The 72,089-nt window shown below is 45.5% G+C and overlaps 1 protein-coding gene across 1 annotated transcript; it reads right to left on the bottom strand.

Annotated features, from left to right (window-relative positions):
* Positions 1-12,452: 12,452 nt before the first annotated feature.
* OTOR (otoraplin) lies at positions 12,453-71,658 on the bottom strand. The gene is made up of 4 exons (XM_078647090.1): positions 71,463-71,658; positions 70,814-70,956; positions 53,016-53,126; positions 12,453-13,194 (listed from the first exon to the last, which is right to left on the bottom strand). The coding sequence occupies exons 1-4, from the start codon at positions 71,584-71,586 to the stop codon at positions 13,171-13,173; spliced, it is 402 nt and encodes a 133-aa protein (XP_078503216.1). The 5' UTR covers positions 71,587-71,658; the 3' UTR covers positions 12,453-13,170.
* Between the last annotated feature and the right edge of the window lie 431 nt (positions 71,659-72,089).

Here is a 72,089-nt window from a genome sequence, read left to right as displayed (position 1 = left end):
CCAAATAGATATACATAAACATAAGGATCCTATCAATGTGTGGTGGTTTTAATTTTATGATATTTATTTTTTCATGTGAATGGTGAGAATAATAAACTCTCTCTTAGGGTGGTAAAGATGAGAGCACAATGTGCTTGTTAAAATACCCCTCACACACTAAAAAAATCCTTTAGTGTCATGCTTCATCATAGGGGTCTTCCCGTCCCTCTACGGGGCGGGGCGTGCTACGACCTGACGAACTACGCGGGAGCACTTTATATGTGACAGAGGCTATGTGTCAGTGCAGGGTGGGTGATATCAGTGAGGTGTAGGGACCTATTTATGTGTGGGTGTTATAAAAAGATTAAAAATTCCCTGGCTAGTAGAAAAAAATGATTTATTCACTTCTCTAGCTGGGAACGTTAAGAAGGGGGGTTTTGAGGTAGAGCGATTAGCTTGCTACCTGGTCTACATGTTTCGTAAGCAGTCCCCTACTGCTTACTCATCAGGACCTTCTAGTGGCCCCTACTAGAAAATGCTCGGTTTCTAAATTGGTAAGCCTACAGTCCTAAAAACTAGCAGCAAAAATCAGCTGGTAGTTTTAGCTTCCGGGCATGAGCTGGCCCAGTGGAAGCGGGATACATTTTATCAAAAAAGTGGACCTAATGCGGTCTCTGTAAAAGAAAATGGGAAAAAGGAGAGAAATACACCAGATTTATACAATTGTATAGATAATCTGTCATTCAGCACAAGTTAATACGGTGCCACTGTTCTCACTGTACGTCCTTATTGGCACGTTTCATAAAGCTTATACTTAAAACTTCATGTACAGAGGAAAGGTGCATTTTACCATCCCCTGAATGTTCGTTTGCACATGGTGACCGAACATCGTGTAGCCCCACAGGATTAGGGCTGGCTTGTATCAACACACACCTCTGATGTACCTGCTCTGTTGTAAACACGGCCCTGTTGCTGTTCTGATACTGCATTGTGCCCTCTCATGTGCTGCCTCTGATGTACCTGCTCTGTTCTACCCAGTGCCCATGCTCTTGGGTAGTGTACAATTATACCCCTATTATGTTTAATAAAGCAAGTCAATCATGTGTCGTGGTTTGTCTTTGTCATTCCTGGTTGTGTACTTGAATTGTTGATATATTGGTGCGATCGTAAATGCAGTTTCTCAAACATGACACTCCCCCTCCCTACGTCACAGCCCTGGCAGGTATTCTCCTTCTGACAGCAGTTAGTGTTTTGGAGTACCTGCGTCGTCGTCGGTGATGGGCCATGACTTGCTGGTGGTGGAGCACGAAGAGTATCGGAAATGCGTGTAGCGCCGGGTCCATGACAGCAATCTGCTTGTGGTGGGTATCTCTGCAATGTGTTATATCTCCGCTGTGGTGATTCCGCCGTGTTCAAGCAGGTTGTTTTTCCGCAGCGAATTGATGTGTTTTTTCTGCCATCGTGATTTGGAGGATGGTCGTAGACGTCATTCCGTACGGCGGTGTCTCTGGATTGGTTACCTTTGCCGCAGGGTCGGGTGTACTTCCGCGGCGGTGCATGCTTTTCCGCCGCGTACGGACATTTGACAGTGTTTCCCATCCTAATATGGCGGACGGAGTGCCCGCGGCAGGTGGACTGAAAAAAGGCATTTTCCGCCTACTCCAGGACGGCGGTCGTCCTTCCGTCCACCCTCGTAATCGACCCCTTAATACTCATGTTGCTTTTTTACAGGAAATGCATTGTAGTGATGTGGAATCTCTTAAGCTTAAACGTCAATGGGTCAATCAAATTGTTTTTTCTCCAGCTATTTTATTTCATAAATAAATGAATGCACAAATAATATCAACAGAATGTGATTCCAATGGTTGTTGGGTTTTGGTTGATGCTATTATTTGTAAAACACAAGTCACTTTTCTTAATGTGTATGGTCCTGTCAAATCGGATCCACAATTCTGGCATTGTATTAACTTGAAACTATCCTCTATCTCTAACCCCAATATAATTGTCAGTGGCGACTTTAATAATTGGCTAGATCCCTTCTCTGATAGAAAATATAATTTGTAAATTTAAGCCTGATAAGACTCACAAATCATTTCAGTCTGCCATCACCTCTCGTCCTTTGATTTGATGTATGGAAAACATGTAATACAGATACTTCTAAATTTACTTTCTTTTCACCGGTCCACCATACTATGTCCCGTATTGATTATATTTTGGCTTCTAAATCATTACTCCCTTGTATCCATTCCTCTGAAATTGGGTCTATTTTTATTTCTGACCATGCTCCCATGTCTGCTGCTTTTGATCTGTCCCTCACTACTTGCAAACAAGGCCAATGGCGTTTTAACAATCACCCTTTCAGACCGAACCTTTATAACAGAAGCATCCTCCTTTAATAATGAATTTTTTCATTTCAACAAACCCTCAGACACTTCAGTCCATAACAACTGGGATGCTTTTTTTCAAACCATCTTTTAGAGCCTTTACTATTGGTTATGAAAAAATTACTGAATGCTAAATATCAGGAAACTCATCAACAAATTAAAACCCTAAAGCATAATTTTTTTTCCTTCAAATCTTCCTCCACTTTACAAGAATTGACTGCAGCCAAATCCACCCTGAATAAAATTGCCACTGTGGATGCCTGTAACATTCTTCTTAAGATTAAATCAAAATTTCATGGTGGCCAAAATAAAGCAGGGAAAATGTTAGCAAATTATTTAAAAATCAAGTCAGAACTTAAAAATATTGGTCCTATCCACTCAGAAACAACCAATAAACTTCTTTCCTCTGAGTCAGACCTTGTAGACACATTTCAGTCCTATTATAATCTTTCATACACAGAACATATCAATCCTTCTGAAGGGGATTTTGAAACTGTTATTCCATGGTATTCCCAAACCTCATTCTCTACCTGATATATGTTTACCTATAGAAAATAATATTTCTTTTCATGAAATAACCAATGCTTTACATTTTTGAAAAAAGCCAAAGTGTCGGGACCAGATGGCTTCTCAGTTGAACTATTTTTAGCTTTTTCCTATATTTTTGCACCAAAATTATTAGATCTTTTTAATTCATTCCTTTCCAATTCTAAAGTCTGTGGTTCTTTTTTTGAAGCCCTTATTATTGTCATCCCCAAACCAGACAGATTCTTCCTTTTGTAAACATTTTTGACCCATCTCCCTAAACAATTATTATTGTAAAATGTTTGCAAAGATTTTGGCTTCCCGTTTAGAAAAGATTATCGCTCTTCTCATTAAACCAGATCAGGCTGGATTTGTTAAAGGTCAACTTGCCTCTGACAACGCCAGAATGTTCTCCAATATTCTTGCCCTTGGAAAGAAACGCTCTTCTCCTCTAGCTGCCCTATCACTTGATGCTGAAAAATCTTTTGACCGAATAAATTGTCAATACATGCTGCACACTCCTCAATGGTTTGGTCTCACACAAAAAATAATTGACCACTTCCTCTAAAGTGAACAACTTTTCCATCTCCGAGTCCTGCAGATAGTATTTCCTTTTTTACAGTTCCCTCAGAAGGTTTTCAATATAAATATTTTTGTGCAATCAAGGACAGGTTTTGGAAACTCAGTTTGCAAAGACCTTTCCAAGAACGATACCCAACATTTTCAGTGAATTTAAAATACAGAGGTCAGGATCCTTCTGGGCAGCAAGATGTTTGGCCATATGTGTGGTCCCTTTCAACAGTTTCTATGGTTACCTGGCCGCACAATAATTCTTGTTAAGTCTGCATGATGCAACATGTCTACTATAGGCAGGTTCCTAAATTTCTAGCCATTTAATTTGTGGAACACATAAAGACGAGCAAATTAAGATCAACCACAAAACATCTTTTCAAAGGATACACATTAAAACTTTGCAAATGGGATGGATAGGCTATCGGAGATGAAGGCGCAAAAGTGTGGAAATCTATCCTCTTGGATATCCATGTAGAACCAAAGCATTGAAAATTCCACCAAAAATAAAAAGCTCATTGAACCTACAAAAGCATTTCTCTCCTACTCGCGAGGCATAATCTCACCTTCCTTTTCTACCGCACCACGACAATCTGCTAAAGTGTATGTGATTTATTTATTTATTTATTTATTTAATGCATTTGTAGAGCGCTGCTGTTACCAAAAGAGGTGTCCTGCCGCTAAGGTAAAGTATCCACTGATGGGAGCTGGAAGAGAAAAGTTGGACTTTGAATAGGGCCTAATCTGTAAAGAGCCAGGTTTTCAAGGCCTTTTCTAAAAGCCATCAGATTGGTCTGTTGTCTTAAGTGCGACTGAAGGGAGTTCCAGGCGGTTGCTGCATTGGTGATAAAGCTTCTACCGCCCCAATTGGCCTTCTTTATCCGATGGGTGACGACCAGTTTGGCCTCGGATGAGCGGAGCGTTCTTTTAGGTGTATACCATTTAAAATGTTGTTGCAGGAATGTTGGTCCTATTCCATGTAGTGCCTTAAATACTAAACATAAGGCCTTGAATCTGGTCCACTTTCTCATGGGGAGCCAATGTAGGCTTTTAATTGCACCCGTAATTGATGCATATTTAGGAATTCCTGAAAGGAGTCTCGCGGCTGAATTCTGCAAGATCTGCAGGTTATTCATTAGGCCTTCTTGTATCTTAAGGTAAAGGCTGTTACAGTAGTCCAGCTTGGCCATCACTAGTGCTGTGACTATTGTTTGTTTGTTGAGCCTCTTTGGGAATCAGGGGCATAATCTTTTAACAGGCTCTGAGGGTAAACGCAGTCGAGGATGCTACTGCGTTTACTTGATCCTTAAAACTGAGTGTGTCATCTAGCCAAATGCCCAGGTTCTTCACTTTCCTGGTTGGAACTTGCAGCTGCCCTAGTGCATTCGGCCAGCAATTCGGTGTCCAGAAAACTGGGTTGTTCCCAAATAACACAACCTCAGTCTTGCTGGAATTCAGTTTTAAACAATTTTTTTGCCATCCAATTCCCTGTTGCATTCATGCAGTCATGCAATTTGGCAGCCGTATCTTGCCATCCTTCCGGTTGAATAGCAACAACGATTTGGGTGTCGTCAGCGTAGGATGTTAAATTAAAGTCATATGATTCTATAAGTGGCGCAAGGGAAGAAACATATACATTAAATAAGGTCGGGTTCAGTGAAGATCCCTGCGGAACTCCACATGGCAATGAAAAGGCCTCTGCCTCATATTTGTTGAATTTGACCGCTTGAATTCTATCTGTGAGAAATGATTTTAAGAGCTTTAAGGCAGTGCCTTTTATTCCTATTTCTTCCAATCGGTCAATCATTAGTGCATGGTGTACCGTATCAAATGCGGCCGATAAGTACAGCATAATGAGGGCTGCATTTCCTCCCTGATCCAGGGTAGCTCTAATTTCCTCCGAGGACTTAACGAGGGCCGTCTCGTTACTATGGCCCTCTCTAAATCCATTTTGAGTGGGATCGAGTGCCTGCGTCATGTTGAGAAACTGGTTAATTTGGTAATTCATGTTTTTTTCCATTAACTTAGCCGGGAGAGGGAGTCTGGATATAGGGCTAAAGTTATTTGGTTATATGCTTAAAAACAGTCATAATAATAATAACCCTTCAATCACCTATTACTCAGGCTCCGGCCTCATCTTTAATTAGTCTAAGCTCGCTCTGTCTCCATAATTCTTCCTCCTTCTGGTGTCAGATTTCACTTTATTTTAATCAGTTTGGATTCCCAATCATTATGCAATGTCTGTACATTCCAAAGTACGCAATATGTGAAAGACCAGCCCTTCCTGGTAGTGTGCTTTCAGACCCATTATCATACATGCCTTCTTCATTCCTTTACCTCATGCCTACATCCAATTTTTTAGTGACTTTATACATCGCTCTAGGGAACAGATAATCCTATATTTGCCTACCTATAGTCTGCCTGCAACCAGCGCTAGACAGTGTGTCTTACTATTTCCAATGTAAGATTCCCCTCCCCATTAAGGGGAGGGGAATCTTGTATTTAATTATCGTGACTGGTCCTTGTGTTCCAAACCATCAGTTCCAACACAACCTAACCTACAAAATGTATGTGTGCTACCTGCTCAGTGTTAAATTTTGTTCAATGCAGGCAGTCCTCTCAAGTATGACCTTTCACCTTCACATTTTAGTTTCTACGTTTCTTCAAAACCTGACCAACTTTAGTGACAGTTCATTGAAGCCCGTAGAACTGTTGAATACTGAAATGTATCTCAAGTTGTCTTCTTAGTAAAGACATCCATCATGATGTACTCCAGTGAAGTGCTACAGCAGCAGCTCAGCATTGTGATTCTTATTGTATTTGCAAAGCAAAGGTCTTACCTAGGTCTTTCCATTTTACGCTGCGTGAGAAAGAAGTGCTAATAAGAAAAATGTTGGGGCTTCGAGGGGGAAAATTAATCTCAAAAAGCACAAATATAATCAGCCTGAACACACTATATCACTGTGCATGCTCCTACAATATGATGATAAATTGAATCCATCTTGATAATGCTATGAACTCATTACTGAATCTTCTTGCACAACGTTCCAATCTTCTTTTCAATTGCTAGTGTTTCTGAGGGCAGGTGTTCTCTAAGGCCTCTATCTGAACTTTCAATTTCCTACTGATGTATTTATGCACCTTCAGTGGTGAATCATATAGTATGGCCTCTGCTAAGGTCAGGATTTACAACACTACAACCAGTAATCGACAAACCACGTGAGGGCATCGCATGTACAGATGGATGCTTAAGTAAGCACTATGGGCCAGATGCATCAAAGGGTTTTGCCCATTCTGTGTCTATGGGAAAATGTGTTATTTAAATGAAGGGCTTTATGGATGGTAGTGCTCGCAAACAAAGATGGATCTCATGTTTTAACCTCCGCTCTCACTTGCCATGATGACAAAGCTTTTAGACTATTTGGGGGAATTTTATTTGGCGGTTTTCTGCAGTATTGGCCATCAATAGGTCCTGTCGAGTGGGCAATTTTTATTTTCTCTGTTGCTGGATGCCCATGGGATTAATTTCTTCAGTGCCCTACTGACTAAACTTTCTTCTGTATGGACGCAGATCTTGGAGGAAGATCTCTGCAACCCCTGCCTCTTTTTTATCTAAAGGGATTTTTCCTGTGGAACATTGCTATTTTAGAAGCATTGCAACTGCTGTCTTCTGGAACTACTGCAAAGCAGACTATTCTCAACTGTTGATGTAAGTCAAATGTGGAGACAAAACCTACTCAGTCATATTCAAATAAGTGGAAACAAGCAGCTTCTTCTCCTCCTTTGAAATCTAATGCTGTATATTCACATGATAAGCCGTTAATTAAGATTCATTAAGAGGTTCAGGCCATACATTATTATTATTAAAAAATTTTGTAGAGCGCGTAGTCACCCGGAGGTATCCCAGCGCTAGGATCCCTACATCTGCGGGTCCGGGGGCAAACGGAAAGGGGGTGGAGGGAGGAAAGCAGACATAGATGGGGAGAATTAAGTTAAGGGAACAGGTGAGTTTTCAGGCGTTTCCTAAAACGTAAATAGTTATGTTCTGTTCTCAGGTCTCGGGGGAGAGCATTCCAGAGGCGTGCGGTGTGGACCGAGAAGCGTCTTCCACCCGAGCGAGCTTTCTTGAATCTGGGGAGGATGATAAAAGCCTCCTTGTCCGATCGGAGCGATCTTGAGGATTTGTACGGTTTGATAAATTTTCTTAGAATGGGGGGGCCTTGGTTCTGCAGTAGTTTGTGCGCCAGGCAGAGGGCTTTAAATATCACTCGTTTCCTCACTGGGAGCCAGTGAAGGAGCTTCAATGCTGGTTTGGCTGAGGCTCTGGCAGGAGTGTTAGTGAGGATCCGGGCAGCGACATTTTGGATTTTCTGTAATTTATTCATGCAAATACAGACACTATATATTCTGACATTGAAAATATTCAAAGAGATTTCGCTGCTCTTTCAATGAAGTGAGAACAAACTAAAAGGTTGCAGCCAGTGTTTTGGTTGAACAATAAAAGCATGTGTTTCTTAGACCAGAGATGAGATGCTTTCTGACTTTGAACTGAAAAGACCCTTCTCACCTCTGCTGATCTTCACAGCCTGTGTGCAAAGGCTTTATGTCTAAGCATTCACAGCCTCTCATCAGAGACCTTTGGGGGTTTTCTGAAGCATGCCATTTCCCAACCTATACCTGCTTAGTTTAGAATAGGGGCTTCCTTTATGGAACATTTGTTGCATATATTGTATTCTTTGCCTAATTCTTGTTAACATTCTATTTTGCTATATTTTGAACTATCAGCTCATAGACCATTTAAATATGCAATAACAATCCTTAAGATCTGAATACTTAATGCAGCGGTCTTCAAACTGTGGGGCGCGCCCCACTGGGGGGGCGCAGCATCCCTTCAGGGGGGGCGCGCACTTCACCCCACCTTCATCTTTTTTTGTTGATTCCAGGCGCGAGTCGAGCCGTGTGTCTCAGGCAGGCTGTTGCAGCTCCAGCTGCCTGGGGCCCGGCTGAGTGTGTCTGGGGTCACAGGTCTTAAAGGCCAGAGGTGCAACAATTTCGGGTGGGGGGCCTAATTCTTCCAGCAAATGAGGAGTGGAAATGCAGGGGCTCTAAGAAGGGGTGACAAAACAACAAAGCCTCTCTTTAATGCGTAAATGGTCTTTTAAAGACGTGTGAAGTACTCAGGTGCGGCTGGCAGCTCCAAAACTGTCTGTGTGTGCCCTGGAGGCTGTCTCAGTCCGGGCTGTCACACTATATGGGGGGGGGGGCGGCAGGGGTGGGGGCTGTGCATATTTACATACCTTTGTAAACTGATTACAGAGGCTGTTTGTTTTCTGGTTCAAGTACCCCCTGTGCCCCCACTCTGCCTATCTTTACATTTTACTGCCTTAATGTGAGAATGCATTTCATGAACAGGGAATATAAAGTAGGGTTACCAAAATAAAAATGCCAGCCATGTGTTTTTTAAAGACCCTGCAAAGATCTTGTCTTGACACTAAATAGGGTTATACATAAAATAGTATGTATTTATTTGTAATGTGATGTTTCAAACTTTGTTCCTTTTATTTATAAGTCATAGATCATTCAGGCAGCCTTAGAACACAATTAAAAATGTTTTCTATTTATTTTTGCTGTTCCAAGTATGCACAGATAAGTGCTGAAAAGAAGCTTTAGTGGACTGCTTACTTTTATACCGTCTGGGACATCACTATAATGAGCTGGCAACCCTAATCGCAAGACTGGAAGTTTGTTGCAGGATGAGCACAATATTTATTTCCTCCACCCTCGACCCCTGGACCCTGAATAATGCCATAAAAGCAATAGTTTAACTAATATCTGAAACCCTATGCCAGGCCTCAAGGACATGCTGAGTTACTCCAACTGTGTCTGGAAATGCACCCTGCATTCAGACAACTCACTTCTCATACCCGCCCTTCACTTTCACACTCACCCTGCACACACAGGAATCACAATGTACTCACATTGATCACTATGCACTCAACCCACCGCTCACCCTGGGCTCTGCAGGGGGGAATGGTCATCAATGATGCAGAGTACCAGCTTCCCGAACTTTTTTGTCAGGTGGTGGTGATGGTGGGGGGGCTCGACGTTTAAAAGGTTTAGATGGGGGGGCTCGGCCGACAAAAGTTTGAAGACCTCTGACTTAATGATTGAATGTTGTGGATTTAACTAAATTGTTAATAAATCCTTTAAAACTTCCTACAATTCTCTTTGTCGTTCCCTGTGGAGCCCACTTGGTTATCACTGTTTATGGAAATTATTGTAACCAATTGCTCCTAGGTTTTGCTCCTTCTTGAGAAGAAAAGGTCTATACGGCCAGTGGCAGGGTTTGCATCATGATTAGACACAACGTTTGAGATCTAAGAATCCCCGCTCCCTCACCCCCTTTGTATGTTTTCTTCAGTGGCATGCTGTGACGGTGTGCCTTACTTTCGTTCATACCTCAGTTCTTCAATAATCTCTTAGTAGGTGGCTCCTACCTAGGAACTTACTCTGTTCCATTTGTCTTCGTTTACTTTTTTATGGGCTACTTCTCTGTCATATATATCTATTATTTTCTATTGGTTGTTCATAATCTTATATGCCTCATAAAACCAACATAAAAAATTGTTTAATTCAATGTTAAAGGATTGGGCCAATCAGTCAAGAGGTGTAAAATCTCTAAATATATAAATAAACATAAAGGTGATTTTGGTTTATTCAAGAGACTCACATAAATGATAAAACTCTATCCACTATGTTAAAAGGGTAGATTAAAAGTATTGTTTCTTCACCTACTAAAGGATTTAAATACAGTGTAGCTATTCTCTTCTCTAATAAATGATGAATCTAAATATTGAGTCATCATAATGAATCAGGATGTAGATTTGTCTATGCTAAGATGCAATTAAATAAATGCATACAAACCTAAATAATATGTATCGCTAAAATATAACCTAATGTCATTTACTTGCCTTTTATTCCTTTACAAAAATGAACAAGACAAGGGTGTCCCCTCCTTTATCTTTAACTGCAATTGAACCTCTATAATGCCTCACTCATAATGCAAAAGAAGTTGATGGTATAATGATATAAGATGTTGTTTTAAAGTTTTCAGTATAGCTGGATGGTATATTGTTGTGGTGAATGATCCCTCTACTACCGTTCCTGTTATCCTACATTTAATTAACCATTATGACTGGTTATAGTTTAAATATTAATAAAACTGAATATATTCCTCTAAATGTTTATGTACTTCAGACATGTTGCTGAATACTGATTCTATTCAGAATACGTTTCAACTGAAATATCTTGGAATCATCTTCCCTAACTCTATATAAAAAAACAAGGGATTACAATTGTGCAATGTTAATCTCAAACAACAAATGAAAATTAGAGAAATTATCATCCCTCCATTTGAATTGGCTGGGTAGAGTTAAGGTTGTCAAAATGGTTATAGCTCCACACATTTTTTACATATTAACTATTTAACCACAATGATTTACAACCAGTTTTATGACAATCTAAACAAAATGATTATCAACTTTATTTGGAACAATAACGTTTATTGACTAAATTGTACCTCTCTGCAACTAACTTAAAAGGATGATGGTCTTTGCATACCAGACTTTAAAAAATATCACACTTCCTTTTAGTTGCACACATCACATTGGTTTAAAATTATTACTCATTTATCTTCCCTAAATGGGCATTAATATAACAACATTTAATCAAGCCTTTCCCTCTATAGCCCCTCCAAACTATTGCTAATAGTAGTTCTGTTAATATGAAAATGTCAAAAAATATATCACATTGGTATGATTCATTGTTCAAAAGGAATAGTAACATATCTTTTTGGAAGTTATGGATAGATGTTGGTATTTTCATATCATATATTCATGATATTTGTGAAGCTGATATATTTTCTTTGTTTTAGAGTTACAGCATACATTTAATCTTCCGTCTAACAGAATTTAATGCATGTAAATTGTTTAGCAACTCTATCCTCAACACATATGACAACTCTCTTCCATGTGCCAAAATTGTAGCTATGGGATTATACATTAATATCTACTATTACTCCGGGCATGTAGCTTCTAAGGTAAACAAAAAAACTTACGAGTAACAATTTGAATATTCTAAATACATTTATACAAACTTGAAATGATGATTGGATATTCAACTATCTTCAGAACAATGGAGAAATATATTCTCACTTAACACTCATAGTTGGTTACTAGCTCTCTCTCCCCAACTAATCTTCTCATTTTACACAATTGCCTAGGGATTCATCTTAAGCTTTCTAAAGCAGATTAATTAATAGTACAAACTGCTGACATTGTAATAATGCACTTGGCTCATTAAAACAATTACTATATGATTGCACAATTGTTTTCAAAATTTGCTCAGATTAACAGATTATTATTAAGCTTTTTAAGTTTAATATACCAGCATCTTTCAATTGTATTCTCCGTAAATCAGAAACTCTTGCACACTTCTTACCTACTCCTGATATGAAATTATCTGATTGTCTTATCACCTCAGCTATCAAATCAATTACTTCCAACTGGAAAGATGCAAATCTCCTTTCTATTCATCGATGGTGGGCCAAGGTTCTATATTTCAGACATGGTCAATGCCATTCATTTTACCCCTCTAGTAAATCATTAGTTTCTACTTATGCAATGCAATGTGGACAACTCTTGGTAAGTATGTTTTCGATTCCACTCATGAAACTCACTACTATTTTAGCTGTTTTCTACCTTATAAACTAATTTCACAATTGTTTATTTTGATTATTATACCAGCTAGTAATCCTTTATGATTTCATTATTTAGTTTAGGTAGAATAATGAATGTAAAGCTTTGTACATGGATTTGTACAGTTTACAATTAATGGATTCTTTTATATATTTAACTCTAAAATATTCAGTATTATTTTTAATGTACCTGTTCTGTGTCCTTAAAATATTAAATCAAATATTTTGAACAAAAAAAGAGAGCTTTGTTTGCGTTTAATAAAGAAATATGAACATAAAGAATATTTTTTGAAAATGCTATTCCAATGCGAAACAAGAAATCAAACTCAAATCACTCTCTAGCTTAAAACACACTTAAACATGGCATGAAAATAGTGTTGCAGGTATTATTGCATGTTACTTACTTTTTGTTTAGTTTGGTTATCCTCAATCATTCAATGCCATGTATGCTTCAGTTATCTGCAACAGGTAGGGACTTACTTAGATCTAGACAGTGATAAGATGTAACCATAGAACAATGGTGTGGATTTACGTTGTTATGGTTTAAGCTTAATGTAATAAAATATTTGAAATAATGGTGATAGGGTTTCAAATAGAGATTAAATTCCTCGACGAGGTATGACAGATAGTGTTTATAATTGGTATTTAATATAGTCCATAGAGACCAAAATAGATATACATAAACGAAGGGTACAAAAGGAATGATAGAGAATGTTTGAAATCTACATAAAAGGCAATCCCCATTTACTTACTCGAAAACTAACAGCGTTTACCAGAAAAAAGACAAGAATTAAGGCTTCTAATGTCATCGCAAAGCGCTTTAAGTGCTAATCATAATCGTAATCTCTCACTAGGAATAACAAAGCAGATAACGGCACATGTCTGTTAAACATCAAGAATCTGTTTAGAAATTGATCATCAGTTTCAAAAGCAGTATGAAGAGGGCCCGTCACCAGATCACTCACAGAAGAAGTCCATGTCCTGAAAGAAGAACACATAAGAATTATATCTAGTGCTTAATTTCTACAGAAACATAAAAATGGCCAGATATTGCATTATACACCTTAATTTTCTCTGACATCTGATAAAAAAAACACTCTTGATATATTCCAGTACTTTCATGTTCCAGGTTTCGGGGCCCATCCTGGTTTGGGAAACCCCACTCTTAACAATAAAATTGAGCATACGACTGAGCTTACAGCGTGCTATTGGCTAGTAAAAAGGAAATTGGCTAAATGTCCCATACATGAAATTACTTCACATCTGTGCCGGACTCCTTAACATACCCTCATTCTCTTAGTTTAAGGAGGAATGTAAAAGTAAAAACAAGCATTTGCAATGCAATAGGTCTCGCATTATTAAAGTTTGAGCTATTGGCATTGCTAATAATAATGCAACACCAATAGCTCAAACATTTAGTAATGCGAGACCTATTGCATTGCAAATGCTTTTTTGGTGGACATTGAAATATTTTTTATAGCAATTGTTAATAATTGAAGTTTTAAATTAGGCTTTTCTGCTGCCAGTCTATACCTTAACGAACAGAAATGGCTAATGGACTCTTATTTTCTCCAGGAATGATAAGTCCGAGCCCTTTGCATATACATCTCAGGGCATGATTATGCAATGCATGCTCTGATCGCAGACCTAATCAAACGAGACCTATTGCATTACAAATGCTTGTTTAATTCTTCAATGCATCCTCTCCATTAACCTTCAATACAAAAAATCATAAGTATATTAAGGGTTGTGCTTGCACATATTTTATTTCAACCCCGTTGGACATATGCAGATTGAGAATACAGTTAAATATCAGATTGATAAAAGGCTGAGCTAGTCAGTCAGAGATTCAGTCCCATGGCTTGTAAATTAGAAGATAGCAAGATGCAATATTTATTCACAATGTGCTCCTTCATACACAACTCTGAAGACTGGGGTCCATTTCCTATAGGTTTACTGGCTCAGGAAGTTAAATAAACTATTTCTGTGACACCTCTCCCCCACTGTGACCTGCTGCCTCGCCTATGTTGTCACCACAGACTCCATCAAAGGACCCTTTTTCTGTTCCGGCTCTGGCCCTTCTCCCCAGAGAGCTGACCGCAGCAGGGGCTGCAGGCCCTACACGTGCTTTCGGCCTCTCCCCGCTGCTTCCGCTGGACCCCGAGGTGTGCCAAGAGCGCAGAAACCGAAACTGAGGCACCCAGGTCCCGACAAAACTTCAGGAACACGGACTGTTGCCAAAAAACAGGGTGAATCGAGAGAGACTTGCAGGTCCGTGATGCTTTCTAGCTCCATCTAATTTTGAGGGGTCAGAGGCTGACTGACACGTATTTCACCTATCAAAGGACAACCAGAAACGAGATGGTGTTGCGACGTCTTCCCTAACCACGTGCCACAACACCGACAGCAGCACTATATTTTTAGGTACTTTTTTATCGTCAATGTTATAATGCCAGGACAGCAGTGTTTTATCAGCAGCAAACACCAATGCTATGTAGGCAAAATATAAACATTGATTTTTGCTCTTGTGAAACCTCAATGCATGGTCACCTCAAAAATAAATGGAGGTAAACAGGAAACCCTTAAATATATATTATAGTGCAAAATAGCAAGCTATTGTAAATGTTACAGCCTGGCAGAAAAAAACGGTCTCTGGGGCACCGGCCTCCGATGGAAGTGCCCGGGACAAGACTCCACCAGTCCAGCTCGCTATGCATTTATCAATTTATGTAATGAATTCTCCATCCTACACGTGCATACCTTTGGTGATGAGCACAACATTCACATAAAATGCGCTCTTGAACGCAGGCGTTAACAGTGCGAGAGCTTAAAAATGGAAATCACAGTATGTGGGCCAAGGACAATGATAACTACCGAAGTAATGGTGGAATAACAAGCAAATATAGGAAAAGGAGTTGGAAGAAAGGCAACTGGGAAACGGGAAAACGGGTTGGAAGTAAAGATAGAACAAGCTCCTGCGGCAGCAGGAGAAGACATGGCAGCAGGGGGGGGGAGGGGGGCCTGCACTTGCGGGAGCGATAATTGCTGCCAGATGGCGGTACGCGTTCCCGCAAGTAGACCGCCTCATGTGCACACGTTGCATTGATGGCAATGGAACGCGTGAACGTTTTTGGCTAAAAAGCCAAAGCAATCGGAAAAGGTCTTTTTGCCTATGCAGTGCATGCGCGCTGCGTAGGTGAGACGTAACAAGCAAATGTTCAGCCTCCTCCAAAAAAAAGGTTTGGAAGGACTGAACAACTTGCCATTTGCCATTATGTACCAGGACTCTGCCTTGCAAAAGTACAGCACACTACGTTGTTTTACAAGCAAAATCTTCCTCCTTCTGCTTTGTGGTTGTTTCAATTGGAAAATGAGCATATACACATGATACACAGAAATTATTTTCTATTACAAGACTACATACATTTAAAATGGATGTGAATATATATATAATTAAAGTGGATGGCAAAATAAAACATTTTATTCATAGCCAGCTTGTGAGGCCAAAATATCCCTGAGTCCATCTGTCTTTGCCCTCTCTTATTATGTCTTTTAGCACATTTTAGCAATAAATGCAGGGGAGGGAAGACATGCAGGGCCTTAAATGCTGCCAGATTCGCCTCAGAATTGCCTATTCAGAGTGAAAGGATGTTGGGATGTAGACTCACTTTAGATTTCATGCTTAGTGGTCGATTAGCTCCAGCCACATGAAGACTTATAGTTGCTCTGTCAACATTGTTAGTATAGTAAACATTTTCCAGCACCAAAGTGTGGTTTTCTAAACATCTTGGCATAGCTGAAGCTTCACAAGAAAATGGGGATATTTAGCTTCAAATTGGCCCAAGACTGCCAAGCCCCAGATCCCCTTGCAGAGAGCAGCTCCTAGCTGAAATTGTATGGCGAGCTTCGGATATAGGGTTTCAGTGAGGGTAGTTAGTATGACAATGGAGAATTGGAAGGTGTGTCTTTGACATATGGAGGAGGGGAGTAAGCTGGGACAAACAAGTAAGCCACAGAGGGGCAGGCTGGGACTGAGAGCAAAAAGTATTTTCTATGGTGTTGCATTGAGAGTAAGCACAATGCTGCATTGGAAGTGGCAGAGCTAGACAGGGCCAGTGCAGATTGTGGCCCGGTGGTAACGTGTAAGTCTGGGACATCATGGTAATGCTTTGCCTTCTACGCAAGGTACAATGCCCTCTCCACCTTCTTCACTGCCCATTATGATCCACACTTCAGGATCCAGTGTTGTCCTACTCATCGGTCACAGGAACAATACCCCTTAAACCTGACCACTCCGTTTTCCCAGTACTGTACATGAATAGCTGATCCAGTCAAGATTCTCTTATTTGCATTCTGGTCATTAAAGACCCCAAAAACAGGAAACTGTAAAGGAAGCACCCTATGCAGTATCAGCTGCTCATGCACAGACATGGGAAAAAGTCAAGCTCAGCCTTTATATATGCAAATAAAGTGCCTTACCGCTCACTGTATAAAGGTCCTCTCAATCCAGACCTGGACCACCATGAATGCTTATATGACTGAATTAATATTATCAATTGACATTCCCCAGATGAAAACATAGTGGAGGTGTCCACAGGGGGCTTAGACGGCTAATCGCAGTCCCATCCCTGGGCATGTTAAGCTTTGCAAAACAGCCTGAAAAGTACAGATAGTCCATTGTACAACAATAAGAACCAATATTTTGGCATCCACCAGTCTCATCAATTGTGCGGGCTGCTATTGCTGTGTGAATAAATCATGCTAGACAATGCTGCTTGTACCATTCAACAATCCGTCATGCTCTCAGTGCCATCATCAGTTCCTGCAAGGTGGGTCATGCAGTTTAAAAATTACATCACCGAATAACACAACAACGTCACAAAACACACCTCACGGAGATGGTCCAACTGCAACTATCTGCCACGCGACACAGGGTTTACGAGATGGGAGACAAAGCGGGCAAACTACTGGCCTGGCTGGACAGGAGAGATAGACGCGACAGGTGGATAGCACAACTGACGGTACAGGGCGATGTCCCCATAAGGGATCCTGGTTCAATAGTGCAGGCGTTGGCGACTCACTACCAAACGGTATACACATCCGCATCCACTATCTCGGAAGACGAGGCATACACTTATATTAAAGATCTCAAAATGCCAGTGTTGACTGAGGCGGAGACGCGGGCCTTGGACGTAGACTTGACGACCGAGGAGATACAACTGGCGATTAAAGCCCTACAGACGGGCAAAGCGCTGGGACCCAACGGGATACCAGTAGACTTATATAAGCAACAGGCCGAAACACTCGCACCGCACCTGCTACATATGTTCAAGGATAGCCTAGAGGCTGGTGAGCTCCCGCCAGATCAGAGAACGGCCACGATAGTGGTGATCCTCAAACCAGGGAAACCTGCGGACCAATGCTCGTCATACCGCCCAATTTCCCTCATTAACGCGGAAACAAAAATACTGGCGAAACTGTTGGCGCAGCGCCTCAGGCCTTATCTGACCAAACTCATACATAAAGACCAATCCGGGTTTATGCCGGGCAGAAACACAGCCCTTAACCTGCGCAGAGTACATGGTGCACTTGCACGGGCACAATATCTGTTAGAGCCAGCTGTGATACTGTCCCTAGACGCCCATATGGCGTTCGACACTGTCCACTGGCCCTTTTTATTTGCGGTCTTGCGTCACTTCGGTTTTGGCCAGAAGTTCTGCTCCTGGATCCGTCTGCTATATGCAAGTCCGATGGCACATGTGGCGGCGAATGGCCATATCTCTGAGGACTTTCCCTTACACAGAGGCACACGCCAGGGCTGTCCACTCTCCCCGCTGCTGTTCGCCATGGTCCTGGAACCCTTGGCTGAATGGATACGGTGGGAACCGACGATCAAAGGCATCCGCTGGACGGATGACTGGGAAGATAAAATTTCACTATACGCCGACGATGTGCTCATATACCTCACTGCACCCAGGCGCTCGATTAACACGCTAATAGATGTCTTCACGATCTACGGTCGAGCTTCCGGCTACTCGATCAACTGGTCCAAATCCACTATGCACATACTGCGAGGTCCAGCACCGAGCCTACCGGACACCTGCCCGCTACGGATCTCGATCGACGGGTTTAAATATTTAGGGATTCACGTTACGGCTGACCCTGCCTCCTTCCACAGGCAGAACCTGCAGAACCTACAGCCCCCCCTTGACCGACTTAAACGTGACATTCGGCACTGGGAATCGCTGCCGCTGACACTGCTGGGCAGGGCTGCCCTCTTCAAAATGATGGCCCTGCCCCGCTTTTTATACGCTTTGGAAAACACACCATATCCTGTCCCCCCCGCCTACTTTAAAACTATCACAGCACAAGTCTCAGTGCTATTGTGGGGCTCTAAACCTGCCCGAATAGCGCAAGCCAAACTCACGCGTGGCTGGTACGATGGAGGCATAGCACTCCCAGATGTGCTCCTGTACTACTGGGCGTCACAGCTAAAGGTTATTAATCAATGGCTCCATCTTCCCCACTCTGAACCGGCCCTGAAGGCGGACAGGGCGCAGTTGGGACTCTCCGGAATGCTGACCCCCCTGTACGATGTATCGCTAGTAGCGTCGAAAATCGGCCCGCTGCGACACACTCTCACCGCGTGGCATGCGGCGTTGCGCAGACTGAAATGGCGGGGAGTGCTAACGCAGCTCACCCCGTTATGGGACATAAAACAACTTGGACACCTGCGGCACTCCAAGGGCTTCGAACGTTGGGATGCAATTGGCATCTCCACCATTGGAGACCTGTGGCAGAGAGGGCACGTACTGCCTTTTGAAACACTGCAACAACAATATGAGCTGGCGCTGACTGAACACTTCAGATACTCACAGATACATCATGCCTTGACAACGGTGTTCAAACCGGGTACAGATATCCCAGAGGCGTCCCCGCTAGAGGACAGACTGCTGACAGACTATATGCCTACCAAAGCCACATCGCTGACCTACAGAAAACTTGTAAATAATCTACCTGACCCCCTAGAGGCCCTGCGGAAGAAATGGGTACATGACTGCGGCGACATGGATGACGTAGAATGGCAGGAGGCGATTTCATCTCCAAAAGAAATAGGTATCCCGGCGCGTTTGCGCTTGGTGCAACTCCGTATATTGCACAGATCATACTACACAAGGGATACACTACACAAGATGAAAAGGATAGCACACCCTTACTGTCTGAGGGGATGCGGGGACATAGGGAGCTTCTACCACACAATATGGGAATGCCCCCGAATTGCGCAGTATTGGGCACAAGTGATGCACACCATGTCACAATCGGAGGACCTGTTCATACTCCCAGATCCCAAACGATGCCTCCTGAACGTGTGGGAGCCCAATGATCTCACGCTATATGGGCAGACCTGGATGACAATCGGTATGATGGTGGCAAAGAGGAATATAGCACAAAGGTGGGGTGGGGGTTTACCACCATCTATAGCAACCTGGAAACAAGACATGGACGCAGCAATGATTGCAGAACGGGCTGTGTACCGGAACAGACGATGTCCTAAGAAGTGGAAGAGGGTATGGGGGGCATGGAATAAATATAGAGGGGACATTTGCGACCCACCTTCTGATGAAGACGACACGGACTCTGATACCGAATAATGCAGCTACACCCAGGGTGTACTCCGCAACCCCTGCTTTACCATGTATAGTGTTCAGCTCTTATGTTACTAATGTAATTGCAAGGATTCTGATCCAAAACTTAAATGCATATCATATTTTCTATTGCCGAGTGTCAATGTATCGCACTGTTGAAAAAATGCTAATAAAAATGTTTAAAAAAAAAAAAAATTACATCACCGCCACCAAGAAGAAAGATCCAGCAGTGAAAAGGTGAGTTCTTCTCATGTGGCCTTGGAGGGGCAGCAGTCGGGTGTCCTTGAGTTTCTCATACACAGTCATACATAGCCAGTGGCTGGGAAGTCCTTGATGCTCCTCCGATGCTGGTAGGTTTCCTGGGATCCTCCCCACATGTGTGGGGGGATTCGACGCTCCTGGTGCTGGTCCTCAGTCAAGGCTTGGGTTTGCATGGGTCACCACCGTGGCATACTCCTTCTTAAGATCGGTTTCAAGGAGACCATGCTCCCTGCATTCTCCTGGTGGCCTTACCTGGCACACTGGATCACCGGCCTCATTCTGCACATGAGATATGGGCTGATCGGCACAGCAGCAATCTTCACGGTGGGCCCATCTGGTATACGGGGTTGCCGATTTCACATAGAACACGGTCTACGGCCCATTCAGCACATCAGCTATCTACACGGCGGCCCACCTGGCAAACGGGGGTCACTGACTTCATTCCGCACAAATGCTACAAACTTATTGGTGCAGCAGCTGCCTTCTTACACCTGGCTACAGAGATCCAATTGCCAGGATTCCCAGCTGGTCGTCACTCATTTCAACGCTTTTCTCTTCCTCACAGTGCACACTGGTCTTGGCAAGCTGGCACTGGAGCTCTAGGCTTCAGAGGCAAGTGATCTTATATTCCCTGGGTGATGCCCCCACAGCCAGCTGGGAGACGGTTTGCCTTTGCCCACAGTCCTGGTCACAGGAAAAAGACTTGCAGAGCATTTCCTCCTTGTACAGCCCAACTGGCTGCTTGGCAGTTGACAATTTTGGTGGCATCGCGCTCCCCTTCTCATAGTCCATTTTCAGACACTAAATGTGATTTAGAGACTGAGTCTTTCAAGCTTATGATGAGGCTGCTTCCTTTTGAATTGCCATCTCCCCTGCCTGCCCTTCCTCCAGAAAACAATTTGTCACAGCAGGAGAAACTCCACAGGCTATGGGAGTGACTAGAGATTCACACCTGGATGTCCGCCACGGTGATGCATTTATCAAAAGGTTACCCAAGGGACCCAGCCCTACTCTTCATGAATCTCCTATCAGCCCCATATCCTTCCTGAGATGTGCCCAGACCCCACCCCAGTGATGTCTCTTTGAATGAAAGAGCACCCCCTTGAAGTATACCAAAGAGTTTGGTTCTCCTTTCCTCCAGTATGTCCCACCCACCTCATAGGAATGCATAAATCCACAAATCTATCTGGTGGTACTCCTCGACTTCCTCATGCTCCCCCCGTTAGTCCTGGGTCTCCTAAAATGGAACACAGAATCTTACATGTATTGTACCATTCACAGGCACCAATACATCCTGTACATGTATATAACACACATGCACTGCACAGCACTGCATCATCCCTGTATTGTACTATTCACAGGTACACATACACCCAGCACATGTAGGTATCACATATGCACTGTGCAGCAATATACACCAGCAACAGAACTTTAAAAGAGTTCCTCTGGAGGCCTCACTCCAGTGACACAGGTAAAAAGGTCTGTTTGTTACACTACACTTTCTCCTCACGACGGAGTATACTTACCGCCAAGATAAAGGTCCGCCCGCCTGATTTTGATGTTAGTGGACCATACTTTTGGCAATGGAGGTGACGACTCCGTCACCGCCATAGCCACATTTCTCTGACGCCCCAACAGACTAAGGGACATCGGAGAAATGGTTATATGTGTGCCCACTCAATCAGGATGGGCGGACATATAGCTGTTTTTCTAATGTCCGTCACGCCAGGCAAACCCTGGCGGTAAGGGACTGTAAAATGCTAATAATGGTCCCCTCGCCATGGCAGATGACTCCCATGGTGAGGGGGGCATTTCTTTTTTTTATTTCCAAAAAGAAAATACTGTTTTGGATTTAGGGAAAAGAAAAAAAGAAAACTGTTTGGTGCAGCGCGGCATCCTGCTGATGCTGCCTGGCACCAAACAGCAAAATACATTGGCACGTACCGTTAAGAAAGGGTTCATTTATAGATGTGGTGGGCGGTTCCTCTACCAGAGGGAGAGAGCAATTTACTCTGTCCCCATGCAGGAAGGATGGACCACCTATATGTAATCAGCTCCTTTCTCTTTATTTGGTTTTGCTCATGTTAATATAGTTTATTTTTGGGTCTAAACATTAAAGGGGGTGTAGTGTCCTGTGCCCAGGAAACAATCAATCAATCAATCAATCAGAACATTTGTATAGCGCACTACTCACCCGGAGGGTCTCAAGGAGCTGGGGGGGGGGGGGGGGGGGGGGGGGTCCGCTACTGCTCGAACAGCCAGGTCTTGAGCTGCTTCCTGAAGGCGAGGTGGTCCTGGGTCAGGCGGAGGTGGGTCGGGAGGGAGTTCCAAGTCTTGGCGGCCAGGTAGGAGAAGGCCCTTCCTCCTGTGGTGGCTCTTCGGATGCGGGGGACGACGGCGAGGGCGTGGCTGGTCGATCGAAGCTGGCGCGTGGGAGCGTAGAAGTTGAGGCGGCTGTTGAGGTATCCTGGTCCTTGGTTGTGTAGGGCTTTGTGTGCGTGGGTGAGGAGCCGGAAGGTGATTCTCTTGTTGACCGGGAGCCAGTGCAGGTCTCTCAGCTGTCCGGAGATGTGGCTGCGGCGGGGGATGTCCAGGATGAGTCGTGCTGAGGTGTTCTGGATCCGCTGGAGTCTCTTCTGGAGTTTGGCGGTGGTGCCGGCGTAGAGGGAGTTGCCGTAGTCCAGCCGGCTGGTGACGAGGGCCTGGGTGACCGTCTTCCTGGTTTCGGTGGGGATCCATCGGAAGATCTTGCGTAGCATTCGCAGGATGTTGAAGCACGACGAGGAGACGGCGTTGACTTGTCTGGTCATGGAGAGGGAGGAGTCCAGGATGAAGCCCAGGTTGCGTGCGTGGTCAGTTGGTTTGGGTGCGCTGCCCAGGGCGGGGGGCCACCAGGAGTCTTCCCAGGCGGAGGGTGAGGATCCCAGGATGAGGACTTCCGTCTTGTCCGAGTTCAGTTTCAGGCGGCTGTTCAACATCCATTTGGCTACGTCTGTCATCCCTTCGTGCAGGTTGACTCTGGCGGTGGCGGGGTCGTTGGTGAGGGAGAGGATCAGCTGGGTGTCATCTGCGTAGGAGATGATGTTCAGGTTGTGCTGGCGTGCGATGGCTGCGAGGGGGCTCATGTAGACGTTGAAGAGAGTTGGGCTGAGCGAGGAGCCTTGAGGGACGCCGCAGATGACTTCGGTGGCTTCCGATCTGAACGGGGGGAGGCGGACTCTCTGTGTCCTTCCGGCGAGGAAGGAGGTGATCCACTCCAGTGCCTTCTCCTGGATTCCGACGTTGCTGAGGCGCTGTACTAGGGTGCGGTGGCAGACCGTGTCGAAGGCCGCGGAGAGGTCCAGGAGGATGAGGGCCGCTGTTTCTCCGTTGTCGAGCAGGGCTCGGATGTCATCTGTAGCTGCGATCAGGGCGGTCTCGGTGCTGTGGTTGGCCCGGAAGCCAGACTGCGAGAGGTCAAGGGAGCCGTTCGTCTCAAGGAAGGCGGCCAGTTGCTTGTTGACGGTCTTCTCGATGACTTTGGCTGGAAACGGGAGCAGCGAGATGGGGCGGTAGTTCTTGAGGTCGGTAGGGTCTGCTGATGGTTTCTTGAGTAGAGCGCTGAGTTCGGCGTGCTTCCTGCTCTCCGGGAAGGTGGCGCTGTCGAAGGAGGTGTTGATGATGTCCCGCAGGTGGGGTGCGATGACAGCGTCGGCCTTGTTGAAGACGTGGTGAGGGCAGGGGTCTGTTGGAGATCCGGAGTGGATGGAGTTCATCGTGCGGATGGTGTCTTCGGTGCTGATCGGGGTCCAGGCGCGGAGGGTGGCGGTGGGGGGCGGTGGTTCGGTCGCGGCGTGCATTGGTTGAGTGCTGAAGCTGTTGTGTATGTCCGCGATCTTGTTGTAGAAGTAGGAGGCGAGGGAGTTGCAGAGGTCTTGCGAAGGGGTGATGTCGTTGTTTCCGGCGTTGGGGTTGGAGAGCTCTTTCACGATGTTGAAGAGTTCCTTGCAGTTGTGTGCGTTGTTGTCCAGTCGTTCCTTGAATGCGGTTTTCTTGGTGGCGCGGATCAGCTGGTGGTGTTTTCGGGTGGCGAGCTTGAGGGCAGTCATGTTGCCGGTGTTGGGTCTCTGCGCCAGGTTTTCTCGAGTGCTCTGCAGTTCTTCTTGGAGCTCTTGAGTTCGTCGTTAAACCATGGGGCTTTCTTGCTGCCGGGTCTGCTCGGCTGGGTCTTCAGAGGGGCGAGGTCGTCTGCGCAGTCGCTGATCCATTTCGTGAGGTTGGTGGCCGCTTGGCTGGGGTTCGTTGTGCTGGTGGGAGGGTTCTTGCTCAGGGAAGTAGTGAGCTGGTCTGCAGTGATCTTGTTCCAGCTTCTGCGGGGAGCCTGTTGCTGGAGATGGTGGAGCGTGGTCCTTCTGTAGCTGAAGTGGACGCAGCTGTGGTCCGTCCATTGGAGTCCCGTGGCGTGGCTGAAGGCGATGTCCTTGCTGGAAGAGAAGATCGGGCCGAGTGTGTGTCCGGCGTAGTGGGTGGGGGTGGTCACCAGTTGCTTGAGTCCGAGGTTGGCGAGGTTGTCCAGCAGGGTGGTGGTGTTGCGGTCGTTGTTGTTCTCCAGGTGGAAGTTGAGGTCTCCGAGGAGGATGTAGTCGGTTGAGGGGAGGGCGAGCGGGCTGACAAAGTCGACGATGTCCTCGCTGAATTGTGCGCGTTGTCCCGGGGGTCTGTAGATGAGGGTGCCTCGGAGGGTGGTCTTGGGGTTGACGTGGATCTGGAAGTGCAGGTGTTCGGCGGGTGCGAGGTTGTCGTCGGTGTTGGTCGTGATGCGGATGGAGTTCCTGTGGATGATGGCGATGCCTCCTCCTGTCTGGTTGACGCGGTCCCTCCGGATGATCTTGTAGCCGTCCGGGATGGCGATGGCGATGTCGGGCGCTGAGGAGGCGTTCATCCAGGTTTCCGTGAGGAAGGCGACGTCTGGGTCTGTGGTGTCGAGCAGGTTCCAAAGCTCGACGGCGTGTCTGTGGACGGAGCGGGTGTTGAGCAGGATGCACTTCAGGTGGGTGCTGCTGGAGTTCGGCTTGGTGGGTGCTGGTGTAGCGTGGGTCCGGTTGCAGGTGAACTTGCAGGAGTGGCAGCTGAAGGGTCCGTGGGTGCGTCTCGGTGTGGCTCGGTAGCAGCGCGGGGTTCGGCCGGTGTTGAGAGCGTTGAGTTCGGTGGAGTCGTAGGTTCGTCTGGTCGGCTTCCGGCGGTGGGGGCCAGGGGTCCTGGCACTGGGCGCGGTCCAGGCGCGGACGGGCGCAGACGGGCTTACCTTTGGCGCACCTTCGGCGCTCAATCGGTGCTCCCGCTGTGCGCGTCCGCTGCGCGGTCGCTCAGGGGGCGTCATAAGAAGGGGGACGGGAGGGCGGGTCTGCTGGGCTGGGCGAGCGTCCGGGCCAATGGGCCGGTGGTGGGCGGGGCCGCAGGGGCCGCAGGGGCCAGCGGCGGGAAAAGTGGCGAGCGGCCGGCTCCGCTGTGGCTGGGCCGCTCGGGGGTACTGGGGGGGGCGGCGGTGGCGGCAGGCAGGTGGCAGGCAGGCAGGCAGGAGGCTGGCAAGGAGGCTGGCTAGCAGGGCAGCAGGCGAGTGAGGGGGGTGACCCGGCCTCGAGAGGCACAGTGGTCACTCCCGCAGTCACCCAGGCGCTCCCCTTAAGAAGGGGGACGGGAGGGCGGGTCTGCTGGGCTGGGCGAGCGTCCGGGCCAATGGGCCGGTGGTGGGCGGGGCCGCAGGGGCCAGCGGCGGGAAAAGTGGCGAGCGGCCGGCTCCGCTGTGGCTGGGCCGCTCGGGGGTGCTGGGGGGGCGGCGGTGGCGGCAGGCAGGCGGCAGGCAGGCAGGCAGGAGGCTGGCAAGGAGGCTGGCTAGCAGGGCAGCAGGCGAGTGAGGGGGGTGACCCGGCCTCGAGAGGCACACCCACCCCAGTACATACATAGTACACCTGAAGCTGCACCCCTTTGTGGTTATAAGTAAACCATGTTCCACCTGTTCCGGCAGTTGGGACTGAGACCAGCATTTAGTCTCATGTGTCTGTGTGCAGGCCCCGTCCAATGCTTAATTTGAGTCAGTGATTGAAGGTAGGGCCCACCGGCATTTATTTTTGGAGACTGGCGCTTATTTTTTACCAACAGACTTTGGTCCAGATTGAGAGAACAACACAAATAGGGAAAGAAGTAGAATGAGAAAGATGGTAAAACAGTGACAACGCTAGAAATGAAGGATGAAAACAACCTGCAAGCGTGAAATAAACTGGGAAGGAGTGGCTGGTGGTGGATTAAAGAGGCATGAGGTGGAATAGGACTAGGTTCCTTGGTAATCAGCACCCCGACCTTCTATAGCACCAGCCAAGGGCTTCTGAACAAAACTTTGTGGCCCAGCATGTGTTCCTTCACAGATCAGGCACTGGTCCAGTACTCCTGTTAGGCTGAAGTGTACAAAAAAAGTGATGGATGGAATGCTTGACATAATTTCAGCCACTAGTTATTACTTGGACCGCATCCCAGTCCTTTGTTAATTTGTACACCATGCAACCTCAGTTTGACCCAGCCATATATAAGCAAATCAGTCTTGACCCTACTCCAATAGGAAATGTCTAGCCTGAACTGCCATGCCTGGTCATTCATGAACTGGAACACAAGCAACCCAAAACTGGTTTAACCCTTATTAAGCTTCATTAGTGGGGTATAGCTTGGTTCCAGTGGCACAATGTGCATGGGACCTAAGTCTGGGTATATCCATCCCAGCGTTGCACTGAGGTATACAAAAAAGTGATTAATGGAATTCTTGAATTAATCTCAGCTACTAATGATAACTTGGGCCGTAACCCAGACCATCGTTATTTTGCACACCATGCCACGTTGCAAATACCGTGCTAAATAAGGCGCTAACATGGAGAAATATTTTCATTTCTCCAATCCTTCTACAGGTTGCACGAGTGTTGCACTGTACAGCACACATACAAAATCTGGATTGCTTAAGAATTTGTCTGCGCATGGGATTTTGTAGTGGAATGGTGGGCACAGTGTAAAGGTTGTACCTGGCACTAGACCGCCTGTTCATGCACCAGTGCTGGGGTAATGAGCAGTAGCTATGCTATCTCTCCCTTGCGCAACACAGTGTAGCAATTTTGGTGGTTGTACTACATTGAGCTAAAAACGTATTAATCTGCCCCACATGCCCGTGCTTAGAGAGCCAAGCCTTAATCCTCCCAAACATAGCCATTTAATGGCAATTAAACTGAAAAGCAATCTTAGTGACATTTCTCTCCACCTACTTCACTTCACCTCTTCTACCTTAACCCGCTCTATCTTTAATTTTCTATGTACATTCATCCTCCCTCTCTGTCTCACCTCCCGTTACCTCACTTTCGTCTACCTCACCTCTCATTCAATAAAGTCAATGCACCTCACACAAATTCATCTATCTCTACTTCGCTCTCATGGCCGTGCACCTCTATCACTCTCTGTTCATACATCTATATCTACCACTCTCTATCCCTTATCTTTACCTCAGCTCTCTCTACCTCACCACTGTCTCTGTACCTCGCTGCTCTTTTTCAGTCTGACATTCCGGTCTCACCCCTCCATTCATTGCACTTCTCACACAAACTCTATTTTAACCTCACCTCTCTAGCTCTCTCTCCATGCCTCCACTACCTTATCTCTCTCTAACTTTTGATCAGCCCTTTCCCTACCTCACCCCTACAGTCACCTCTGTATTGCATGGCTCTTTCTCCCTCATATCTCCCATAATACCCCATATCTCTCTACCCCACACATTCTTCGCCCTTACAACCTAACCTCTGCATTTCACTTGTCACCAATTCACTACTTCATTGCTCCATTTTCCTTTCTCCCTTTAACTTTTTGTTACCTCTGTTCTCTTTCCTTCACATCTCTAAATAGCTTACTCCTTTCCAGACACCTCTATTTCTCTACCTCTACTCATTTTCCTCTATCATCAACTGCCCTTTTCCTCTCTCTCTGTCTCTCTCTGTCTCCCACAGAAACACATATCACTCTCTGGACCTCTTTCTCCATTTCAACTGACCTCCTGTGCCTCAACTATTTGTCTCAACCTCTATCTTTAGAGATCTTTCTACCTCATCATCTCTTCTCACAACTCTCTACCTCAGTATAAACCTCAGCTATCTTTCTCTAGTTTGCATGTCACTGGACTCTCTTTTTTTTGCTCTACACTACAGTTCTCTTCTGACCCTTCACTCCTCTCTCTTCCTTTCTCTCCTCCCCACTATTCTTTTTACCCATCGAGTTTTTTTATACCTCTTCTCAGTTTGCTCTCTCTACCTTGCATATCCTTGTGTTTTCTTGTCTGCCTGTCTACCTCTCGCTGCCTTTACCTCTCTCTAATTCACTTATTTTTCTATATTACTTCTCTGTCAACCCCACCCTTTGTGTTACTGTACTCCTCTGTCTCTTTCTCCTATTACTTTTCCTACTGTGTGTCTCTTTCTCTCTACCTCTATACTGCATTCTACAACCTTACCTATTTCTCTGCCTTTCTTTCTCTACCTACATATTCCTCTTTCCACATCTCTCTTACCTTCTGGCTCCCCCACCTTTCTCTATTTGGGTCTCTTCTGTCCCTACCTCATGTATTTTTTCTACATCATCTCTTTCTCCACCCCTCTCTCCCTCTACTTCACATTTCCTGGTATACTATTCTCTTCATGTCTCCGTCCAACACATGTATTCTGGCTACTCTTACTACTCTTCATCAACAGGGTCCCAGGTAATTACAGAGCCAGAGAAGGGTACACAAATAAAGAGAACAGGAATAGGGCCGCGGAAGAGAGTTAGGAGAAAGTTATTCAATTTTAACTAATGGAAAGGTGAAAATCCTCAGAGCAGGGCTTTGATTTTCACTTTTGCAGCAGGAACACCGGCAGTGAAGGGGGGATATATTTGTGTTTATAAATATTTGGGACCTAAAGCTACAATTTAAAGCACTACCAACCCTTGGCAGTTTTTCCTACAGTGGAGATAACAAACTTGTTAAACATTTAATTCTACATAAAATACTGCTGTTGCAAGAACAAGTTCCAACCTTAAAAATAAACTGCTTTATTAATGCTTCTTTAAGCTTTTCGTGGTACTATTTAGCTGGCAGACATCAGGCAGCTTGGCTTTCAGCTTGTTGTTGTGTACCCACATTTCTGAAGGTTTGGAATATAATTCATCAATGCTTGGCATCACAATGGCTTGAATGAGCCAAAAAGGATAATAAATTCACATTGCTTCAACAGGCCCCAAAATATATTTTACCTGAAGTAGCACAAATCTTTATGACACCCAGCTTATACTTGGCTTTCTACATTGAAGGAAGCAAAAGATGCTCAACCAAGGCATCAGTTCTTTGTCAGGAGTTGTAATAGTAGTCTAGTGGTTCTTGGTCACAAGTTTCCCAAGGTCAAATATATAGGAAAGTAGGATATTTCTGACATAGATATCCCCACTTTTTACCTCGTGTCAGTGTGTTTTGATTGTAGTTCACTGGGATCCTGCTACTCAGGACCCCAGTGACTGTGCTTTCTCCTATAAATGTGCTGGTAAGTACTTTGTGCATCCCACAATTTGCATACTGAGATACCACTGTAAGTCCCTAGTATTTGGTACTAAGGTACCCAGGGCATTAGTACACCAGGGGTCCCGCATGGGCTGAAGCATGTATTATGCCACCCATAGGAGCCCATGCAAACTGTGTCTACCGAGCTACCATTGCACTCTGTGTGACAGGGAGCATGCACCCTTCACTTTAGATATAAGGTTTCGCTTATATCCCAGTCATTTAATTTAAAACCTGTAAGTCGCATCTAAGGTAGGCCCTTCAGCCCAAGGGCAGGGTGCATGGTTATGAGTGTGTGGGTACCAATGCACGAGCAGAGGTATCCCTACAATGCCTGGAATCTATTCTCTAAGCTTCGTAAGTGTGGGACAGCCATCCTAAGGTATGTAATGGACACTGGCATGTTGAAATGTACAGCTACATAACGGCTACCACAAACCTGGTCATGTTTGGTGCCAAACATGTTGGAATCATTGAACTACCCCGATTCCAGTGTTATTTTCATAATATCATGTACTGGGGGGGCTCCTTAGAGGACCCCTCTCCCATTACTTGCTAGTGTTGCCTTTCAGAGTCTGCCTGCCAGCCCTCGCTGCTGCCAGCTTAAGACTCTGTTCTGCTCTCCTGCTGATGAGCCTAACTCGGGCTGGGGAAGCTGAACAAAGGATTTCCTGGTACGGAGATGTGTGACCACCACTCCTTTAGAACTAGGTAGGGTGGGGCCACATCTGAGTGCCACCAGACTGCATTGAAGGGCACATTTGGTGCCCTCTTTGCATAAACCAGTTTCAAGCAGTCCAGGAGCCCTTGGCTCCTGCTCTGTTGCAAAACCACACAAAGGACAGGGAAGTATCCACCTCCCCTGTCCAGCTTCTCTTCAGGTAGGTGCTCCAGAGCTCCTCTAGGTGGCACTTATGTCTACCATGTTGAATCTCAACCCCTGGGAGCATCCTCACTGGCTAGGACATCCTTGACCGCCTCTCATAGGTGGGTTGACACCGAAGAGGTTCTTCCCCATTTTGGGGTTACTTAAGGGCTCCTCTGAGGGTAGGCCCATAGATTCATCCGGACATCAACTTCTGAAACCAACTGCACGTCACCTAAAGATTGTTCAAAGACTCTTCTGCTGGTGGACACTGGAACTCTGCTGTTCTTCAAGCCAGGATCCATGACAAGACTGCTCCTGGTAGGAAGAATCCTGCTGCATCTTCATCCCAGTGCTTTTCAGAAGATCCCCAAGGGCTCAGCCTGCATCCCAGCCTGAAGGAATCTCCTGTGAAGTGAAAGAGTCACTTCCCTGCATCCGCAGGCACCTCAACGTCGATGACCAGTTTGCTGATCCTCTTGTCGCATGGACATCTTCTGGCTCTGCAACACAGGTGGTGGTTGGTTGGTTCTCCAGAGGCCTGACCCATCTTCCCTGCAAGCTTTGAGACTGTAATCCCTCTCCAGCCAACGGTGACCGCCTCCCTATGCACTGCATACGTTTGCCATTGCCACGGCTTGTTGGCTTTCTTCACAGAAGATCTTCAAGATCCAATCAGCCCCGGCCTCCAGCACTGCACAGCTCCAAGCACCTCATCCTGCCTGCAGCCCTTGCATAGTGGGGCCATTTCTTCTGTGTGCTGCCGGGTTTCCTTATGACCGCCTGTGCCTGCTGCCAGGGGGTCTTCGAGGGGGCTTCACTGATTTCTTCTGGCTCTCCATTGTGCTGAGGGCCGGTCCTGCCTTACCCTTGCTGGGTTAGTCCCTCAGACTTTGCTGGTCTGCATCCTTGCATCTTAACCCGCATACTATTGTTTGCATTTGCCAAGGCTTGTTGGTGGTCCTGCCGGCCACAGACCCTCCTGCACTTGTCGACCGGCAGTAGCAGGTCATGAAGGGCTCCTGGTCTTCTACAATGTCGCATGGCCTCCACAGCTGCTGGTTTCTTCACACCGCACTTCAACAAGAACTTCCAACCAAGGCTTGTATTGTGCTCCTGTGACTTGTGGTCATCTGCGGGTGGTTTGGACTCTGTCCCCTCTGCTTTTAGTTTTTTTCTCATCTGTATTCTTCATCCTGGTTCCACCGATCTGGTCCAAAATAAGATGTAACAGCAGAACTTCCACTACCCTCCATTGTTGTCTACGGAGGTTTCCAACTTCACTTCACCCCTATGCACCGGGGCTACCTGGTGTAGGTAAGATCCCTTCTAGGTATCACAGGGTGGGGTGACTCTACAGCCTTACTTCCTACAAGTGGTTCCTGCTGGGTCCTTTGGGAAGGGTCCTAAAACTCTAAAGTCAAAAGTGTGATTTACCTGTGTTGTTCTATGGACACTGACCCTATGTAACCACTCTGCACCAGGATTGCCTTGGGGTACCTAGATACTCTCCTTGGGTGGTTCCTTGCTTCCCCTGAGGTTCTCCAATCTTGGGTACTAGTGCATTTTAGTCACTATTCCACATTCTACTATTTTCAAATATTTGCTTTTGTATGTTAATTACCTGTTTTGTGTGTGTAATTGATACCACCAGGTAAGAGGTATACCAAGTTAGTGTCTAGTGTGTAGTAATAAATATAATTTATTTTTCTACTCTCCTGGTGTGGTTCTTTCTTGTGTGAAAAGCTTATTGACCGACTAAGTGGCACAATCAATCCCTTTACACCCTCCTGGATAAGCCTTAGGTGCTCTCCACAGCTACCCAAATGAGAACTTTGGTTTTCAGGGACCTAAGCACTATCACTAAGGGTTGCCTGGACTCAGTGCACAGTGCCTCACCATAGGTGTACACTATATACTGAACCTGCCTCCTACAAAATCCAGCAAAGAGTACGTCACAATTATATTGTCACACAAAACAGAGTAGAGAAATCTCTGTGGCTGGAAATCATGGCCCCTCTGCCCACGCCCTACAAACCAGTCTACTACCTAGGAGAACTGTGGGCCTACATTTTCTCTTTGGAGGCAAAAGGAACAAGAGTTGCCCACACCTATTTTGCCCATCTTCTTATTCTCAAGAAGATCCTCCTGGTCATTGATTCTAACTTACATATCACAGGTACAAATTACATTATCCAGTTGAGACTCACCTATGCTTCTTCCATTTACTTAGCATCCCCTGAAAAACTTCTTCATTGCTTGATGGATAGTTGGCTGCGTTGCCAGGGTGTAGAGCAAAAAGAGCACTCTTTACTTCATGTCAGATCCCTCCACTGGCTGCCATCTTCTCCAGAGGTGCCTTTAAATTAATGACCATCATCCACAAAGCCATAATTTTTAAATGATCAGCCTTTCTTACAACCATTTCACTCTCTACTGCCTTACTTGTACCCTACAATCTGCCAAACTCTTTTTTAATGACAATTCATAAAGCAAGAACCGCCTCCTACGGGGATCACTCCTTTTCCATAGCAACAGCAAAACTGTAGAATAGTTTACCTTTCAGCCACCATGCCAAGTTTAGTGTTACTCACTTTAGGTGGTTATTGAAAACATGGCTCTTCATTATGTAAATGCCCCTACGTAGGTTTACTCTTGTCATGTGTTTCCTTAATGCAAAGAAGGTACGCACTTGAGCGTTAATATAAAATAACATAACACACGCACAGGGAGGTTACCCCAGCGTGGGTCTGTCATTGAGAGCAGAAGGGCTCTGCCTCTCCACCATTTTCCAACCCACGAAGAGTGTCTGTCATGCTGAACAAAGGTCAGGCTGACAGACGCTCTTTATGTTTGGGTCAGGCATCCAGGCACTGTGCATGCGCTAAATGTGCCGGCACCCTGCTGCCTGAGCTGAAATTTGCCAGCCTGAAGATTTCACAGCTGCCTGGGCGTGACTTTCTCAGCCCAGCAAAATCTTCTGTGACCCTCCCCCTCATGACGAATGAGAGCGTTACTCGGACCGGTGTGTTTCTGTTTTAAGCCCTGAAATTTCTAGACCAGGTGTGACCCTCCCCCTCAGGAAAAGGGGGAGCATCACTCGGACCTGTGTGCTTCAGTTTTAAGCCCTGAAATCTCCAGGCCAAGTGTCCATCAGTGACTCTCGTTACATAGTGGGGTGGGGTCAGCATGTTTCACTGACCCCATCCCACTTTGTGATGCCTTCTTTCACTGACTAAGGATCATCCAATGAAAGGAGGCAGCACTTCCAATCCCACAGGAACCACTGAGGCTTCCCTTCTGCCACCCTAGATGCAGCCGATACCTTAAATTGTTTTTTTTAATGTTGGAAGCATGCATGTGTGTATGTATGTTTGTGTATTTGTGAGTGCGTGCTTTGAAAGGGTGTTTACATGTAAATGTGCTGGGAATAAATATGTCTGTGAAAGTGTGTGTGAGTGTGTGTCTGCTCCACAATACAGGCCGCCACTGGGTTACCCCTTATTAACCTGCAGCTCATTTGTCTGTACTAATATTTTTACTGAATGTGTGGAGTTTAAAGTTGACAAAAGTGATCACTCCCTACAATGCTTCACTTTCAAAACCCTGCAAAATAAAGATGTGGCGTCTGGATGCTGAGCACAGACAAGAGAAGATAAAGCAGAAGAGATATCATCTAAGTATATTTCGGAATGATTCAGAAGCCAAAGAGCAGAAGAATCTGGAAAGAGAAAGCTGTATAATAATTGAATTCAAGGGCCTCTGTCCACAAACAGGATGTGTTTTTGAGTGATATTGCAAATACATTGAGAAAGAATCGTAGAGTATTTTCGGCATGGTAAGACCTTTGCATCAGAAAAGAAGGTTACTGAAATCAAGTGCAAGGTGACTAGGCACTGTTATAATAATCATGACCTTAAATATTAGGTGTATTTCAAGAAATGTACTCAAACATTTAGAAATCGTAATACATTTAAAAAGAAGAACATCAAAGTTATGCATGGGAAAACTATTTTACAAATAAACCAGAAAAATGATAAAGCTCTCTGACCCATTTTGTCTCAAGTTTATCTAAGACATCAGAAGACAAAAAAAGTATTAACTTGATTTCTGGCACAAGTATGTGATAGCGATTGACGTGGAGGGCTAGGTCGGGCGCCATCTAAGGTAGTCCCGGACCCCGGCTGGACTCGAGTTAGCGGTCCAGCTCGGGGAGGGGCTTGGTCTTTAAATAGAATAGAATCAGGCGTGTCTGTGCGTTTGACCAGGGTGGTGGCAGCACCTTGTAATAGCGCTTGGGATTGGCGAAGCAGACTGCGAGGGAATCTCTTCTGCTACTCGCTTCACGCTGTATCATTTAGTTGACCATTTTTAAAATTAATTTTTAAACACTCCCAATTGATTTACAAATTGTGTTGTATGTGTTTTTAACTGTTCCTCTGTGTACCGCTGTGTGCGTGCGCTGCTCACCGGTCCCCCTGGGCCCCGTTCCACCGCGGCTTGCTTGTGCCGATTGACGTGGAGGGCTAGGTCGGGCGCCATCTTAGGTAGTCCCGGACCCCGGCTGGACTCGAGTTAGCGGTCCAGCTCGGGGAGGGGCTTGGCCTTTAAATAGAATAGAATCAGGCGTGTCTGTGCGTTTGACCAGGGTGGTGGCAGCACCTTGTAATATCGCTTGGGATTGGCGAAGCAGACTGCGAGGGAATCTCTTCTGCTACTCGCTTCACGCTGTATCATTTAGTTGACCATTTTTAAAATTAATTTTTAAACACTCCCAATTGATTTACAAATTGTGTTGTATGTGTTTTTAACTGTTCCTCTGTGTACCGCTGTGTGCGTGCGCTGCTCACCGGTCCCCCTGGGCCCCGTTCCACCGCGGCTTGCTTGTGCCGATTGACGTGGAGGGGTAGGTCGGGCGCCATCTTAGGTAGTCCCGGATCCCGGCTGGACTCGAGTTAGCGGTCCAGCTCGGGGAGGGGCTTGGGCTTCAAATAGCGATGTGCCCTCGAGCGCGCAGCGGGCGCGCCGTCTGCGCGCCAAAGGAGGGCCCGTCTGTGCCCGTCCGTGCCTCGGACGGGCCCAGGGCCAGCCATTCTGCCCCTCATTTACATGACCGAGCTGGGCCTTTTAGGACTGTCTACTCCCGCACTGATCTTATGAAACTGGCCCCCCCCCGCTGAGCAGAGTTGCTGTCTGCGGAGCGGACCAGAGTACTTTGTGATAGTATGCCCGAGCTGCGGTTTTTTCCCCCAGCCTTCTCTACCCCCCCCGCTCAGGCATTGGTACGGACCACACTACAACTGTCGGAGCCGGCCTAATCAATGCTAGGTCTAGGTATTTGGCCAGGAATTACTAAAAACTCACCTGACACTCACTCCCGAGTTGGACAAGGCGGTTGAGGCTTTTAATGGGTGGGTGCTGCAGGCGGCGAATATGTCCACCAAACAGGCTTCCGCACCCAGATTTCGACACAGCCCATCTCAGCCCTGGTTTTCGCCCGAGCTGAGGGAGTTAAAACTGGGATGTAAAAAGCTGGAACGAGTTTGGAGGCGTGAGTATAATCTGGACGCAAAGGCCGCCTACGTACAGCCCAAAAAAACTATTAGGCCGCAGTAAAAACTGCTAAAGGTCTCTACTACGCAGGGAGAATCGCCAAAGCGGAAAATAACAGTAGAGAAATTTTCTCTATTGTTAAAAGTTTTGTGTCCCCTGTTGCAGAAACCATCACTCTTCCATCTTCTGAGGAATGGTGTGAAGTTTTGTCAAATTTTTTTGTAGACAAAATTGCAAAAATTCAGCAGGACCTCACCTCTGCATCGTCGGTTGAGAGCCCAGAGATCGATCCTTCCATAAGGCTCGGTCTCTCTGATTCCCACCAATTCACTAATTTTGCATCGGTGACAGAGTGTGTTGTCTTGCCTCTTCTTGAGTCCCTTAAATCAGGCTCTCCCTCCGATCCTTGCCCTGCCCGGGTATTGTCAGAGGTGGCTAGTACTGTCTGTAAGGATGTCACCTACATCGTTAACCTTTCTCTTTCCTCTGCAGTGGTTCCTGCTGATTGGAAACAGGCAAAGCTTTTGCCGCTTCTGAAGAAGCCAGGTCTTGATGCCACGGTCCCTGGAAACTACCGGCCCATTTCCCTTCTGCCCGCACTGACAAAAATTTGCGAAAAAATAGTCTTTCGACAACTAGAAAGCTTTGTAGAAACTTCCAATGCTCTGCATCCAGCCCAATCTGGCTTCAGGGCATCATATAGTACGGAGACAGCACTGGTGGAGGTGACGGAGTCGATTCGAGAGTGCTTGGACGGGGGCGGCAGAGCAGTCCTGATTCTTTTGGATCTCTCTGCCGCCTTCGACACCGTTCCCCATGCGCACCTCACTGCCAGGCTGTCTACCATCGGCGTGGGTGGTAATGCCCTGGCCTGGTTGTCCTCTTTTCTTTCGGGCAGGTCACAACAGGTCTGGATGCCACCTCATGCCTCTGAACCAAAACCACTCCTTACGGGGGTTCCACAAGGATCCACTCTTAGCCCCCTACTGTTCAACATTTACATTACCCCTCTGGTATACCTCGCGGAACAGTATGGGGCTAAGATTATAGGGTATGCTGATGATACACAGCTACTCTTTACCTGGCCTGACGATCAGTTGGACACAGCAAAGGTCCATCTCTGCCTATCCTCAGTCTTTCGGTGGCTAACCCTGGCCCAATTAAAATGTAACGAGGCCAAATCGGAGGTCCTCTTTTATGGCTCCTTCCCTCTTAGTTTTAAAAACTCACTGTGGCCCCCGAATATCCCATGTCCCAATGAAATGGGTGGTCCGGCGAAGAATCTTGGGATTTGGTTCGGGGAAGATCTAAAATTCGAGAACCATATAAAGAAATTAACTGGGACGTGTTTCGCTACCTTGAGAATGCTCAGGAGATTTTTTCCATTGCTCCCTAGAGAGGCGAGAGAGGCGAGAGAGACTGTTGCCCGGGCACTCATTTTAGCAAGGCTGGACTATGCGAATTCTTTGTTCAGCGGCATTCCGGCTTACCTGATTAAACGTCTCCTGGTCATTCAGAATGCCGCGGTTCGCCTTCTTTTTAACGTTCCTAGATGGCAGAGCGTTCGGTCTCATATGTCCAGCCTCCACTGGCTCCCAGTATCCCAACGCATTCTTTTTAAAGTTTTAGTACTTGCTTTTAGAGCCACTCATGACCAAGGTCCGTCCTATCTAATGAAGAGATTCACTCTCTATGCCCCTCTAAGGGTACTTAGGTCATCCTCTCTATTTAAAATGAAACTTCCCCGGTTCAACCGTACTAGACTCGGTGGACAGTCTATTGTAGTGGTTGCGGCTCGAGCCTGGAATGCTCTACCCTTCCATCTGCGGTCTAGTCAATCCATTGTCCAATTTAAGAAAAATCTAAAAACTCACTTGTTTAGCAGTAGTATATAAGATGTTCCTTGCCCGTCTATCTTAGCCTTCCCTACCGCGCCAGGATACTCCCAAGTAACAGTGCGCGTTACAAAACAATTTATACATACATACATACATACATACATACATACATTGGAATGACATATAACCAATAACGTTACACAGAGAAATTGGAAGATACTCGCAGGGGCAGCTCCTCCGCTAAGGCTTTAAAGCAGTTCAAAGTAAAAGTAAAATGATAATAATGGTTGTCCGTTATTGTCATGTTATTTTTACTATTGCAGTTGCACTGCCGTGCATCCCCCCCTGATAAGTCGGGGCTGAGCGGCCTCCTCCGACGTCCAGGCTGGAGGAGGAGGGGTGGCTGCGCCTAAAGTGCGCATGAAGGTTTGGCCAGCCGTCTCGGCCGGCCAAACTGTCATGCGCACTGTGCATGTTCTCCACAGGCTGTATTATACAGCCTGTGGAGAACATGCCCAGCCTCCAAGCCCCTGTCTGAGTGCTTAACCATGGCATGCAGACAAATGAAAATGCTGCTTAAGGCAGCATTGTGATTGGTCAAGGGATTCTGGGAGGCTGGGGGCTTCATGCTGAAGAAAACATGGCGGCTGTGACAGCAATCGTGACCTCCAGGTAAGTTTTCTTTTTTTATTATTTATTAATTTTAAGTCCCTCCACCCTCCGCTCCCTGAACGCCGGTTCGGTAGAAGTCGTTACTGGCAATTTGTGTCTAAAGCAGTGACCCCATGCTGCATGGCCCTTTCAGTGGCACGGCTCTCATGAACGTTTTCAGCATGTTAATCCTAGCATAATTTTTATTGTCGTTTTGAACATCTAATCAGATGATGATATTTTCTCAAAAACTCCTTTTTGCTGTGACCAGAGTAATCCTTACACCATTCATTAACTAATTGCTATAGGATAGCTCCTTCAGTTGACAAAAGTAGCATAACCATTTGCACTTTCGCTTTCAGACAATTAAACCTAAGAGGTGCACGTTCATCCAGGGCACCAGAAAATTATCATTATGCTGGTTTAGTTCATCTACCATGGATATAGGCATTGGTTGAGGTTGAATTTGCATGGAGCTGACTTTATCAACTTCTAAATACAACGTTTAAGGTATAACCACATTTCATAGGTGAATTGGCAGTTTTTAAGAACTATTACCAGTCCAATTTAAAGAAATAATGGCTCTAAAAAGTGATGAAGAAATAATAAAACCAAATAACGGGAGCATGAATAAAACACAAGATCGAAGTAAAATTTTGATCTAGTAAGTGGTTGCTGAATGGGTTGATCCAGCAACTTCATGGGTCAGATTGCAACTATCAATATGACTGCAGAATAATCTGTCTAAAGGATTGCACTTTGGCCCAAACGTTAAATTCTCAGAGTACTTTAGGTTTAGTGTGTACTGTGTGACAATCAAGCCAAGTAAAGAATGTGGCCAAAATATTAGGAGTATGATAAGTAACCTTGTAAACCAGAGAACCCTAAGCATCAGTACTTACAATAGAGTTCAGTTCCTGGATATTGCCTTCAAGGCATATGACGGGAAAATCTAAAAATATATTAGTGCAACTCCCCCACCTCTTTTGTTAGTTTGATGAGTACGAGAGAATTCTGAAAAAAATCAAATAACCAAAAACAAATAAACTGTCTTCTGAAAGCCACATTTCAGTGCAATATTATGTAAATGCTTTGCTCTAAAATCAAATTGAGGATTAAATGCCTGTTCTTGAGGTAGTGTCTTGAAATAATTTATGATGGAACTCTTTTGGCTCCTAAAGGACTCCTTAGAGCTGAGACATAGGTGTCAAAGCGAAAAGCCATGAAAGCTTGTTTTAGAATGTTGGGTTTGCATTTAAATGCAGCAGATAAAAGACGTATAATACTAAGCTCCATGTGTGGCGTGGTCTATGGCGGGTACCCAGGCTGGGAAGATGCTACAAATGGCGACTAGCTAGGGGATAAGTAACCCGAGAATGATCCTGCTCTCCCAGAAAGTTTGCCGTGGTCGTGCTAACTGCTCGTGTATGCCACGTGTGTCACTGTGGAAGAACAGAATTGATGCTTGTGCATATGCAGTCAAAGTGCAACTCCAGCCAATGTAAAACAAATGAAGACAATGGAAGTATGGCAAATAATTTACACCTGCTGATCAAACCATACATAAAGGAACAGCACTCCCACTCAAGATAAAATTGTACAATACACAGAGGAGTAATCTTAAAAGCAGATTCAACCTGGTTTATGAAGCGCAGCCGTTAATAATCATAACTTATAAAATAACATTGCGAACAGAAGCACTGCAAGGCGGAGATCAACCAGGTGTTACAAAATCCAAATTGAAATAAATGACTAATTGAATATCCTGAAGAGAGTCATCATACTAACGCACTCAGTGAAGTTGGCTCAAGGAGAAGTGTTCGGGTTGCGTTTACAGTGCCGTACATATCTGAAGCAATCCATTCACAAAGTTGCTGAGTTGGCTCTGAACAACTTCACAGGCCATCAGAAAATAAGGAGCCGAGAACGATTCATGGAACAGTGAGATTTTCAGATGGCTGAAAAGACAGTCATGTTTCCAGCTTTCATTAAAGATGAGTCAGAGATCAGCACGTGGCAAGGTCTCACAAACGAGTTGCAAACACCAAGTCACGAGGAACCACCTACGGTGTCATTAAGTTCCACACTGGTCTACAACGCTGCAATGTTCCTGTAACCACCACCACCTTTCAATACTGCCAGAAAGCAAAATATTGGCAATAGACGGTCTGCGTGAATTGAGACATTTGATGATTTCATTGATACACTGGAAGAGACTGATAGCAAAAAGATTATCAAGTATCTCAAAAATCTTGCTGGTGATGGTGTGAAAGAAGTCATAAAGAAAATGCTGCTAACTGACAAAGAAAGTACAGTTTGTAAGATTAAAGAAACACTGAATCTCAAATTAAATCCAGTACAAAACATTGATTATGAAAGATACATTTTTAGTCAAGAACACCAAAATGTAGGTGAAGCCATTGATGAATTTGTGGAGAGTCTTGATGTGCTCATCAAACATAGCAAGTTCAATTAATTTAATGATGAGGAAGCTATGCGACTTAGAGTTATTGATATATTCTTGTCATATTAATTCAGGCAATGAACACTGAGAGAAACTCTTAGTCTGGAGTGAGTGTTGCTGGCTGCCAGAGCTGAGGAGCATGCTGAAAGACAAGCTTCTGACATGGAGCCAGGAGTTGGCTAGAGTGCATCAGTCATGAGCATAAAAAGTAAGCAAAGGACTAAAGGACACAAAGTGATGTCTACAAGTTAAAAGAAGTTATGTTTTAGATGTGGATTTTCATTTATACACAAATGTAAATGTCCCGCCATTGAGCAGATATATGTAAGGGCTGTGGAAAGAGAACCATTTTGTTACGGTTTATAACGCAAAGGAAATAGCAAGTGCACTCAACGCAAAGACAAAATGGCTGCCAGAACATTCCAGGGTCAACGTTCGATGCACCCCCAAAAGGCCAATTGGCAACATCAATTGAGGCAACATGCCAATGCACAAAAATCATACAACATTGTCAGAAAATTATATTGAAAATAAATGACTGCTCAATACCTTTCATCATCGATAGTGGCACATCGATAGACATAATGCCGGAAGGGAAATACAATGAATTATCTCCATTTCCTCGACTTACACCATTGAAAACCAAAGTGCATACTTGGACTGCATCAACGCCCATAAAAAGTCATGGTTCAATTGTAGCAGCATTGAAACACAAGAAAACAAAGATGCAAGCACCCATCCAAGTGCCTGTTTGCCAAGTTTCAGTACCGCTGTTGATATGGGACTGGTTTCTGTTAATTACAACAGGAATGTTCACCACAAAATAGTAAATCAATTTGCTTCATTGTTGTATGGTTTGAGAAAGCTAAAGACTATGAAAGTAAATGTTGATGTCTGTCCTGTTGCTCAGAGTCACCGACGAGTTGCTTTTCATTTACAAGAAGCTGTTGAAAAATAACTTGAATCATCACTGAAGCATGACATTATTGAGCATTCAACTAGTCCAACACATGGGTTTATCCCATAGTGGTAGTGCCTAAAAAGGACACAGAAGGAGCTGTACAAATATGTGTTGATATGTGCCAAGGAAACAAGACAATTGAACAAGAATGACATCCAGGTCCACATATTGCTAACACGTTAACGCAATTAAATGATGCAAAGGTTTTCTCACGCCTTGATTTAAATAAAGGTTATCATCAGTTGGAACTTTAAGTAGATTACAGGTATATTGCAACCTTTTCTACACATGTCGGTCTGTTTCGATATAAAAGATTTTGTGCTGATGTATGATCGGCTGCAGAATTTTTCCAAGATGTCATTTGACATATGTCATACAGTTGGTTGTTAATGCATTCAAATATAGCAATGACATATTGATTTTCATAGCTACACAGAAGAAGCATGATAAACCTTTCACCCAAGTGTGTCACTTACTGTTTGATGCAGGCCTGACTTTGAATGCAGACAAGTGTGAGTTTCACAAGACAAAGTTACAATTATTTGGCCATAGCTTTTTCTGATGGGGGTATGGCACCTCATCCTGCTAAAGTACAAGCACTGTCAAATGCTGATCCCCCACAAGATGTTTCTATGATCCGTTTATTTATTGGCATGGCCAGTTACGTTTGAGATACATAGAAGGCTTCACTACCATCAGTGCTTACATATGAGAATTAACAAAGAAAATGTTTTCATTCAAGTGGACACAGGAATGTGAGAAATGTTACATGAAAATCAAAACAAGCCATTCAAATTGATACTGAAATCACCTATTTCAATCCAAAGCTTCATACAGAGGTTGTTGTTGATGCTAGCACCGTTGGGTTAGGCGCTATCCTGGCACAGCACAGCATACACCCCCATGCTTGAAGGCATATTGTGGCATATGCCAGTGGAAGTTTATCCCACACAGAACGTACTTACTCTCAACCCGAGAAAGATAGTTTGACAATGGTATGGGCTTGTGAACATTTCCATGTATTCCTGTATGAAAAGACATTTACACTGAAAACTGATCATCAAGCTTTATTGACTATCTTTGGCAATCCAAAAGCCAAGCTGCCTCCTTGCATTGAATGGTGTGGACTCCGATCATAAGAGTATGATTGCACCATTGTACATCGTCCAGGGAATGATCAAAACCCTGATGACTACTTTTCCATAGTACCTATGCACAGTCAAGGTACTCCATCCAAGACGGCTGAAGCCTACATTAATTTCATTGTAAAGTCAAATATGCCAGCTGCTATATTGTTAGCCCAGATTATAACTGCCACGAGCCTTGATAGTGACATGCTGAAGTTGAAAGATATAATAATACATCATTCGTGGAGCCGACACACTTGGCCTCTCATCAGTGAAGGTAAATATCAAAAGTACAAAAAAGTTAAAGATGAAATGTCTATAACTCAGGAGGGCAGATACCACAGGAATCATACCCCAAACCCAAAGTGCGTGGACGAGTCACGGCACCAACACTGAAGTGCCCGCCGTACCTGAAGATGAGAGGAGGAGAGCATCGGCCCTGCAGCGGCGCCCGTCCTTTACACAAGCAAACTGCGCACCAGCACAACGCTGAGCCATCCCCCTCCTGGCATCCCACACGAGACCAGCAATCACACGGAACAGCCCCATGAGGTTGAGAGCAACCCCGTCCGCAAATTGCTCCGGCTCCCAGCATCCTGTAAAGCTGGTAGTGCTCCCTCAAACATGCCCGAACAATAGCATCAGGGGATTAAAAGGGAACACTTACTGACACAACCATGCCTCACCCCGCGCCAACATCTGTCTCCACAGCGCCTACGGGACAGCAAGGCCTACAGCATAAGGGAGGCTGCCGTGGCCTCGTGAGAAGCATCTGCACCGCCTAGCGGTCAGTTGGAAAGCCGCACCATGAGCTGCGAGGGGAAGTGGCTTGCGAGTGCGACCCCCACACTGACATTCCCTGGACCTGCAGCACCGCCGGGGAGGCTCTCCCTTGCACACAGTTCAAACCCAGGAGGGACACTAGTAGCGTTTGCACCAGCCAGTGTTCCCCCGCATGACCTCCCAGTTCCGGGAGAAAGGGAAACTGCCCACGGTGAGGAGCCTGCAGCGCCATCTAGCTGCACCTCGCCCAACTGCACACGACGAGGTAACTTATAACACAAACGGATAAGACACATACCGTCTGCAAGTGCATAGGAGCACTAGCCACCAAGCGGTTGCATGGATACCCCGCAATCACCCTTAGTGTCCAAAGAGAGCCCTGCAGCACAGCCAGGAGAACGCTTCACCTGCCTCCCCAGAGCACCGGCAACAGCATGGGTAACCTCCCCACGTTGCAGGCAAGAGCTACATGGCCCGCAGATCAAAGAACAAATGCCGGGACGGTAAAAACAGAAGTGTTGCACTGCCACCCGGTGGCCACCAGTGGTACTGAAGCCGCCCCAACCAAGCAGCAACAAAGACACAAAGACACCTGTGACCGGCCCTGGCTGTTGCGAAGAGGCCACAGCGTTCCTATTGATGTTCACACTATCCCTCCACAAGCAGAAAGTGGCTAAGGGTGCTGCAAACTGTTTGGGGGAGGGAGGATTCCAACCCCCCTGCATAGCAAAGAGCTAGAGAAGTCCAAACCTACCACAGCCACGGAAGTTGCTGAGCGTCCAGTGAAAGGGAGAGGACCAAAAGCAGCCAAGCCTCATAAAGGCGCAAGAAGAACGTGCACCGCGCGTGCGACCCCTAGTGGCCGTATGATGCCACCACGAGTAAGGAGTTTGCGCCACCCGCCTTCAGTGATGAACGGACACAACCGAATCCTACAACACAGGCACACCAGGTTCCAGCAGAGAGCGCCCAATAAGAAGACGGAGCGAACTAGGTCCGAGGTGCGCTGAAGGCTGCACCAGCGAACCTGACAGCATGGGCATGTGCCCGGGAGATAGAGACATCTCCATAGAGAAGCACTGCTGAACGCAGCACGGAGAACAACTACATCTCTACTGCACCAGCGAAGCCCCACAGTGGGCCGAAGACAACACAGAGTGTCCTCCCTCGCACTGCCGCAAGACGGAGTCGTCGGTGACCCAAGAGAGGAGTCGCACACTCCACGTGGCAGGCCGCCACAGCAACATGTGGTCCAACGACAGGCGACACATAGCCGGACATCACGTCGCATACCAAGCAAGGAGGATATATTACCATTCTTTTTGATTTACGTTTTGATTCAAAAAATTGTGTATTGTATATAATGATATATTAATGTATGTATGTATATATAACTGAATATAAAAAGTTTTTCATTTTTTGCCTATAGACACATAAAAAACGTTTGCTTAAACTGCTTTTTGTCAATGATATTAATTTGTATATGATTAATCTGGAGAGTGAATCTCGTTGGAAGGATTAATTAAAATTTTCCTTCTATTTATTGTTTAGTATATATTGGTTCCAACACATTATTTTTATTTGCATGTACTTGTTTACCCAGGTGAGGTTGGATTAATTGGGTTACCCCTTTAGTATATTGTTGCACACCAAGCAAGGAGCACATCACACAGAGTGACCAATCCTGCCAAGCATGCCGGAACGAAGGCAGAAGCAGGTGCTACGACGGCGCCGCCTCGAGGTCCAAGCATAACGCCCTTGAGTGACAAACAGTGACAGAGAGAAGACCGAGGACTTACACAGCAAGCCAATAGCACACCCAGAAACACCAGACAGCCACCAAGGCGGACCGACGTCCCTGGACACAGCCTCACGGGAGAACCAAACATAAGCTGCAGCAAGCGCAAACCGCGTCTCTCCCCACCGCTTCCCAGTGTGACAGTCCATCCCCTAGCATCGGCAGCCTAAGTCAAACGGCAGCCCTGCCCCTAACCTCAGATGCCATAGGTGAAGATCAGCACCAAGTGTCCTTCCTCACACAGCCTCAAGATGGAGTCCCAAGTGGCCCCAGACAGGCAAGAGGAGAGTCGCACACTCCACATGGCGAGCCACCACCGAAGATTAGCCTCAGCAAGGCGAAGACACATGGCTGATAAGTCCCTCCAGACACCCAACTCTCCCAGCAGGTCACCACCACCTGTTATTCCGACTCACCACATGGCTGGCAACTGCCATCACGCCAGCTCTCATCACATGCATCAAACAACACCCCTTCCAGAGTACTGATGAACTGGAGTCCTACACCGTTGCCACGCCAGCCAACAAGAACCAGAGGCTACCTGCGAACCTGGCCTACACCTGAACTGCGGCAGCGAGCGCATGTCTTGATCAAGACTCATCCACCCCTGAGGGTTGTGCGTGCGACTCGGTACTGGCTCCTCGGTGGTCATGCAGCTGCCCCCAGTCAGCACACAAGCTGCCCCAGCGCAGCCCTCCAGCAGTCACGTAGTGACCCCGACAACAGGCCTCCCCAGGCGGGAGAGTTGGACTTGATATTGCCCCACCGGCGGGTTACAGGTTAAAGCCAAGCAGTTCAACATGGGCAGTCGATCAAGCAACACCTCCGTGAACTCTCAACATGGACTCCATCCATGCTCATGACGCATCCCATTGTATGAACTGTTATAACACCACAGACCATCCTCAATGTCAGCAGAGCGGAGCCACGCAGGACTGTAAAATATGTTCTCATCAGTGAGCTGATGGGATGCAGCCGACATCTCCAGGCCAGCGGTCGTGTCCTGAGCCACTCAGGTTTAACTATGAGTGCCCACCGAGATGGTCCTGCTGCAGGCAGAGTCACCAGCCATTGGCTGATGTCTTTCCGCCACCTGACTTGTAAGGCTGATGGACCCTGTGGTGTTCAGTTGTCTGTTATTTATCCCTACAGGTTGGACTAATGTTTTGTTTTTTCAATAAAGTTTGGGCGGAATGCAGTGTCCTACAGGACACGTTCTAGTGTTTGGCAGGCTTTGATATTCCCAGCCACTCCCTTGAAGTCTGGACACACTTGCACCCACACTCATCCATCACGGGTGTCATGAGTGACATGGCCTTGCCAATAAAAGGGCCCGGGTGCACGTGCTCGTGGCCAGTTACAGTACCCTACTACCTAGTGTCTGTGTCAGTCATTATCATCATGTGGGCCTAAGGCCCGACAACACAAGGCCCTGTTGCACTATTTGCATATTAATAGATGTCATGGCAGGGTCTGATTGGATTTCACTTTCTGTACTGTCCACCCAATGGAATGGCACTCTGCCGTTCTCCAGACTGGAGGTTGTGTTACTGAAATGGCGTGCAGCTTCATGGCTGTTTCCCTTGGGCTCGGGTTGCAAAAGGCACTCAGTGGAGTAGGAATAAAAAGATGGGAGTTGACAAGTCTGGTGTGTAATAATGGATGCCACGCCCCTTTTGTAGCGTGTACAGCAGCTGTTTGTGAAATCTCCGAGCACCTGATCAATTGTAGCCTGAGCATGTGTTTTCGTTGCTCATTGTCCTCATTTCTGGTGTGTGAAACCTGCATCCAGTTTAGGTACATTGCAGGGAAATTGTACCCCGTCCCTGTGTGCTTCAGTACGGTCCTTACTTTGCATGGCTTAGCTTTTCCATGTAAATGCAACTTTTTGTTTCAAGGTATGTTTAGAACAAATCCTGGTAGTGTTTGGTGATTCTAATTGCAACCTTTACTGCCAGTAGTTCATGTGAATTGTGCCTCGGATTTCACTAACTACACAATATGATTCAATGAGTGGTCTGCATGTGTACCAGGAAGTGTTTGTCACTGTAGTTGGAGAGTTGAAGAAGTTTATTTGTGGGATTGTGATGTACCTTATGGACACTGCTGCCCAACGTATTTTCTGGTGAAACATGTTTTGTTTGTATGTATGTATGTGTAAAACGATTTGTTCGTTGTATTTCTTCATTTGTGGTTGCTCTTTTATTCCAGTGTTGCAGAAACACTGCTTAAACTTGTCTGTGTGAGTGGGGTGGGGGAGGGCGGTGGGGGGGGGGTTGTATTTGTATACAGGCAATCATGTGTAGGGGAAAGTCTCATTTTGATATGTACATGAAGGACTTATCTGTGGGAGTTGTGTCAATGGGCCAGGTGAACGACAGTTTTTACGGTCACAAACGGGAGATCACTCTGCCCTATTTAGAAACCCTATTTTGCGAGTCGGTAACCTATTACTGACTCTCAAAATAGGGTTTGCAACTCGCTATTAGGAGGGGCGTGCCAATGGCGTCCCTTCCTAATAGCGACTCGCACTTCAATGTAAGATTGTTTTGCAACTGCAGCCACAAAACCCTTGCAGTTTACCACCCATTTCAAATCGGAGGTAAGCCACTCACAAACGGGAAGGGATACCCAGGGGAAACCTTCCTCTTTGTGACTGGCACTGAAAATATTTTTTAAGAGCAGGCAGTGGTCCCACGGCACACTGCCTACTTTTAAAAAATGAAACAGTAACGTTTCATTTGTCTTTTTTTAAATGCTTGCCGTTTTTTACGGAAAACAAGCTGCATTTTTTTTAAATAATGCTTTATCTAAAAAGCAGTTACAGACATGGTGGTCTGCTGACCCTAGCAGGCCACCATCCCTGAGAGTGCTAGCCATTCCCAATGGGGTCGCAAATTGCACCTGCCTCATGAATACTAATGAGGCAGGCAATTTGTGACCTAATTAGGAATAGTAAACAGTGTCTGAGACACTGTTGTAAAATTCCAATTTGCTAGTCGCAAAACGACGCAATTAACTCTCAAATTAGAAGGGTCGTACATCTGGCCCTTAATGGTCTAATGACTGGTACTTATCCGCTGTGTTTACGAAATTCTTGCTAATGTACATGCTTTACTTTTACCACAATAACACGCATCATTCACTCGTGCCTCATTCTACCCTCTGCCCTCTCAAATCACCAGACGTCCGCTTAGTAACCTGGCCATGCAATGTCCACAAGATACAGAACTCTCTGCCAAACTCCACTAAACCCACACTAGGCACATTCAAGCCAAAAATTTCTACTCTGTGAAGTGTGAAACTCCAAAATCGCTTTTGAAATATTTCTGAAAATTGGAAAACGTTCTTGAAATTCAGGCTCTTTGGGAACATTTCAAAGCACTAACTACTGAAATTGCCGAATTAGCTGCATCATTTTTATTGCATCATATTGTGCAAATTATACAAAAATGTACCTACAAGTTTATAGCGGTCACATTTTTTATTCTGTGTCCTGGCCTCAAGTTTCCTCCACTAAACAAGGGAAATATATTGCATTTTAGAATACGTCATGAGGCTGCTTCTCTTCCTTGCAGGTGGGCATACACAGTCTGTGCCTAAAAACACGAATTCACTTTCAGGAATTCTTATGTTTCAACTTGGTTTTTCAAACAAGTGTGAAAGTTTGCAAAAAACGGATCTTTGTGCTAAATTGCTCACAAATATTTTATTCGGTTGAACTATTTGTAAAGAAAGAAGGTACTATCTTTTTATAATGATAAAACAGTTTCCGAGCCAAAAACGTCTATTTTGTGGTGTACAGTACTGTAATTCTGGGGGGACTCTCGCTTCCTGCCTTCTCTTCTCGGTACAGTACAACATTCCTCAAGGGAGTGTAAGCAAGAGCATGAACGGCAGTTTTGTTGAACACCATCTGCTGTGTGTGCCTCCAAAAGCAAGAACCAGTAAAATATATCACCTAATACTTTCATATATCACGTTTAGTAGCAGTTGATGGCCATGGCAGTCTATAACTGATTAAGAATGCATTTTTAGGTTTTCCTTTCAGAAGTTAATTATTGTAGATTTTTTCCCACACCTCACATATATTTTAACAAGCATTTTCAATGCAATGGGTCTCGCATTTACCCGAGTCTAAGCTATTGGCATTGTAAATGAAAATGCCTTTTATTTATGTTTTAAAAATGAAAACCATAATAAAAGGCATTGTCGTTTATAATGTCAATAGATCAAACTCGGGTAAATGCGAGACCTATTGCACTGCTAATGCTTGTTCTCTGGGGTTCACACAGACAGTACACAGATACTCACACAGGGTGCTGGGCATGTTGCCTGGGCAGGTTTTCCGCTTGCTCAAGTTTAGAAATCCAGACGCTTTCAGTGGGGAGTGCTGCAGCTGCCGTAGGTGATGGTGGGGCGCGCCAAGCAGCACTTGCTTTCTCTGCTGTTCAAAAGTTCACGAAAGTACTACACAGGCACGGTTAGATGTCTGTCAGGTTACCTAAGCTCTGCATGCTTAAAGGGACAGGGAACTTAAGAAACACAGGACCGTGTACCTGAGAATCACAGGTCAAAAAGCTGGCAGCCCAGTGGGCAGGATTAAAAGGCCAGGCAACCCTAAATGGCTGCCCTCAAGGTAGCAGGTCACTGCAGACTGGCCCCGCTAAAGACTTGCAGCAATAATGGCCGTCACCCAATCACAACGTAGCCTGGGAGCACAGCGGGTGGATGATATCGGCATGACAAGATATCAGCCTGGCATGTATGCGGCTGATCTCAGCCTGGCAAGATCTCAGCCTGGCATGTATGCGGCTGATCTCAGCCTGGCATCTATGCGGGGGATCTCAAACTGGCAAGATCTCAACCTGACATGTATGCGGGGGACATGTATGCGAGGGATCTCAGACTGGCAAGATCTCAGCCTGGTATGTATGCGGGGGATCAGAGCCTGACGAGATCGCAGGCTGGCAGGTATGATGGTGTTCTCTAAAATGGAAGCAGTGCACGTGGCCTCAGCCTGGTAGCCCTCCAGGTGATCTAAGATTGGCAGCAGTGGGGGTGGTCTCGGTCGTGCAGATAGGAGTATGATTCCAAAGTGGCAGCACAGCAGGTGGTCCCCGGCTGGCAGGTGTAAGGATGATCTCTACCATAGCAGCACTGCAGATTAACTCACTGTGGCAGCGACGCAGGTGATTTCAGGCTGGCAGCGTTGAACGTGGTCACAGGCCAACAGCCCCGCAGGTGATCCAAGACTGGCAGCAATGATCATGTCAGGCTGGCAGCAGTACAGGTGGCGACCTCAGGCTGGCAACAGTACAGGTGGCGACCTCAGGATGGCAACAGTGCAGCGGTTTCCAGAGTGGCAGCAGCGCGGGTGCTGTCAGGCTGGCAGCGATGGCGTGGTCTCAGGCTGGCAGCAGTACAGGAAGGCCCTCAGGCTGGCAGCAGTACAGGAAGGCCCTCAGGCTAGCAGCAGTGCCACGGGTTCCAGAGTGGCAGCAGCTCGGGTGCTGTCAGGCTGGCAGCGGTGAAGTGGTCTCAGATTAGCAGCAGGTTCCAGGAGCAATGAAGGTGGCCTTCACTCTGGTATCATTGTAAATAATCGCCAGGCAGGTGGCAGTGTAGGTGGTCTCCGGACTGGCATCGGTGAGGGTGGTCTCAGGCTGTCAGCAGGTGCTGGCAGGACCGACTGCAGCAGGTGAAATTTCAGGTGGCAGGGTCCGAGCACACGAGAAATCTGGACTGCCAGGACTGGCTAATGCACAAACTTTAACTGTGCTTTAAGGCGCTTCTTCCCTTTTATACCGTTTTATGTAAAAAAACAAAAAACACCTAAAATGCCCCAACAGCCCAGGAGACGCCAGTGGGTCTGCAGAAGTGCGAAATTCTTTGCACCTTGGGCCGTGCCCCTGTTCTACAGTGCAATACCCCCGGCAGAGGTGAATCATTGTGCACCCCGCGGGCTCGTTTGATGTGCTTATTACAAAGAGGCAACATTTGCATGCAAACCATCACCTTGTCTTTAAAAAACATCAGAAATCTTTGTACTTTACGATTGAAGGCTGGCCGGGGGAGGGGGAAGCAATTTACGGCGAGTTATTTTACGGGCTAAATTTTTCAGTTACTTCTCTGTACCGGTCGATATCAATGTGAGAGGGTAGGGAAAGAGATGGAATCAAAATCAAATTAAAGAAAAATGTTGTGATACCTATGCCTCTCGCACCACCCCCTGCACCAACCCCATACAAAGACGCACTTGACAGACTGGCACAATCTTTGCTGCCATATCTTAGCCGCATAGCCGTGCCAGTGCGTTGTCTGTGTGCCATGCCCACTCTTACACCGTGCTCACTCTCGGCACCGGTACCCACTTTCAGCACCCGTTCTCACCACTCTCAGCACCCGTGCGCATCACTCTAGGCACCCGTGCCCACTTAAGGGAGAGAGGAGTCCCTTCTACCAGCTTAAGGATCAGGGAAGCGGGCCTGGTCAGTTTCCGGGTGCTTTTGACGCTGCATATTTAAATTTTAACGAATGAGAGAGAACGCCTCTAAAATTCAGGGAGGTCGGGGTGCCCGTGGTGTGTTGTTATGTACTAAATGTGTGCAGACATCATTAAGCGCTTGGCTTCAATGCATTTCCGGTATTGTGTACAAACCTTTTAAATCAATGTCGCCGCATGGTAGGTCGCATGAAAGACATCTCTGTTGCCTCGTTCGGGGAGGTAAACCTGGGTAGAGAGTCCTGGTGCCTTCAAAAGGCATAGTTTGGAGCTTAACAAAACAAGCATCGATCTCTTAGCTTTATGGGGCCATGTGTTTCTAATTTGCGTGGAACACATGTCCCCATAAAGATAAGAAAGTGCTTCGTGACAGCAGCAAAGCAGGCGACCCAGTCCGGATCGGAGGTGAAAGGACGTCAACAAAAAAAACCTTGTTTCCAATGGCAGGTCATAGTTTAGCATAAAAGGTGACACCAGCCAATGAAAATGTGGGGCGGGGCTTCAAGTCCCCTCCTCAAATCTACTCTCCTACAAAATCTCTCGCCCAGCGTGCAACACTTTGCGCTGCAATGCCAGGCAAGACCTAAATAATAGGGCTATATAGTGGAGTTCATTTCATTTATGAATATTCTAGGGTACTGTCCTGGTTAACCTGGGCATATTAGTGAGGCAATGTCAAAGGTCACAATTACAGTGGAAACACAGGTGCCATATCCCATGCAGCCAGACACACACTGTCCTATTTTCGAGTGCCTTACTGTTGTTGGGAGTTCTTTCTTTGCTTCTTGGTAGACGTGGTCCTCCTTGACTACTGTGCTGGGGAAGTAGCCAATCACACCCATCTGGTCCTTGTACTGCTCGCTGTAAACCTATTGGGGAACATCACAATTATCCACATCACATATAGAAATCATCTGCTCCAAGTGAGCACATTCTAAATGCTTCACAGAGGCCTGAGAAATGTGCATACTTTCTATCTATATGCATATGAAATGGTGGTCTGAGTTCCAACAGATAAACAATATATCCCAGTTCGATTCTCCTCAGTCACGCCTAGTGTCACGCATCTCGGGCTAAACTAACGTAATTTGGTAGCTTTCACCGCATTCCCACAAAACCATGAGATTGTCACGCAATCCGCTAACTATAAGCTGATTGTCGACAGTCTCTGAAGACATTGCTGCTTCTGAACTGACTCATTCGCCATACAGTGACACATATGATAGCTCCTGAAGTAGGCTGTAAACAATTATCCAGAGCTGGTAACGAACTGCTCACCAGGGCTGGACCTATCAGAGCTTCCTGTTTGAACACTCAGTACCACACCAGACATATTCATACCCATCAAGGCCTCCATCATTGGACCATCAGACGATGGGACTCACTGTGAAGAGAAGCACTGCTGACTCCAAGTGTTAGTCTAAGCTGTGAATACCATAGAGCATATTCACCACCCTCTGTAAAGGCCATCACACCAAACAGGGTAAAAATAAGATAGTCTTGCGTGACCAGCAATCATCTAACTTGTATACAGCCTGGTGCAGTGCCAGCGACAGTAGCAGCTGTGTCCAGGCATGCTTCCAAAGAAGGACAAGGGTAGGGTGAGGGGTGAGGCAGGGTTGGATTGGGATCAAAAATCGGCCCGGGGCACACCAAAAACAAGCATTGGCATAGCCAATAGGTCTTGCCTTTTGGGACCTTATAAGTATTTAGCGACGCAACAGTTGATGTTGTTGCACCAAAGATATTGTGCTGCATAACTAAATACTTAGAAGGTCCCAAAAGCAAGACCTAGTGGCTATGCCAATGCTTGTTGTTCCATTCTGATATGTATAGTATGTAAAGGGCTTCAGAATAAAAAGTACTATCGATTGTCTAGAAAGTAAAAGCTATGGCCGGCTGAATGTGTCACGTGACACCTGTTCACATTTGATCTGGATGTTACACAGTATTGCGCAGTGCCTTAGGCTAGCCATATAAAATCAATGCCAAGCAGAATAGATTTCCGTTCCTTTTATAAAGCATTAAACCAACATTATGAGACTCAAAGACGCATGGCCAATACACATACATACGTTTTGTCAGTAAAGTGTGAGAGATAGATAGACAGACAGACAGACAGACAGATAGATAGATAGATAGTATCAGGTTGTGGTAGGGACTGTATTAGTCCCAGAGGAGTGAGAGGGTTGAGGGATGGACAGAAGCAGAGCGTTGAGAGGGGCCATAAATGGAAAGGGTATAGAGAGAGAGTGAGGGGGCAGGGGGAAGGTCTGAGGGGTGGGAGAGAGTGAGGCATGGGGGAAGGCAAGGGAGAGCCCGCAGTGACAGTGAAGCTGCAAAGGAAAAGAAAGATGTCGCCATAGCACCCGTCAGCCTGTGCCCCCTATAGATACCCACACACTCATATGTAAAACTGCACCGCATTACTTAGGCACTTGCAGTAATAACGTGTATGTCTATAATACTTACACAAAAATAGAGAGTGTTTCTTACGAGGCATGATGTTTCAAAGCACTGTGATAATTTATAAATAAAATAAGCATTTTAAAATAACAGATGGTGCTTTAACCACTCACTGTACCAACTTTAGAAGTATGGTAGCTTCGGTCGGCTTTCAAGCCAGGATTCCAACTGGTGACTATCAGACCACTAAATTTGTCAGCAGAGAGTAATCAAATCACTGTGCTATCTTGAAGCCAGCATGCCAATAAAGCTATCCCCATGCCCAGTGGAAAATATTTCTATGAAGGTTTACTTCCAGTCAGTCACCACACAATCCATAATTCTGTTGATTAATTTACAGATTGTTAAAAAAAATTATATTTCTAGCTCAAACGAATCAAAAGTTATTAAAAGTGCTTCACAAAGACACTTATAAACTTTAACCAGTCACCTTCAGTTGTTTATTGCTGTAGTTAGGTATATGAAGAGATGACAGTTGGCCAAGATGTATAAACATCCCAGTTAGGAAGGATTTTTGTCTTGAGCAGGAAACAAATAACGTAGGGCATGAAGTCCGTCTGACTGGACTCCTCCCCGCGCAGCTTCTGTGGCTCCATACTTCACCGAGAGCCATTCGGGCGGTAAATGCAAACAAGAGGTACGCACTCAACATGCCCTATTGTTGTGTCTTGGTGTAATTAATGTGCCGAAGTATGAGATGTGTGATGATGCTTTAGGCGAGGAATACATGAGTGTCTGCAAGTGTTGAGCCTTAGTTGAGATGCTAAAGTGGCTCGGGGGCTGCAAGTGTGGTGAGTAGTTAAATACACTGTCCACAAGGAGTGGGAGTGAGTGAGGGGTGCAGAGAGGTGTAAGAGCAGAGACTGGGGTGAAAAGGTTGATACTGGGAGGATTGAAGAGACATGAGAATGAGGCACTGGAAGTGAGAGGTAAGAAATGAGTGATGTAGAAGGAATGCTACGAGTCTGCGGGTCTTGGGCTCAAAATTCCACGGACCTGATAATTCTCGCCTTGGTGCCTATTCCATTCTAGGAGTCCCACTCTGCAACTCTGGGCAATAGCTTGCTTAATCTCCACAACAGCCCCCACAACGCTAAGGATGCCTGGCCTCCACCTTGGGGGTGCCCAGGAGTGGACACCTCACAGGGAAAGCCAGGATGGGTTCCACTGTTAAACACGACAAGGGAAAACCCAAAAGGAATAACACTAGGGTCCTTGGGCAGTAGTCTATTTCACAGAACAGAGGACCCTAGTAATTTAGGATCAAATAAAGGATAGACATACACTAAATAGTTTGTATGTCCTTTGTCCAGCCGGACAGGAAATGTATTTCAATTGAATATTTTGATCTAATTCATGTGGTGAACATTTTTATACAAGTGGGCACAGCCTGTGACCCACAGAAAGCAAGACAAAACAAGTAAAAGCAACTTATGCAAGGGCGCACAAGGCGGTCTGTACTATTAATCAGTATGGCAGACAAGAATTCATTTTGGCAACCATTGTAAAAGACATTATAGTGACTTTGTAGGAAACATATGGTGCTTTCAGGTCGACGACGTTTCGATGCAATTTATAAATACATGCATCATCATCAGGACAAAGAATAATTCATGTTTGTCTTGAGAACATATTCAAAATATCATAGCCTCTAACATATAACAAAACAACATAAATTGGTTGGGGAAAAAAAAGGAAAAACATAAATAGTTATTGTTAGAATTCAGAGAAGCTAGGCATGAGTTCAGTTCTTAAAGCGCTTATACGAGTGAGTAACACAGTATGTGGCACTGTATTTGCAAAAACGAAATGTGACTTCGAATGGCTACAGTGATTGATAGCATCTGTAGAAATTTGCCTCACCAAAAATTTCTTTCTTTTTGAGGGACAATTTTATGGGCAAGTCCGCGGAACATCTATGGGGGCTATTTTTGCCCCCAACCTGGCGATTCTGTATATGGATCACCTGGAAAACTCTACCATCTTAGATGTATCAAACCCTTTCCACAGTGGCATTTCCATGTGGAAAAGGTACATTGATGACATATTCATGCTGTGGATTGACTCAGATGAATCATTAAACCAATTCCTACACTGGCTGAACAACAACAGTGGAGGACTCAAATACACCATGGCTAGCAGCAAGGAATCTCTACCTTTTCTTGATATAGAAATAAAACACACTGAAGGCCGACTCATAACAAGTCTTCATCGTAAACCCACAGAACGAAATACTTTACTGAACTATAGCAGTAACCACCCGCGAGCCCTTAGAGACTCCTTACCCTATTCTCAGTTTTTGCGCATCCGCAGAAACTGCTATTTTAAACAAGACTACTTTACAGAGGCTAAAACTCTAAGTGCCAAACTTAGACAAAGGGGTTACCCACGTAAATTAGTACGTCGTTCATTAAAAAGAGCATGGTACTGTCCCAGAGAGACGCTTCTAGAACCCCGTATTAAGAACAACCAAGACAGAATTACCTGTGTAACCACATTCTGCCCTATCTCTAATGCTATTAAGAAAAGTGTCCTGAAGCACTGGCCAGTTTTAAATGCCGGCGTCCTTAACTTAGAACGACCACTGTTTGCTTTCAAAAGAGCAAAGAACATAAAAGACCACTTAGTATGTGCCTCACTTCCACAACCAGATACCAGAAGTACACTTAATGATTTGTGGAACTTACCAACTCTCAAGGGTCACGTTAAATGTGGCCAATGTATTTCGTGTGACTCAACTATTGAGGGTAAGACATTTTCCTTTGGCACAATTAAATATGAAAGACACCATTTCACCAATTGTAATTCTGCAAATGTAGTTTATGCAATCTTTTGTCCGTGCATGCTGATATACATAGGACAAACAAGCCAGAAGATTAAACTAAGGATAGGACAACACAGAAGCAGGATTCGCTGCCAAACTACCTCTTGTGGAACACTTCTTGGAAAAAAGTCATACTGAAAATGACTTCACATGGACCGTGATCACACAGGTCAAAGCCCCCCCTCGAGGAGCGGATATTTCTCAAATTATGAACAAAGAGGAGTTGCATTGGATCCTGAGAACGGACAGTATACGTAAAGGCCTGAATAGGGTCGAGGACTGGACATCACTGCTTTAAAGTTCGCTAAACTTCCAATGCAGTATACATATCTTCCCGAGTCTTTAGACTATATTGCTTACAATGTTTAGTATTTTTTCTTGTTGTACAAGTAATTAAGTCACCCGTTCAATAACTCACTTGTAACCTTTCCCTGTAAATAGGTGGTTCATCTAACACCATTCTAAGATGGCCGCCCTCACTCACCCCTTGCCACTAGTCCTCCCTCGATTTCTCTAACCATTCTTTAAGTATCCTCCCCGCCCACATCCCGGCAGCGATCACCGCCAGAATCCCATCTGTCCTGCCATCAAGCAAGGCAACTAAAAGTAAGTCACCCCTGACTCCTAACCCCCGTCCCCGGCGCTCCCACGCCTTGCTATCATTTTTCCAGACTTACGGGCCTTTTTTCTCCCCACCCGCTAGAACTTCACTCGCCGGAGCATCGCGCTGCCGTGCAAGTCATCGTGGAAACCGCTTTAATAAGTAAGTCCACGAGGCCCGCCGACCATTTGGTTTATATATAAGTGGCTACGACCATACTTTCTTCCCTCACTCCTCAGCCATCCGTTATATCTATTGCGCCACACGCCCGAATCTGCCAACTAGTGTGAGTATCTACAACTAAAATACGACCCCCACTGCCCATTATTTTCTCGACGGTCATTTAAAACTCATCCTCTTTTACCCGCCCGCATAGAATCAATCCAACTAAGAGCTGAATAACAGACCGTCTCCATCCATTCCTGGAACTATGCGTTTTCTCCACGGAGGTATACCGCTATAGTTTAAACCTTCCCTCCCTTCTCTATGCACTTATCTCACTGCGTCGATCTGTTCACTGCGCCGAATAAATCCATGTTTTTAAAAACACTTCTAAACATGTCACGTTTCTTAAATACAGCATGTTATGCATGCACTTACGAAACCTTGTCTTATTATTAATTTCGTACAGACGCTACCAATCACTGTAGCCATTCGAAGTCACATTTTGTTTTTGCAAATACAGTGCCACATACTTTGTTACTCACTCGTATAAGCGCTTTAAGAACTGAACTCATGCCTAGCTTCTCTGAATTCTAACAATAACTATTTATGTTTTTCCTTTTTTTTCCCCCAACCAATTTATGTTGTTTTGTTATATGTTAGAGGCTATGATATTTTGAATATGTTCTCAATACAAACATGAATTAGTCTTTGTCCTGATGATGATGCATGTATTTATAAATTGCATCGAAACGTTGTTGACCTGAAAGCACCATATGTTTCCTACAAAGTCACTATAATGTCTTTTACAATGGTTGCCAAAATGAATTCTTGTCTGCCATACTGATTAATAGTACAGACCGCCTTGCGCGCCCTTGCATAAGTTGCTTTTACTTGTTTTGTCTTGCTTTCTGTGGGTCACAGGCTGTGCCCACTTGTATAAAAATGTTCACCACATGAATTAGATCAAAATATTCAATTGAAATAAATTTCCTGTCCGGCTGGACAAAGGACATACAAACTATTTAGTGTATGTCTATCCTTTATTTGATCCTAAATTACTAGGGTCCTCTGTTCTGTGAAATAGGATGGGTTCCACAGCGGTATTCGTACAAGCGCCTTGAGACCCTTGCGGGTGAGTAGTGCGCTATACAAGTATCAATTTACATTTACATTTACAAAGGTCACTGAGGTAAGATTGTGCATATGCGGGAGAAACAAGAGTAGGGGGTGCGATATGGAAGTGGTGGAGAGAGGTGTTAATGAGGGCTGTAGAGGTAAAACAAACTTGACCCCTTGAGGATTGGGAGAGGCAGGGTGTTTCCGACTTTGCCTGATCAGCTTCCATCGGAAGGTGACGAGCTTAGACTCTGTTCAACACACTGCAGCGAGGTGGACCGAGGGATGAATGAACCCCGAATAGTACTTACAAGGTTCCATATAGAGGGCTTCTAGGAGAGTGTTGAGAGGCCGTGGAGCTGGGTGTCAGCCCATGCAAGTACTGCTTCTGGCATGGGACGGAAGCTGGTGTTTAGGGAAATGACATGTAATTGTAAGTTAGAGCAGGGATTACCTAGAGGGAAACGTTAGTGGTCATTGTTCATTAGAAACATCAACATATACAAATTAGAGATGAATAAATAGAATGTATTTCTACATGTAGTTAGAAAATACGCAAAGCTGCAATCTACTGGATAAAAGAACAAATGTAATCAGAGAGTGACATCGGAGTTCAACAAGCATTGGCCGTGAAAGGCACACGGCCGCATGGCAGTGAAAGAGAGCACCCGATGGCAGCTGTGCATGTCACGCGCACGCTTGATAGTCAGCTGGTTGCCGGGAAAGTAGCACTTTTCCAAGCAGCTACTAAATGTCTCGGCCAGATCAGCGCATGCACTGGATCAGGCTGAGACCTAAAAAGTGGCCCACATTTGCGTATTCCCTTTCCGCAAAACACTGCTTCAGCCAAGTTTTATGAAAAGAAGGGGGATGGGAGCACATTTTATTATTTCACTTAGAAAAAAAATGCACAGATTAGGTCACACTGCTTAGCCACACATGAATGCAAGTGAGACCACTTCTGCTCATGCACCCGCCCCCCGCTCAATCAGCATACATTATTGGGCCGGCCCAGCAAGAGAAAGGGAGTGATACCTCTGCCCATCTGCCTCTAGAAAGGCTACTCAGGCACTCACTGGGCCGCCGGCGGCATCCTAACAGCACAGACAGCCCCCAGGCTGTCCAAAAAAGCAGCCCACAGCTAGAACTCGGCTACCGGTCCTTCGGCCATTTCCTGAGTGCACATGTTACCAATACGACCCTGGGGTTAGTGGAATCAGCTAGAGAGATCAGTGGGTCTTAGAGTCTGACGAGCTGCTGATGAGTGGATGCTTGATGGACCTCACCTACATAGGGGCCCGGATTGATTATTGATGAGCTAGCCATCACCTGTGATTGTAGGGCTGGCTCAGAGCAGCCGCATCCAATCGGGCACACTTACATGCACACCCAGGCGTGCTCTGATGACCCTGTCCTGATTGGCAGCTGGGAATTACCAGACCATGGCAGCATGGGACCCCAGAGATGTTTTAAGCATGGACAAAGTGTGCAATTACCTAGGGCCTAGATCTTCTAAGGGATCCATTAGGAAAGTGAACTTTTCTCTCTGTTTGACCTGTGTCAATTCTATTTCTCTGTCTAACCCCCCCTCTCTCTCTACCTCTACCTATGACTCTGTCTTTCTACCCCGTGTCACCTTAAGGATTTTGAAGGGTCCTGATTGTGACATAGGTCTATGATTTTTGTGTCACCATGTCAAAGTTTAACATATAATTTAGTAATGTTTTGAATCAGCGGTCTTGAGTTAGCTGGAAATGGATAATACAATTCAAAATATGTTCTAGAAGGAGATCCCAAAATATGTAATATGTATTGTCTGGGGCCCCCAAAATACCAAAGATAATACTGAGAGCCTGCCCAGCCCCTGTCCCCCTGCCATGCTGACGTGTGTGCGCTGTTATCCTAAGGGAGACAGGGCCACCCCCTGAGAGGCACTGTCACACCCTCTGTGATGAGAGACTGTGGAGTTTGTGCTGCGTCACCAGGCCTGCTCTGCCACAACCCTGGCTCATCGGAGAGCTGAGTCACAGTGTGAGGACGGAGTGCGACGGCAGAGTCAGTGAGAGGTTAGAGGCACTTTCACGGGGTAGCAGTGAGTGACGGGGCAGTAAAGGAAGCAGCAGAGTGAAGAGAATAGGGGCACAGTGGCAGGCATGCGGCAGAGAGAAGGTTCCTCTTACTAAACTGTTATCCGGCCCTTTCTGCCAGTACTGCAATATGCCTCTTGACAAGAACATGCCTTGGTTATTTGTCAGCGTCCCCTATATGTTACCTATTATAATGCTTCCTTTGCGTTTTTTTCTTTATTGCCTCAAGTTTAAATACAAAAAACACATTTGATGGACAGAATGTAGAACAATGTCATACATTCGCCCCAGTACAAGGATCTGGGCCTAAATCCATCGTTTTTTTGCACTCCACACCACCCTGGGTTAGACACTGGCTATATGCAAATCAGCTCTGACCCTGTGCCTCATGGGAACAGTCCAGTCCGAACTACCAAGCCATGTCTTTCCCAGACCGGAATCAAGCATCCAAGGACCGGTTTCTGGCTATCAGCCTTCTTCAGCCTGGATAGCTTGACTCCAGTGGTGTGGAGAGCCTGGGACTCACGTCTGAGCATCCCCAGCACACTCGGGGTGAAATTGCAAAAAACACAGTTGATGGACAGAATGTAGAACAATGTCATACATTCGCCCCAGTACAAGGATCTGGGCCTAAATCCATCGTTTTTTTGCACTCCACACCACCCTGGGTTAGACACTGTCTATATGAAAATCAGCTCTGACCCCGGTCCTGGGAAGCTTGATTCCGGTCCAGGGAAGACATGGCTTGGCAGTTCGGGCTGGACTGTTCCCATGAGGCACAGGGTCAGACTGATTTGCATATGGCCATGTCTGAACTGGGGTGGCGGAGTGAGCTAAAGAACGGTGATGGATTAAACCCAGATCAGTTGACTGGGGGTGAGTGTTTGTATTGTCAACGCTCCGTCCATCACCACCTTTGGTTTTTCTTTGTTCGCCCTAAGTGGGCAGGGTATGCTCAGACGTGAGTCCCTTGCTCACTTTGCCACTGGAGTCAAGCAAGCCCGGCTGAAGACGGCTGTAATGCCAGAAACCGGTCCTGGGAAGCTTGATTCCGGTCCAGGGAAGACATGGCTTGGCAGTTCGGGCTGGACTGTTCCCATGAGGCACAGGGTCAGACTGATTTGCATATGGCCATGTCTGAACTGGGGTGGCGGAGTGAGCTAAAGAACGGTGATGGATTAAACCCAGATCAGTTGACTGGGGGTGAGTGTTTGTATTGTCAACGCTCCGTCCATCACCACCTTTGGTTTTTCTTTGTTCCCCCTAAGTTGGCAGGGTATGCTCAGACGTGAGTCCCTTGCTCACTTTGCCACTGGAGTCAAGCAAGCCCAGCTGAAGACGGCTGTAATGCCAGAAACTGGTCCTGGGAAGCTTGATTCCGGTCCAGGGAAGACATGGCTTGGCAGTTCGGGCTGGACTGTTCCCATGAGGCACAGGGTCAGACTGATTTGCATATGGCCATGTCTGAACTGGGGTGGCGGAGTGAGCTAAAGAACGGTGATGGATTAAACCCAGATCAGTTGACTGGGGGTGAGTGTTTGTATTGTCAACGCTCCGTCCATCACCACCTTTGGTTTTTCAAGTTTAAATACAACACAATTGTTTCGATAAATATTTAGTTACAGGCCCGTAACACAGTCCCTGCAGCCCACGCGGAGCAGGGGGCGGGGGCCATCTGAGGGTCCCCATTCAACCCAAAGCCAATGAATATTTGTGAGATATTGAAGACTCGAGCCCCCTTATCATATTCTGCGGGGGCATCATTTCGCGTAACGTCACGTTATACTGTTATTGAAGCACTGCATAGACAACGAATATGTAAAATGATGACAACCAGTAAAAATAATAAAGAAAAAACAGAATGAAGGCTATAGCGGCAGAGTGGGATTGTTGAGGTACAGTGAGAAAGGTGGGAACCATGGGAGGGTACAGAGCTGATGGGGTGGGAGGACATTGATGGGGCAGTTTAGGGATATAGAGGCAGAATAGTAAGGTTAGTGGGAGTAGGTAGGGGAGACAAAGGATGAGTTAAAAACAGATCGAAGTGTAAAGCCAGAATGAGGGCAGTTTTAGAATCCAAGGCAGGAGTGAAGAGTAGGTTCAAGCCAACCGTAGGAGAAGACTGAGATGGAAGGGCCATAGACTGGGGGTATGTAGACTGAGGATGTAGGAGTAGAATCAGGTGGAAAAGGCAGCAGGTGGGAGCAGAGAGACAAAATATAGGTGGGAGACCTATGTGTTCTGGGTGACCTCAACATTTGGTTTGACTAACCCAATATGACCCTTCCAAAAACAATAATCACTTTGCTAGACGCACTGAACCTGCCTCAGAATGTCCACAAACCCACACACATCGCTGGACATATCCTAGATGTCATTTTGCTAATATCGAACTAGTTACCTTTCAAACTATAACTCCAGTCACATGGTCAGACCACCATTTGCTTGCTTTCAAACATAAAACAACACTTAGCGACTCACCTAAAACCATCTTATGTGCATCCATCTATCGACCATGGAACAAACTCAATTTGGAACACCAGCCGCGGCCCGTTGAGGGAGTACCGGTGGGGCAGCCAGGCGGGGCGGGGGAGGGGCATTGTGGGGGGTGATAAACAACGGAATCTGGATGATTGCAGGTAAGTAATCAATTAAATTAATAAAACGAATATCGTGGCGCGCCCTGCATCGCATTTTGCGATGCAGGGCACGGAATGAAATTTGTTTTATTAATTTAATTGTTTACTTACCTGCAATCATCCAGATTCCGTTGTTTATCTCCTCCCACCCTGCCCCTCCCCCGCCCGCCTGCCTGCCCCACCGCAACTCCCTCTACGGGCCGCGGCTGTGGAACACTTAGAAACACAACTAACATCCAGTACAGATCTGGAAACAATAAATTCTATTAAAAAAAACTATATGAGTGGTTACAGGAAGCTTTTGATATCCTGATACCAATCAAAACCACACAATAGAACAAAAGAAAACAAGCACCTTGGAGAAATACAGAGATAAAAGACATAAAACTACAAATTAGAAAGCTGAAACGTGTCTGGCTCAAAACAGAAAACAAACAAGACAAACTTCACCTACAGAAAATTGACAGATTATACAAGTCAGCTACCGAAAAACAAAGAAACTGTACTATTCAGACAGAATTCAAAATGGTAAATGTGCAAATAAAGAATTCTATAAAATACTCAATGAATTTCATAAACCAAATTGCCTAGAAGGAACTCATCCGGTTACTCAAGAATTCACTGACAAACTGGCAAATCATTACACGGACAAAGCAGATACGTTGGACTTGTACTTAAAACAGAGACAAAGCACAAGCACTAACCCTTTTACAAAACAACAATCAAAGAATACTCTAACTCAGCCTCTCTGTTCCTTCCAGCATATTTCACCGATGAATTTATGGACCTGGTCAAAGCAAGCAGGCCTGCCGGCAGCCCTTCTGACCCGTGTCCACCACAAACCTTCAAGAGTATTCTTCTAACAACCTCTGCTGCCACTCCAGTAAGAAGAATCATCAACGATTCCTTAACTACCGGAATATTTCCAGAAGAACTCAAAAAGTCATACATACGCCCTTTACTGAAGAAAACAAACTTGGACCCACTGAACCCTGACAACTGCACTACCCTATTTCTCACCCTATACCTCTATCAATATCTTTAATCTACATATACCTACTTCCTTTATGCATCTATAAACGTCACATGTACTTATGGATCTATATATTTATTACTTTCTTCTAATTCAGCATATCCAATGCACTACCCTATTCCTCACTCTATACCTCTATCAATATATCCTCTACATTCACTCTCACATTCATCCCAAACCCCCACCACTACTATGATCCCCATAATAGCCCTTCCTAGACTCTCCCCTACTCTACCCCTCCTTGCACCACCTGACACCTCTTTTACTATACTGATCCCCCAAAACAAACCTTTCTAAACTCTTCCCATTGACTTTTCCCCTCCACATCCCTTTTTACTCATCCCAAGCCTCCCACTACAGTTATGACCTCCCCAAAAAACAATCTAAATTCTTCACTCTATCCCTCCACTATCCTCTTTGATCGAAATAACAGACTAACATTTCCACTGCTCAAATTTCCTATTTCACTATACCAATTCATTACTAATCCTTTATGGGTTCCAGAGTAGCGTGCTACTCGCCTAAAAAAGCCCTTCAACACCTCATTAAGGGTAGCAAGCACTATATAGGGGTGGAGGTAGCAGCAGAACGGGAGAGTAGTGGCAGACGAGTCTGCACGAGACACTTGTGCAGGTATTTCGGTTTAAGAGTTCTATTTTTTGTGCCGGTGTGTTATTTGCTCGTCTTCTCGCACGCAAACCCCCCCCCCACCCCCCCACCCCCCTCCCTCCTTTCAGAAGGTTTCTGCTACAAAGTGAGCACTTACGTAAAATCAACTGTGGTATTTTTAAGGGCGAGAACAAAACATCCATACATAACCGACGCAGCACTGGCAGTCCACCGTTAAGGTATTTAATGACTGCTGGGTGAATGCCACATGCTGGAGCCCAATCAAAGCCTGGCCCAATCAAGAGAGCACCTGATCTTTAAAAGGCAGCAGTGCAAAGTGGATTATGGGAGCTCTGCACTCAATTCCCCACTGCATAGTGATGTCGCTTTTCTAATCAGGCTGTACTGAAAAATAAACATAGCATCTCGCTGCGTATTTTTGTATTTGGAAAATCAAATGTTCAGAATGTAATTAAAAATCCAAAGGAGATGGTGGCGTGCGGCTAATGAGCTGCTTCCGACTGCCCTCATTAGCTTTAACTGCGCCAGGTGCGCGCTCTGATTCACACAATCTGTTCCTTAAAATAATCGTAAGGAGCTAAACTAAATAAACAACGCACAGTAGAACATGTAAAATGCGAATTGAGGGGAAGTACAGGCGGGAGTGTTGGGCTTGGTGTGTGCAACTTTATGCATGTACCCAGGGCTTTAAGTGAGAAAAAAAAACTGGGGTGCTCTAAAAGGGGCGGGGCAAACCTTTTAAAGGGGTGTGGCCTATCCACGCAGGGGCATGGTCTAAATCAAGATAACTAGCATTGTGTGCCTATAAAAAACCCCTCCAATTATCCTACCTTTGGAAAACTTTTTCTTCAAAGGATTTCACTTCCTCCTACAAGGCAGCTCACCTAGCATGACGTCTCCACTCTGACTCATGATTTCGCTGCCCTCCAACTGGAGCACAGTGTAGGGCACTCTTTCCAGCCAGGCAGAAGGACACAGTGTGGGAAAGTGAGCCCACAAACCCTGCGTGAGGTACTTAAGGGGAAAGAAGCCTGGAAGGAAATTAAAGGCTGTGAATCTCCTTTTTTGTAGCACTAACGATTCCTGCCTGGAGGTCGCGCAAAAGCATTTTCATGTACATTAATGAATCTTTACACAAATTCTATTTGAGCATAAAAGGCAGTGGCAGCTGGTAACATTTGAAAGTGGTGACCCGTCAAATTAGTGGTGGAGGGCACCGCTGCGAGCGAACCAACCTGAACGACCGAAGGAGGGTTCGGGTGGAGAAAATTTTGAAAAACGGGTGGGCAAATGGTGCATTTCCAAGCAAATTTGAGAACACATGCACTTTACTCTTCACAGTCAAAAACGAGGTGAGGGTTGGCCTAAACTAATTAATAATTAGGCTTGACCAACATTGTTGTTTATGTACATAGCAGCACCATGCTTCCAGTTACACCAAAACCCTCCAGAGTCCAAAGAAAGGCCACACTACACTTGTGCACTTCTTTCTGTCTGTCACTAACATATTCAACAGTGACAGTGTCCAAACACAAATAGCGAACATTGATGTGCCCAGATTTTACAAACATCACACAGTCCTCACAACAGTCATTCATTAGATTTAAAGTTTTCACCAAAATGCTGCTGTTGCTTAACTAATTTTCCAAAACGACCCGAGACTTCAATTCTTTAAATAAAAGATGATCATGCTTTACTCAGTAATGGAAAGAGATTTTGTATTATAAAAGAAAGATATTTTGTATTATAAAAGAAAGCCGGTGAAAGCAGCAGCAATCTATAGAGCACAACAATGTGGCCACATGAACATTACACATTTTGATAAAGTCGACAATTTGCTTTATTTCCTCTCGTACTGCTGTGGGGGAGACTTCAGACTGGAACACGCGGTCACTGTGGCTGATTTATGGGCCAGTGATAAACTGTGAGATCCACCCACTGATACACTTGTAATGGTGTTAACTATACAATAAACACATTAATTTACTGTGCAGTGCTTCTACAATTCACTTAAACACTGTATGCTCCTTAGCAAATCGTTGTATCTTCCCATGCGGCAAATTAAAAATACGTGTAATGTAGATGTGCAAAAATAACTGTACAGTGAGTGTAGGGTACTATCTTAATCCCACACCGTTCGCCCCACCAGTCACTGCCTAAAGACCAAGGAAACTTTTGTGTAGTCGATCTTCAAAGAGTGATGTCAACAGAAGCCCTGAAATGAATAAAAGGTTCACCCGCATCTGTCTTGTGTAGTTGTCGCCTCCCTGTATGTCTGTCTGCTTTTACTTTTAATGCTACTTTACAGTGCAAATAATTTTTGTGCTGGAAAGTAAATACTTTAACAACACTTTGCGTCACTTTGTCATATTGTTGAGTGTTGATAAATTTGCCCAAAGTGTGCACTGGCAGTAGAAGCATTTATTCCTTTCAGAGCGTAGTACAACATGAGCAGAGGTCATGCACGCTTCTTTCAGCCATACAGCACCTGTACAGCAGTCAAAGCCTGTGAAGGAGAATGTCTCCCTGTTTCACACACACAAACTCATGCATCTTGAAAAAGGGTACTTTTCTCACAGAAAGAATAAGCAGGGATCAAGATCTTCAAGGGTAGGCCATTTCCGCTACGAGTCACGGAACTTATGGGACATTTCACCCTTCCAGCTTCTCCAAGTAAGGTGCCTTATCACTTAGTCCGTTAAAGAGTATTAAATAGCTTTCTGATTGCCTCCCGGAGCCGCGCTCTGCGGACAACGTGCGGCGGTGCTTGTGTTATTAACAGGTTTAAAAGCCCCGTCGTCGAGGTGTGGCACAGCCGTAATTGATTATATGGGGGGTGGGTGGCGCTGCAAATGATGTGCGAAATACCAGGCCTTTGTAGAGCCAGAGCGTGAAGGATGGGACAGGGTTTGCTGTGCTGTTGGAGTCGGAGACACTGTGCATAGCAGACCCATTCTCCTGATTGCCCCTCGAGATCACTGACTGCTGCACTAACATTCCCTGCACGTTTCTAGGCGCTATTCGATTTTCAGTAGTATTACATTGATTTATCCCTAAACATGCCGTAACTATTCTATTTAAAGTCCTAAAATATATTTTAAAATACGTATTCTGGCCCGAAATTAGAGCCCGATAGAGACCCGTTTCGAGGCTCTCTAAAAATAACTGCCGGTGCTCAGACCCGGACCGACCCGGCCCACTTAAAGCCCTGCATGTACCTATGTTTGTATGTCCTTGAATGTGTGTCTATTTAGCTCATGGCTATTCCGACACTCCTCTGAACTTGGGCCTGATTTACTTAATAGTTATCAAGACTTACAATCAGTTTCACTAAGTTAAAAATGTTAACTCTGCCTTTGCACAAGGTATACAATATTTACGCAAGTGTAAAAACTAGCATAAGACCTACGTGCATGTGTATTACTTACCCCCATTAGGGTTTCTCCCAATGTATGCTTGCAGGAGGTCCAGACGTGTGCCAGGAAAATGGACAGGGAAACCCATGTAAATGTGGTAACAATCTCTTCAGGTTATTACTGAACATAAGTTAAATATATTTCCCGCACACACCTGCACACTACTGTTGCATCTGAACGTGCAGAATCAAGTGCGGGAGGACAGCCGCGGCCCGTGGAGGTAGCTTTGGAGGGCAGAAAGGCGGGGTGGGGGAGGGGAAGGATGGTGGGTGCTAAAAACCGGAATATGGATAATTTGAGGTAAGTAAACAATTAAATTAATAAAACGAATTTCGTAGCGCGCACTGCATCGCATTTTGTTCTATTTACTGAATTGTTTACTTACCTCCAATTATCCATTTTCCGGTTTTTAGCACCCCCCACCCTGCCCCTTGCCCGCCGCGCCTTTCTGCCCCACCAGAACTCCCTCCACGAGCCGTGGCTGCGGGAGGAGCGCAAATGCCCAAGTTTTAACTGGAGGTTGGAGGAAGGTGTCCCTTCTTGTACATAAACAAACCTTTTTAAAAAATGCCATTACAAGTTACAAAATGGCATTTTAGGATTGTTTATGTGCAGGAAGGGACACCTTCTTACACATAACCAGTCTGCACGCAGACACCCTTGCACTCTGGTGCAAGGGTGCCTGCGTTGGCGCTAAGTTGTAAAACTTAGCGCCATCACAGGGGGAAAGGCAAGGCTGTACCACATTCTTGTAAATATGGTGCAGCCTTGCGTTTCCGAAGTGGTGGAGTGTGCCGTTAAGCCCAGGAGCTAACGGCACGCTCCGCCACTTCATTGTACATTTCCCCCTTAGTACAGAACTCATAAATTAGGAAAAGATGATGCCGTTACTTTCAACATCGTAAATTGTGACTTCCATAGTAAATTTGGGGGGAGGTTCCAATTTACTAAATAGGGCAACAATTTACTACAATTGCAAGTTAATTTATGTATGTGCACCCATTTCGCCAGGGTACTTATTAAACGTCTACTTGCAATCTAGCCTAATGTACAATTTATCATAAGTTATCAACAGGGAAAGGCACAATGAAATTACGTCATAATTTACATTTAGAACTACTTTAGTTAATGCTTAATTTGTAAATAAATAAGTGCCAGGGCTCTCATCAGGAGACCACTGCAGTTAACACCAAACATTGCCTCTGCCAAGCTGCCAATGATAGTAACAACACAACTCCTAACCATCACACTCCTGTAAGTGTGACAATACGGACTTTTCCAGGCCCCCAGAGCCATAAGAATGGCTTGGGTGCCAGGTAATAGTAAATTTTTTTAATGCGTATTGAATTACTAATTGTCTGTGATGGTAATCTCTAAATCAGACAGACAGCGCTTCCATGTGGCAGACTGTCACAAGGGTCGGTGTTGACAGTTAAGTGCCGGTGCCGAACTCCGGCAACCACAGGCTCGAATTAAGCACTGATTAGTACGTTGTGCATCGGTTTTAAAACTGCCGTAGACAGGCATTACGATTCCTGATATGTTCAAATGCGTTTTCCGAAGTAGGAATATATCTTACACTTCCGGCCCAGAACTCCCCCGCTTCTTCGTCTTCCTTCACCAGCTTCGAATACACGTAAACCAGGTCCCCTCGCTTGATGTTGATGAACCTGCAGTCTGGGGCGTTGTAATCGTCTTCAGCGGTCCCTAGAGAAATGGAGTCTGCAAAAACAAAGGAAGGGCTTTAGAGGGATATCTTGAAACATCCCAGGGTGAGTCAGTGCAGAATGGGCCATGGACAGAACCTGCAGCACCCCTCAGCTTCTGCCACTCAGGACCAGCAGAGCTCGTTGCACCAGACGTACTTTTCCATCATCCATATGATGTGCTGAGCAAGTTACATATTAAGAAAATAACATAACTGGAAGGGATCTAAACATATTCATCTTGAAATATATAAAGACAATTATAACAAGCAGAACACTCATTATTAAAGTCATAATGTATTTTAATGTAAAATAAAAAATAAGCTTTTAATATAAAACAGTGTTGGGTCCACTCATATTTAATTATTTGTAAATAAAATGAATTAGGTCTTCAGCATTTGAAAACAAGATGCCATGCTTATTACCTAAATGTATGTACATAAATTAAAGCTAAGCAAACAAACACACCTCTTTGCAGCACAAAGTTTCTTTTGAGCCAGTGCTGGCATTGGAAATACTTACAAACACACTCCTCGTCAGCACACAGTTTCCTTTGGGCCAGTTTAGGCATCACGATTCCCGCCGCCGCTTGGTACACAAGTCCCAGGCATACGAAGATCGCCAGAGGGGAAATAATGCGTGACATTTTTCGTTTTTAAATATATAATATTTTTTGCTCTTCTGCAGGAATCTCCCTACCAAAAGCCCTGCAGCTCCGGTAGCCGCTTTCTTTTATGAAGGGCCTGCACATCTGGACAAACAGCCTGGACCAATGGGGAGAGAGTGGCCACATTCCAGCTGTGGGGCACCGGGAGTCTCTCGGGCTTTACTGTATCCGGCACGTGACGCACCGTCAGTCGCTGCCCAGCTCACGGAGAAAAACACCAGAAGAAATACACACATGGCGCTTCACTTCGTGCGTTTATTCTCCAACAACAGCATTATGAAAACACAACTCCAGCATTTATTAAAATCTGCCTTTTAATGGTAGGGGAGCAGAGATTCTTGTTTTTTATTTATTTATGTATTTACTTGAGTTTTATATAGCGCTGGCTAGAACCAAACTGCAGAAAACGAAAATGATTAGCATTCAACATGTCACATATCCGATCCTCTGAACAGCCATAGTGCTCTTAAGCGAAACCTTAT

Source organism: Lissotriton helveticus, chromosome 6 (assembly GCF_964261635.1).
Source record: "Lissotriton helveticus chromosome 6, aLisHel1.1, whole genome shotgun sequence".
NCBI lineage: Eukaryota > Metazoa > Chordata > Amphibia > Caudata > Salamandridae > Lissotriton > Lissotriton helveticus.
This window is presented reverse-complemented; position numbering and strand designations above follow the sequence as displayed.

Bases quoted from the DNA above. Each gene is read 5' to 3' on its own strand.
- OTOR (XM_078647090.1), bottom strand. From the start codon at position 71,586: ATGTCACGCATTATTTCCCCTCTGGCGATCTTCGTATGCCTGGGACTT. The intron at 70,957-71,462 runs GTAAGTATTTCC...TTGTTTTTGCAG, and splicing joins TGCTGACGAGGAGTGTGTTT to ACTCCATTTCTCTAGGGACC. The intron at 13,195-53,015 runs GTAAGGCACTCG...TTCTTCTTTCAG, and splicing joins AGAAAGAACTCCCAACAACA to GACATGGACTTCTTCTGTGA.